The 69,744-nt window shown below is 36.5% G+C and overlaps 8 protein-coding genes across 12 annotated transcripts; 5 read left to right on the forward strand and 3 right to left on the reverse strand.

Annotated features, from left to right (window-relative positions):
* Nucleotides 1–2,968: 2,968 nt before the first annotated feature.
* On the reverse strand, nt 2,969–6,375 carry LOC147279207 (uncharacterized). The gene is made up of 8 exons (XM_086251332.1): nt 6,204–6,375; nt 5,344–5,525; nt 4,961–5,245; nt 4,800–4,858; nt 4,658–4,694; nt 4,458–4,529; nt 3,651–3,975; nt 2,969–3,454 (listed from the first exon to the last, which is right to left on the reverse strand). The coding sequence occupies exons 1-8, from the start codon at nt 6,300–6,302 to the stop codon at nt 3,083–3,085; spliced, it is 1,431 nt and encodes a 476-aa protein (XP_086107458.1). The 5' UTR covers nt 6,303–6,375; the 3' UTR covers nt 2,969–3,082.
* Nucleotides 6,376–9,253: 2,878 nt separating this feature from the next.
* Nucleotides 9,254–11,153, forward strand: LOC147279208 (small ribosomal subunit protein uS17). Its single transcript, XM_086250148.1, has 6 exons — nt 9,254–9,392; nt 9,497–9,537; nt 9,729–9,829; nt 10,402–10,546; nt 10,628–10,717; nt 10,858–11,153. The coding sequence occupies exons 1-6, from the start codon at nt 9,381–9,383 to the stop codon at nt 10,946–10,948; spliced, it is 480 nt and encodes a 159-aa protein (XP_086106274.1). The 5' UTR covers nt 9,254–9,380; the 3' UTR covers nt 10,949–11,153.
* Nucleotides 11,154–13,043: 1,890 nt separating this feature from the next.
* Nucleotides 13,044–15,324, forward strand: LOC147279209 (flotillin-like protein 4). Its single transcript, XM_086251913.1, has 2 exons — nt 13,044–13,970; nt 14,705–15,324. Exons 1-2 carry the CDS (start codon nt 13,044–13,046, stop codon nt 15,245–15,247), a joined length of 1,470 nt encoding a protein of 489 aa, XP_086108039.1. The 3' UTR covers nt 15,248–15,324.
* Nucleotides 15,325–16,206: 882 nt separating this feature from the next.
* LOC147279210 (uncharacterized) lies at nt 16,207–16,423 on the forward strand (the record flags this gene model as incomplete). The annotated part of the gene is made up of 2 exons (XM_086252010.1): nt 16,207–16,287; nt 16,388–16,423. Coding segments are annotated over 2 exons (117 nt in total), but the record flags the coding sequence as incomplete, so codon positions are not given.
* Nucleotides 16,424–38,724: 22,301 nt separating this feature from the next.
* On the forward strand, nt 38,725–41,222 carry LOC147279211 (flotillin-like protein 4). Its single transcript, XM_086251831.1, has 2 exons — nt 38,725–39,680; nt 40,675–41,222. The coding sequence occupies exons 1-2, from the start codon at nt 38,754–38,756 to the stop codon at nt 41,203–41,205; spliced, it is 1,458 nt and encodes a 485-aa protein (XP_086107957.1). The 5' UTR covers nt 38,725–38,753; the 3' UTR covers nt 41,206–41,222.
* Nucleotides 41,223–42,304: 1,082 nt separating this feature from the next.
* LOC147279212 (uncharacterized) lies at nt 42,305–55,702 on the forward strand. 4 transcript variants are annotated; one of them, XM_086251283.1, is made up of 19 exons: nt 42,305–42,741; nt 43,467–44,130; nt 44,239–44,327; nt 44,440–44,538; nt 45,612–46,251; nt 46,401–47,489; nt 47,591–47,711; nt 48,539–50,373; nt 51,311–51,437; nt 51,624–51,744; nt 51,837–51,920; nt 52,177–52,644; nt 52,854–52,949; nt 53,748–53,906; nt 54,058–54,237; nt 54,379–54,492; nt 54,578–54,760; nt 55,163–55,207; nt 55,470–55,702. In XM_086251283.1, exons 1-19 carry the CDS (start codon nt 42,646–42,648, stop codon nt 55,602–55,604), a joined length of 6,345 nt encoding a protein of 2,114 aa, XP_086107409.1. In that variant the 5' UTR covers nt 42,305–42,645; the 3' UTR covers nt 55,605–55,702. The 4 variants fall into 4 exon arrangements, with proteins under 4 accessions (XP_086107409.1, XP_086107410.1, XP_086107411.1 ...); XM_086251284.1 differs by having other exon boundaries at nt 46,404–47,489; XM_086251285.1 differs by lacking the exons at nt 55,163–55,207; nt 55,470–55,702 and adding an exon at nt 54,938–55,156.
* An 864-nt stretch (nt 55,703–56,566) lies between these two features.
* On the reverse strand, nt 56,567–60,266 carry LOC147279213 (Hyp O-arabinosyltransferase-like protein). Its single transcript, XM_086250127.1, has 8 exons — nt 59,729–60,266; nt 58,844–58,911; nt 58,537–58,738; nt 58,336–58,433; nt 58,148–58,217; nt 57,900–57,971; nt 57,657–57,770; nt 56,567–56,989 (listed from the first exon to the last, which is right to left on the reverse strand). Exons 1-8 carry the CDS (start codon nt 60,143–60,145, stop codon nt 56,930–56,932), a joined length of 1,101 nt encoding a protein of 366 aa, XP_086106253.1. The 5' UTR covers nt 60,146–60,266; the 3' UTR covers nt 56,567–56,929.
* A 345-nt stretch (nt 60,267–60,611) lies between these two features.
* LOC147279214 (neurochondrin family protein) lies at nt 60,612–67,346 on the reverse strand. Of its 2 annotated transcripts, none has more exons than XM_086250126.1 (19): nt 67,261–67,346; nt 66,992–67,181; nt 66,688–66,850; nt 66,403–66,539; nt 66,108–66,211; nt 65,840–65,935; nt 65,490–65,583; nt 64,745–64,865; nt 64,406–64,605; nt 64,022–64,113; nt 63,896–63,951; nt 63,084–63,173; nt 62,883–62,982; nt 62,535–62,639; nt 62,382–62,448; nt 61,698–61,861; nt 61,330–61,384; nt 61,005–61,107; nt 60,612–60,871 (listed from the first exon to the last, which is right to left on the reverse strand). In XM_086250126.1, exons 1-18 carry the CDS (start codon nt 67,261–67,263, stop codon nt 61,052–61,054), a joined length of 1,893 nt encoding a protein of 630 aa, XP_086106252.1. In that variant the 5' UTR covers nt 67,264–67,346; the 3' UTR covers nt 60,612–60,871; nt 61,005–61,051. The 2 variants fall into 2 exon arrangements, with proteins under 2 accessions (XP_086106252.1, XP_086106251.1); XM_086250125.1 differs by having other exon boundaries at nt 62,382–62,454.
* Between the last annotated feature and the right edge of the window lie 2,398 nt (nt 67,347–69,744).

A 69,744-nucleotide genomic window follows, 5' to 3' on the forward strand; every position in this document is an offset into this window, starting at 1 on the left:
ACTTCATTTCCACTAGAATTATGAATTTGAATTAACTTCCCATTTTTTGTCAAAAGTTATTAGATATTAGAATAACCTCAAAATTGTCATAAACCACCAATAATGGAATGGCTTTGCTCAATGAGTAGTAAATTTTCCATTTTGTTAATAGGGCTGTCCGGCTGTGTGACTGTGTCCATTATTTCTTAGAAATTCTTGTTTATTACATCATAATATCATGTAGATGATTCTTGTTCATAGAAAATGTACCTGCATTATCTTATGCACGCAAGCATTATCTTGTAGACATGTTCAAAGTCCAAAGTCGAAAGTACTATAGAAACAAATAATTCCAAATCATTCGACTGAAATTAATTCACCTAAGATATATATTTTAAATTGTAGAAAAAAAAATATAAAAAAAATGATAATGCTTTTGTATCACTAATTGATCCCAAAAAAAAAAAAAATGCCAAAATGATTAAAATTAAATTATAATCTCCAATACTTGATTATGTCAACTCACCAATACCTGTCCCCTCCCCTCTACTTCATTTAAATTCATTTAAATATACATGAAACTTCAAGAGGAGTTTTCTCTAACATTGAGATGGTTGTTTCTGAAAGTGGTTAAGCTGCTTCTACAAATATATTCAACAATAATTTTAAACAAATAATGTATTATGTTAAAGCTTATATGAGGTTTAAAATGGTCTTAATTTTAAATATATGAAACATTGTTAAATTATTTAGAAAATTATGATTAAATATCAAATCCCAATAATTTTTTGGTATAGCATGAATACCATATAATATTTCAATTGAACTACTAAATTTAAATGTAGTTTTTTAGATTATGTCACAAATATGTTGGCCCATTTGATTTGAGCCTTTTCCATTTAACATTTTTATCCTTTGGCCCACATATGATGAGTGTTAGTTAAAATTTATAAGGTTTTGACAAAATTACAAAATTACCCTTAAGACGTTTATATTATCTTGAAAATTTGCTAATATAGTCTCAACTTCACATTTAGTTGTGACTGTACGACACTCAAAACTTTAAATTTAGTTGTGACTGAACGACAGTCACATTTAAGTTGTGACTTCATTGAATTTTTTTTAGAAAAATTATACTACAATATAATATAAATAGAGGTCAAAACAATATTTTTACTCAAAATAATATATAATATAGTGTTGTGAGTTGTCTCTTTCAATTTATCAAGACAGTCACAGTTAAGTTGTGATTGGATTGATTTTTTTTTTAATACAAAATAGTATAAATTAATGTAATATTTGTGATGTATTATTATTTTTATTTTTATTGTAGTGACATGTGATGTAATATTTGTAAATTCTAATTCCTTTTACTTTATTAATTTGTTTGACTGCTCAACTAGTACTTAATCTAAAATGCTATTTAATTTTGATACTTATAATCTCCAAAACTTGATTTTGTCAACTCACCAATACCTGTCCCCTCCCCTCTACTTCCAATTCATTTAAATATACATGAAATTTCAAGAGGAGTTTTCTCTAACATTGAGATGGTTGTTTCTGAAAGTGGTTAAGCTGCTTCTACAATATTCAACAATAATTTTAAACAAATAATGTATTATGTTAAAGGCTTAAAGCTTATATGAGGTTTAAAATGGTCTTAATTTTAAATATATGAAACATTGTTAAATTATTTAGTGAACATAAATTCGTAAATAAATTTAATTAGTATAAATCAACTAATTATTAATCTAATAGTATTTCTCTCACTAATGTTGAGAGAAGTTCTAAATCCAATTCTCCTCTTTCATATAAAAAATAATAATAATTTGATGAGTATAACAACGTTCATATTTTAATTATCTGGTCTTTTTTTATGTTGTCTTTGATCAAAAATAGTGCTTTTCTTTTGAAATGAAAAAACATAGAATAGTGTTTTATTGAAGGCATTGGGTTATTCCTCCACATGTTGGAGCTGCAATAATAGGAAGTTGGGGCCCAAATTGTTGATAGATTTTCGCATTAGCACATGGATGACTGCAAGTATGGGTGACCAAATGGAGCAGACAGCTCGAGCTTTCATTGGCTTTCTGTAGCACCAAATGCAATTTATTGAATCATGTTACTTTTGTTTGTTGTCATTGAGAGTTTGAAACCACAACTAGCATAGAAGTTGAGTCATTTAATTATTTTTCTAATATATATATTAAATAATATATTTTAAGATTCATTGACTTTAGCCTTTAGGTACCAAATTTCAATATTTTTCATTTTAACTACTAAAATATTTATGTCATTTCATTTTAAATACTAAATTTGAATTTATGTATCAACTTAAAATGGTTCTACCAAGCACTTAGTACTGTTCACCAAGCGCTCAGGAGAATTTTTTATTTTTTTTACAAACTTAACTATGACTATTCAACAGTCATAACTTTTTTACTAATTTGGTGTTTTTTCAGCATTTGCAAAGCTTAAACTTTAATGTTTAGTCTTTAGACTGTAGAATTTCGTCTCCCAAATTTAAATCAAAAGTATTAAACTCTTATAAAATTTGAATTTTTATGAATTTGATACAGTTACAACTGTGATTGTTAAACAATCACTGCTATATTACAAACCGAAAAAAAAAAACCAACGGAAAATCATTGAGAGCTTGGCACTTTTGATATTTGAAAATCACCGAAAATCACTACCTATATAATCTTGCTGCTTTGCTGAAAAATTATTAATATTTGATAATTAATCAAATCATAATTTTCTATAAATTTTAAAGTCAAAACGCTTAACTTACTCTTAAATCCTAAACCGACGTCGTTTAAGGGCTTCTTAAGCTCCATCTAGATGGGGCTTCCACACCCCAATCTGAATAGGCAGCCCTTAACTCTTGGATAGAGAATTCGGCCCAAATACTAGTTGGGCTAAAATCGTTGGACCATAACCCCTTGTGATTGTGAACATGTTGTGGGCCAAAAAGAAATGCAATTGTATAACAGGAAGTGCACATACAAAACTAGCATCCAATATGTACGAACTCTGAAACCAAACAGAATCCAAAGGCTATGTCATAATGTTGAGCAGTGGAATGCTGCAAAAATCTCTTCTACGAATCCTTTTCCCCTTCAGTACCTTGAGCTGATCCAGCCTCTTTTGAATAAACCCGGTGGCGGCGTTCTCTCCCATATATCACCCAGAAGAGGAGTGAGAGCATGACTGAAGTAGAGACCAGCACCAACCCAATGTAGATCCACCTACTGTATGTTCTTAGACCAGGACAGTGATCCCTATAAATGTCATTAAAAGTTTCCCGAACAAATGTGCAGTCTTGTAGTTGAACCAGTAGAGGGGCATAATTGTACAAGGCATTGCTCAGACTCACTCCTGTACTCATCTGGCTATAGAAAGTTGGGGTCAAACGCCCTGTTGTGGTGCAAATCCCACTTGGTGAAACCAGGCAGACATAGTTGCTCCAAACCTACAAACATTTGAGTAAAAGTATTGAGCTTTCTATATGGATCTAGCACTAGAGAAAACCATCTAAATTCTTTGCACAATTGGTCTATAAATGTAATGCAATTCAGCTAAGATTTGGCAGGCTATCCTAAATGCATCTAAAACTTGATCCATCAAGTATTTATGTACTAATGTTGCAGGGTCCAGTTTATTTTTACCTCAGTTGCATTGTTCAAGTTCACTTCGCCAGCAGTGCAAGCTCGATCAGTAAAGTCAGGATAAAACGGGTTGCAGAGGATTGGCACCAATGGACCGGATTGATTGAAGTACATTGGCACAAAGTTGGGGGCAAAATTTATGTTAGAGACGTTGGTGATGACCTCGTTTATCAAATTGACTAGTTGGGAAGTGACTTCTTTGCTTCGCAACAAGGTTTCTTGGGCAGTTGCACTGTCCACACAGGGCAGTATATCATCTAATGCTGTATGAGCAGTGGGGTATTGAACCCATTCATCCATTGCAACACAAGTGTCAGCAGCCACACTAGTATGTCAAAGGGAAGAAACAGTTAGCTTTCCAGCCATAAGATTAGCAGTAAGGAAACAACAAACTTAGGAAGGGACTGAACAAGAGGCTCTAAGAAATTGGTAATAGATCATTTATCAATGTTCTCAAAGGACACTCCAATTGAAACTGGGTTTAGAGCATTGCAGATCCATCCACAGTAACCGGTTTAAAAGAAATCAAAGTATCAAACCATAATTACTGTCAAGACCTTAATGTTAAAGCCAGAAGAATAGTCCGGTCATGGAAGAAGATTTTGTGAAACCATGAACCAAGCATCTCTCTTTTTGGAAATAAAACCAATAATAAAAAAATCAATCTAAAGACTAAGGTTAGTAAGACAAACTTGTCGAGGTAAAAATTTATGTATGTACATAAATGCGCATTTAAATTAGTCAGTCATGCAAATATATTGAAGGGGAAAAGAATTTCGGACTGGATAATTACATCACAAGACTTACTTATGAATAAGAAGGAATGTGCCACACAATATAAATGTTCCAGCAACAAGTATCCATCCTGTGATTACCAGGCTGCAACAATTAATATACAATTGTTCCATCAGAGAAATTCACAAATTTAATGCAAATATACTCAACTAAACGAAACCAAGGAAATGACAGAAAAGGAAAATGAGATATTGCATCTACTTCTCACTCACATGTACACAAGCAACTGCATGCCGAAAATTGAAAATACTGGAGCAAAAAGTCACAATAGAGAAATGAATAAGTTCCACTATATAAGAGGTTTCAGAACCAGAATATAGCATCTTAATAAAGATTGAGATCAAAGCAACTTACAGAATCCCAGAAATGTCAAGAGAAGCATAATGGCAGCAATTATGATAAGTGCCAGTCTCCTGCATGTACATTAAGATAATCCATTTATGATCAGATTAAATCTCAAAAGGACAGGAACAAGTGAAAAATAAACGTGAAAAGGCCTATGATTTTTATTTTACATAGAATCTAAGAGATCTCGTATGTCAGCTGAATTCTCCCTTGTTCGCTCAGCAAGGGTACTAGCAGAAGAATTAAGCTTTCCTCCAATCTGATCGATATCAGTTTGAATGTTCGAAGGTAAATAAACTTGATCCACTCCAAGCTGCTTAGCCGCAGCAAGGTAATCTGATGCATTCCTTAATTGTCCAACCGTAATATCTGCCTGATGTACAACATACTCTAAGGTATTTGTTGTACTCTGGTGAAACTTCTTTTGACCAGTGTATAACACAACACATCCAATGCTGTAACCACCAAATAGCACATCAGTTTTTTAAAAAATACAGCTAAACAAAAAACCAACAATATGTACATATATGGAGAGAGAGAGAGAGAGAGGTACATTGATGCAATGGTGAAGAGTATGAGGAATATAAGAGAAAGAGCATAAGCTGTTCGAGAATAGCCATAAGTCTGCCTCTCACAGCAAAAGTGACAGAGACAGATGACCAGCAAGCACAAACCAAAACCCAGGAACCAGGTTGCAGCAATGGTAAACAGGGGTACTGCAGTAAAACCCACAGACTGCATTCGCACAAACAGTATATGAAAAAAAATTCAAGAGTTCAGACTAAACACAAATGAAATGTTATTAAGGGATCAAAAATAACATACATGTCACCTAAAGGACTGAAAACCATACCTTGTCGAAATGAAACACAAACCCAATAGAATGACTGATCCTCAATCACAAAACTAATAATAAACATATCTATGATGAGAATGAGACCAAGACCTCAAAGTCAAACACGAACAGATTGTACTAAGGATTGTGCATTTCATTTGTATGGCTACACCCACATCGAGGTAAGAGAAATTCACTCTCCATGATAATGGGATTATGGTTAAAGTATGAAATGAATGATGTGTGAGATACTTGTGTCTCATTAAAACTCTTTTTTCTTGTATACCTTGCATAGTTGCATGTACTTCTTTAAGAACAGTAAAAAAAATTATATGATGATGTGTATTTGCAATATGGTAGTGAAACAAACACTGTTGGCACATCTTAGAAAAGGGTATGGTTACTACAAGAAAATGACAATCTTAAGGTTACGTATGTCAACAAGTCAATAACAAGTCATTAAGTGCTGAAAATATTCTAATAATTTCACAACAAAATGGCACAATTAGCATTTAGTATTTTTTTTATATACTTAAATATTATTAAAAAAAAATCTTCAAAAAGTGTGATGAACTTACAGCCCAGTAATGGTGCTCGCTGATATTCCAGCCTCCTGTGTACCTCTTGAATCCATCAAGAGGATCTTTCCGGCGTGTTCTCTCTGCAGCTAACACCATCGATGAGCTCTCAATCGGTGCACCAATGGGTCCCTCCACAAGGGACCTCCCAGTCCCCCGTGAAAACCCCACTTCAAACTTCTCCCCAAAATGAAAATCCCAATCCCAATCCCACCCTGCAAAAAAAATAGAAAGAAAATCAGTAGAAAAAAGATAATAAAGAAAATATAAGCTTAAAGGAAAAAACCCAAAATCGGTATGTGGGTCATTATAATTTTCCATTAAAAATGAACACACTCCATTACTCAAATCAGTGAACAATGTACTATCCAAGAATTACTTAGTTTCAATTCTTTCTTGGTTCTTTCTTGAAGGGAAGACCCAAACAAGGAATAACGTCAAGAAAAAGAAGAAACCCAGCTGAGGAAATGCGTGGGAAAAGCCAAGTAGCATAGTACCTGAATGAGAATCGCCATGGGAGAAGAAAAGGAAGGTCGGCCAAGAAAGGAAGATGAGGAAAATCACCAGAAGAAGAAGAGTAGAGGGCGGTGGAGAGGCGTAACGTGACATCGTTAGAGAGAGAAAGAGACTGAGACAGAGAGGTGGGTTTGGGTTTGAGTGGGAAGAGGATTGAATAGTAACGGTCTTGGAATGGGAATGGAGGGAGAGGAACGTTTTTGATATTTCCAGCCCCAAATTATTATCCGTAATTCGGTAATTCCACGGTCACTTTTGGTTTTTCGCGCCGGTGATTGTTTTGACGAAAATAACCTCATCGTTAAATTAAATCCCACCGAATGCGAAGGCCACATTCGGCAATCAGGAAAAGTTGTCCAAGAAGGTGTAGTAATTCAACAAAGCAATTGTCTGGGTCCCAAAAACCGCGTCAGCCTTTTAAGGGCTCGCTCCTCGAGGAATTACCAATTTTTTAAAAAAGAAAAAGAACTTTCGGAACTTAAGTCCACGTAGGACCGCAATCTCAGGCAGTTTTCGCGGCTTTTCCATTTTCCCGCCTTCGATGTTTGGGCCTTAAATCTTCACCAGGCTCTGGTGATTATGTCATTTTCGAGTTGAGCCGTACGCGGCCTTAAATGCATGGGACTGACAGTTGTATAAACTTCAATTTGGGCTAAAGTCCACTTCATGTCTCAATCATTGGAGCTGAAGACAACAATTTAGTAATTTACGCTCCAACCAAATTGAGTATTAAGGTGTTTAGCTTCAACTTAATTAAAGTCTTTCAGGTTTATCCAATATAAATGAGGCTAGATCGAATGTTTTGCTTCAAAGTGGAACTTATTTGGTTTGACGTATCTATATTAGTTGGGGTGGGATTTTTGAACCACCAATCGACAAATCGATTGTTCCGATCGACTTTAGTTTGTCGGTTTTTGTTGTGTTCAATGAAGATCAGTTTCAATTGGCCAACTGAACTATTCCGAAAAGATCAGTGTCGAAAGTGATGTGCATGCCACCCCCTCAAACCACCAAAATACCCAAATCGACCAAACTGCACCGCCTGTCAACGCCAACCAACATTGAGAAGTCGATGACCGACTGTCTTCGGCTCGACAACGGTTCTGTTTTGTGGCCTCCAACCTCTGTTGATTCGGTGTCAGTTCTTATGGATCGATTCGGTTACCAACCGTATACCACCCATAATCTATAGGATTTATGGAATCCTTATACAAGGGTAATAGTCCAATAGAGGTAATAAGCCTTTGAACAATAGCCTTCTAAAATGAATACTTGTTACCTAAAGTATTAGGAAAAGAATGAGAACGGACGTTGAACTCTCAAGTAGTTATAAGGGTAAAGTGCTTTATCACGAGTCACAACAACTATAGCACGTCACAATTTTTCTAAGAATTGTATTGATAATTAGCAATTTTTAATGTCATTAAGGACTTTTCTACAATATTGACTTTTGTTTTTTTGGTCACATACAATACCGACTCTTATTATCACTAATACATATTTGAAGAATGTTATCTACTTTATTTTTTTTACCTTCTTCACTGACCTTTTTATTTATTATTATCATTCAACAGTGTAGTCTCATTATCAAAATCGTTCATTTATTAAAACTTTAAAGATCATCTTTGCAAAAAATCAATTAAATTGAAAATTGTTTAATCATGTAACCATCATCAAATAAACAGATGATGAATATAATTATTGCCAAAACCGTATGTTTATTGGATCAGTTACATAACCAAATAAATTTCGATTTAGTTTATTTTTTGCAGAGTTGATCTTTAAAGGGTTATCTAAAAAATGAACAAATCTAATTTTGAAAATACATTATGAAAAGAGAATAATAAAGGATAAATGTTGGAGAAGATGGTAGATAACATTTCTCTAAATATTTTCTTTTCATCTGGATTCTTACTTATATTTTGATTCTCTACACACTCAATAATAAATTTACCATTATATTATTATTTACGAAGATTGTTATTTGGATTATTTTAACTGATCGCTTATTAACAATCTCTATAGTTGAAAAAATTATTGTATGTGATCGTAACATCATGTGACATAATTACGTAGTGTTACTAATCCATCCAAATTATAACACGGTGGATGATTTTAAGGTTTTTTTTTTAAATAGATTTTAGGGTTTTAGAAATTAATTATTATACACATGTTATAATTTAAGTGAATTGGTAATACCATGTTATTATGCCACGTGGTGTTACAGTCATACACAATAATTTCTCTTATAATTGATGTGCTACTTATTTGTGTGGGACTCACTCAAGTGAGTCACATCTCTATTAGAAAGATGATTGGTTAAGATAGTTTAAATAATTTTATTAATTATTCGTACGTAAAAGTGTGGACAAAATAGACGGGCCCTCGATAAAATATAGGCTAACAACTTGGGTGAGCCCAAAGCAGCCCATCATTCTATCCTAAAAAACAAGAGGCCCAAGATTTGTTCAACCTTTTTGCGGAGCTCACTTACTGACATAAGGTCATTTTAGTCATTACACATTTAGGGTTCCAAATATATTCGCCTCAACTTTCAAGCCCTGCCCTCTCCCTTTCCGCTGCTTATTAGATTAGGGTTTTTGCTCTTCAGCCTCCATTTACGGCGTCGTCAGCTTCGACAAGTCTCCACAAAGCTTGAAAATGGCGGAACAGGTAAATCGCCTACCACCCTTTCTCGGCTTCTCTATTTCAGAAATGGGTTGTAATTCCCTTGGCTGTTGTCCCTCAACTTATCGTTTTATGCGTGTGTGTTGTAGACGGAGAAGGCCTTCTTGAAGCAGCCCAAGGTGTTCCTTAGGTAATTAACCAAGTGATTTCAAAACCTTACCTCTTTAATATTTTCAGAAATTCAGATCCGAGATAGTACATGTTTTTGTTTATCTGATTCAGCTGAAAATACCCTGTTTATTCTAAATAAAATAAAGAATATAATTAAGAGAAAATTGATGTGGTGATGTATAATTATGGATTTGATGTGAAAATTTTCAGCTCAAAGAAAACAGGGAAAGGAAAGAGGCCAGGAAAAGGCGGGAATCGCTTCTGGAAGAGCGTTGGGTTGGGGTTCAAGACACCCAGAGATGCTATTGATGGTTTCAATGCTTTTCTCATAGTTATTATTTTTGGGTTTTGCTTATTTCAAATTGTTGTACATATGCTCCATTTTCTTATCTAGTTTGTTTGTTAGACTTTTTGTACAGTGAACAATTTAGGATTTGCTAGTTTTTGGTTATCTATGTACTCTAGTGTTTGATTGAACTTATACAGTCATTTTGTCGATATAAATTTATGTTCTTAGCTAGTATGAGCTTGAAATTTAAGTATCGAGATGGCAGATAATGTTTGAAACCTGGATTTGTACTCTAAATGCCGATATAATTTAATTGAAAATACCTACTAAGTTCATTTTCTTCTATGCTTAATTACATAACCCTGACGTACTTTCATGTGTGAATTAATAAGCTCTACAACTTATTAATCAGAAATGAAATGTTGCTTGTTAGCATTTCATGTGTGCATATGATGATTCTGTTAGTTGAGTGAAATAGGTAAATGAGTCGCATTAGAAGTTGTCTAAATGTAAATGGTATATTGGCTTGTGATATCATCAAACAAGTTTGGTATTAATCTTTTGTTTTAAAGAATTGCTTATCTGTCGGTGCAGGAACATATATTGACAAGAAGTGCCCTTTCACTGGCAATGTCTCCATCAGGGGTCGCATACTTGCTGGTACTTGCCACAGTGCCAAGATGTCACGGACCATCATTGTTAGACGCAATTACCTTCACTATATAAAGAAATACCAAAGGTGAGACCAAATCAATATGAAAAATTCTAGAATTTTGCTCTTGTAATACGACAGGGAAATTAATCTTTCACTATTTTTTAGGTACGAGAAGAGACACTCAAACATTCCAGCCCACATTTCACCATGCTTCCGTGTGAAAGAGGGAGATCATGTCATCATTGGCCAGTGCAGGTTAGATCCTAAACATGTTTCTTGTTAAATATTTTGGAGTTGTTACCATTTGTTGTTTTAGATATATAGTTTTTTGTTTCTCTATTAACCATTGATTATTTTTCATTTTGTCTGTTATTTTGTTCTTTCAAATTTTTCAGGCCATTGTCAAAGACAGTGAGGTTCAATGTGTTGAAAGTGGTTCCAGCTGGTTCTTCTGGAGGTGGTAAAAAGGCATTCACTGGAATATGAGCTTATTAGTGTTTCAGGCGTTCTGTTAGTGTTACTTTTGTGCAATCAGTACACTAGGATTGAGCTACTATTTAAAGATGAAACTGTTTTTTGCCATTTTATTTTCCTCCTTTACTATTTAATCAATGTATGATGAACTTAAAGTTTTTTGTTTTCATGAATCATGATCTTGAATTTTGCTATGCAGATTAATTACTATTTTCTATTTGTAATGTTGCCATTGTGTATTTGTGTGGGTGTGCATCGGCAAATGAACTGCCTTTCTACTGCAGTTTGTACCAACTAGGCTCACGATGTGCTATCATGTTCCCATTTTGGAATGTCTCATTTCTTTTTTGAGTTGTAGTATTCTATCAGACGCATGGCACTTTTGATGATTCTGGTTGGCATAATGTTGAATTTGAAGGGGCCATGTATATCAAAGAAACCCCAGCTTGTTTCCTATAGTATTGGCTTATTACCTCCCTTGTAATTGTGACCTACCAAAAATTATTGTTTGTGAGCCGAATGATGGTTCCTACATGCATAGTGTGAGATGAAGTTTACATATAAATGGTTAACACAAAAATTCTAAGTGAGCTATGAGCCCTACGTATATTTTGTACAAATTTGAATTTGTGTCTATGGAAGCTGTAAGGGTGGGCTAAATAAAAATAGGCGGCGTGCATTTTCGTTGTGATAATTTAAGGTATATGTACTCTGTTCCTTGCTTTGAAGCCCACCAGGGCCACCGCTACCAACCTTGCAGTGATTGATAATGTGCCGTTTTCCTTGTAACCATTTCTTGCCCTATGCTCGATTGTGTGTGTTTGTATGATTGTTTTTGGGTTCTTTCTTGTATATTGTGGCTCAGTCATTTATTCACCCAAAGAAAAGTTCATTGCCGCATTTGACCAGAGGGACCAAAGCTTTTGCCCATTTCAAATTTACTAGCTGTGTTGGGTAATCAAACTCTGTGAACATGTCTGGCATTTTCTGGCTCCAGAAAAATTTATCCTTCGATACTTTGATATGTCTATCTGAGTTGAGGGACCAAAAAGAAATTGTTAAGCCAGTATGTAAAGCTTTTTAAACGAGTTAATTCTCAGCTGTGTGTGTATAGAATTGTGAAACAAAACTGTTGACATATGCCAGCTTTCCTAGGCCGTATACAAATTCATACCACTACTCAAGTAGAGTGTACGCACAAAGCTGTTGATTAACCACTACTCAAGTACAAGTGTACAACCAAATATTGATGGTTTTGTGCACTGTCCATTGTCTTTTGTTTTTTGGTCGAAGCACTGTCCATTGTCTAGTTTTGATATCACGAACTGGCAAATCAAACGCAAAGTTGACATTTGAGCAAAGAGCCAAAACAAAAAAAGAATGGAAAAAGTCCCCTTGAAAGCTAAAAACAGAGCATTGCTATGTTCCATGCAACTTACACGTACAAGTATGGCATAAACTTCATTGACATGATCAAGAAGTTGATTTAACATGTACCTAAATGCTAAATAGATAGTCTGCCCCAAACAATTATTATTTAAAAAAAAAAAAAGATTTATGAACAGTTCAAAGCAACCTCATCCAGGGAAATACTAAAGAGCAGCTAACTACATCATTATGCAGTAATTGGTATGCTTATTACGGAAATTATTATCTCAATTATTATTATTATGTGGTATTGCTAATGGATACAATTATTTGCAGCATCTCAGCTCCAACGAATTGTCTTGTCCATTGGTCTAATTGTCTTTCAATATTAGAAGGACGCTGTTTCCTATTCCTCCATAAAGACGAGTAGGGAAACCTATTCCTTTATAACATAGGTGTGTCTTACACCTGTTGATTAGGGAGATAACTATTAACGAACTCCTCTTACAATTAGGAGAAGTTTTGTGGTACACTAAATCAAAATTCAACGAATAAACAAAAAGGGAAGGCAATAATGAGCAGATTCTAGTTGTTTCTCTCTAATTGGAACGTATTTGGGTTTTTAAGAAATTAGTGTTTCTCTCTAATTCCTTAGAGTCTACGCTAAGTCTCAATATATATATATATATATATACTCCTTTGGTTCTCTTTAAAGTTTAAACCCTAAAGAAGCATAAGGATGTATAGAGTAGCGAGCCCTTCCGAGTACTTGGCCATCACCGGAATCGGAATCGATGACATAAAGATCACGAAGAAGGCATGGATCCTCCCAGGCCAGTCCTGGATGAAGTTCGACGTGTCCCCCGTGAACTACACGTTCGAAGTCCAAGCCATGAGCGCCGAGAAGCTCCCCTTCATCCTCCCCGCCGTCTTCACAATTGGCCCGCGCGTGGAGGACATGGATAGCCTCCAAAAGTACGCCAAGCTCATCTCCCGCCACGACAAGCACTCCAACCACTGCAACGAACTCGTTCAGGGCATCATCGAGGGCGAGACTCGCGTCCTCGCTGCCTCCATGACCATGGAGGAGATTTTTAAAGGGACCAAAGAGTTTAAGGAGGAAGTATTCGAGAAAGTCCAGGTCGAACTCAATCAGTTCGGGCTCTTGATTTACAATGCCAATGTCAAGCAGTTGGTCGACGTGGCGGGCCACGAGTATTTCTCGTACCTCGGGCAGAAGACGCAGATGGAGGCGGCCAATCAGGCCAAGGTCGACGTGGCGGAGGCGAGGATGAAGGGGGAGATCGGGTCGAAGCTGAGGGAGGGGCAGACGCTGCAGAACGCCGCCAAGATTGATGCGGAGACCAAGATCATAGCAACGCAGAGGCAGGGAGATGGGAAGAAGGAGGAGGTTAGGGTGAAGACGGAGGTCAAGGTGTATGAGAACCATAGGGAGGCTGAGGTGGCGGAGGCCAACGCCGAGCTGGCCAAGAAGAAGGCCGGGTGGACTAAGGAGGCGCAGGTGGCGGAGGTCGAGGCGGCCAAGGCGGTGGCGTTGAGGGATGCGGAGCTGCAGAAGGAAGTGGAGAGGATGAATGCGTTGACTAGGACAGAGAAGCTTAAGGCTGAGTTCTTGAGTAAGGCCAGTGTTGAGTATGAAACCAAGGTATCGTACCCTTCAAAAACACATCGATCCCTTTCTGCTTAACCCATGACATTGATTTTGTTAATATGTAAGACCCAAATTCAAAATTTGAAGCCATATAGAATTGCTATAAGTCATATATGGCCGGCTTATTTATACATTATGCCATATCGTAGTTAAGGCTAGATAAATGCCTAAAGTTTAAGAACTAGTAATTATTAATTAATTCTTATATCTATATATAAATAGATATTGATAACAAAATTTGTGCTTTTTCGTATTACTTTTGAAGAAATCGAATCATATGTTTTATAAATCCAATTAATTAGCGACAAGATTATGTGAGAGTACTAGTTATAGTTGATGTATGGATTATATATTATGTGAATCATCTCTAACCATAATAATTGATTTGGCAAGTACATATTAAATACCACATATATATATATATATTTGTTGATGAATAATCATAGAATGTAGGTGATGAAATATTAGTACGAATCCAAATCCTTTACTTAATTTTACTTGTTTTTGTTTCAGTTTTAGTTATAGTCATGTATTTGTTTTATCATTAGTACTTTTGGAGCATATATATTCATCCTTTCTTGCATATATCTTAATTGGTGAATTAAATTCTCTAAATTAATATTATTTGCATCCAAGTATAATTAGGTCGAGTAATGAACTAATTACTAATTAATAATCCATAATATGGCTTTATCTAACACGAGCATGGTCAATTCTAATTCTCAAAGGTACAAGAGGCAAATTGGGAGTTCTACAAGAAGCAAAAAGCCGCGGAAGCAATTCTTTACCAAAGGGAGAAAGAGGCCGAGGCACAGAAAGCAATAGCCGAGGCAGAATTCTACACTCGTCAACAACGTGCCGATGGAGAATTCTATGCAAAGAAGAAAGAGGCCGAGGGCCTCATGGCCCTCGGACAAGCCCAAGGCGTATACCTACGCACTCTTCTTGACGCGGCAAGAGGCAACTATGCAGCCGTGAGGGACTTCTTGATGCTCAACAATGGCATGTTCCAAGATATCGCCAAGATCAATGCTGAGGCCGTGCGTGGGCTTCAGCCCAAAATTAGCATTTGGACTAATGGCGGCCAAGGCGGAGAGGCCACTGGCGGAGCTGCTGGCGGTAATGTGGCGATGAAGGAGGTTGCCGGGGTTTACAAGATGTTGCCGCCGTTGTTCAATACTGTTCATGAACAGACTGGGATGCTGCCACCTGCTTGGATGGGAACTTTGACTGATTCTCATTCTGCCAATAACTCAATTACTCCCAATTGAAACATCATGGAGTTGTGAATTGGCTAATTGGGAATTGGGATTGGTCAACTTGCATGGACATGCACGTACTTAAAATATCATGGATTGTTTTTGGGGTTTTCTTTCTTGTTTAGCTATATATTCATGACTGTGGTTTTTATTGATGTTATTTGCTCTTTTGAGCTTTATTTACTCAAAAAAAGATCTTGCCTTTTGCCGTATTTGAGCCGACCGAGGGACCAAACTTTTGGCCATATGGAAGAATAATGGAACCCTTTCGAATTTACAAGCTCTGTTGGGTAATCAAAATCAGCAAAATATATTGTCCCTCCATTTTTGGGTCTGGAAAAATTTGTCCTGAATGCATGTCCTTCTTTGACATGACTATCTATCTGAGTTGAGGACCAAACTGTTAGGCATATATGGAACATTGTCGATCCAGTTAAATTACCAGCTGTGTATGCATGGAATCAAACGTTGCATTTTCAATAGAGAATGCACAAAATGTTTTTAATTGATAATCATCGACCTTATCTTACGAGTTTGTGATTCTGTATTGATTGGGAATGAGTAATTAAATTGTTCTTTTGACCATAAAAAGTAGACATCTTGATGAATACTTTAAAACAAGAATCACCCCAATCTGATTCAAAATGGATTTTTGGTGTAATTTAAAATTTGGCTCTGATTAATTAATAGTTGAAAATAGACAAACTATTAAAGTTCAACTATTAGTTAACTCGTCTGCAACATCATTTCTTCTAATGCAATAGAAAGTGAGAGTCCCTGTTTTCAACGTTCAAAACTCGTTTTTTTCCATTTTTTTGGTTTTTGCTTGAAATTGTCAACCATGTGTTTGATTTGTCGATTTCTGTTAAAAAACTTTGATATTGCATGTACATAGCACACGAAACCATCGGTATTTGGTTTTAGCAAATTCATTCCTTACAAGTACTATGAGCATAGTATGATCGACGGCGGTCGTGCAAGTATGCCCCCATCGTCTAGTGGTTCAGGACATTTCTCTTTTAAGGAGGCAGTGGGGATTCGACTTTCCATGGGTTGGCAGGGGCGGAGTCAAGATTTGAAAGTATGATGAGCTAAATCTCTAAGATATTTCTTTTTTATTTTTTCTAATGAAAGTTTTTGTTGAAATTTCAGTTCCTGTTATACTTTAGTTTGTTCACTGACCACTAATTCTGATTCATAAAGCAACAGTACTACGATTATTACACAAGCTAACAATTTCATAATGTCTATCAGAAAACCAGTAAAATCCCTCTAAAATCAACACCAAATCGAATGTGCATTTAAGAAAATAGTGGAACCAAAGCTAATCAATGACAAACGCAGCAAATTATAGTGAAGATTGAAGAAATTAAATAAATTAAAAACTTGAGGAGCTGATGCAGTGGAACTTCCAACCACACCTAAATTAAACCCCAAATTTAAAAATGAAATTAAAAACTTAAATAAACTATTATCAAATCCTAAAAAAAAATTAAAAATTAAAAGAAGAGAAAAAGAATATATGGGGTTTATGGGTGAATGAGGTTGTGAGGCTTAGAAGAAGAAGATGGTCCCAAAAACAACAAGAAGAACTGAATATCTGGACTGAGAGATAACCAGCTTGGATATGAGGAAGATTTGGAAAAAAAAAAACAGAAAAATTTAAAAATGAGAAGATAGGAGTGGAGAGTCAGACTGAACAGAAGTTAAAAACGCAAGAAGAGGAAAAAAGTTATGTCTGAACTTGGAAAAAGTGGCAGGAGTGGGCTGGGCTTAGGCTTAGAATACATGCCTAAGAATGTTTTTTTTTTTTTTTCTTAAAGTCGGGCTGGGCTACAGCCTACCCAGCCTTTGGAGTGGCTCTGTCCCTGGGGGTTGGATCGATTGAACAGTGAAATGGAAAACCCTTTTCGATCTGCATAGCTCTATCCTTCTCTAGGGGTATTTTACCTAAATAAACAATGCAACTACGTTTTTTGCAATTACAATTCAAATTAACCTACTTTTTTATTTTGTTAGAAAACTTCATAAGTTTGTACTCTATTTAATATTAAATTTATTAGATGAGCAAATATTAATCAAATAGAAGTGTATGATCACATCCAAAGAGAAAGGTTTGAAAGACTTTGCAGAAAGTAAGAGAGGGAGCGAAAAAAAAGGAAATAGTAGAAAGAAGACACTTGAGAGAAGGAGCATATACTCTTCCTCATTCTTCTTCTTTATCATTTATCTTTTAATTAGGATCAAAAGATTAGACCAAATAAAATAATGGTCAAAAGACAGTTAAGCCCCTGCACACGAGCTTTACAATGTCAAAATCGTTAATTCAATTGACAGAAGTTAACAATTGTCCTATAATTATTAATGGAACAAACACAAGGATCATATTGAAAAGTTTTTAAAACATGGGGACTAAATGCGTTTTCGAGACAAAAACACAGGGACCAAAATCGTATTTTACCCAATTTTTTCTAAGCCACTTCTGGGGCTTTAATTCTCATTTCATAGACTTGTGTCTTTTCTAAGACTGTCATCTCATTTGGATGATCATTTAGAGAATGTAGATATAATCAATTGGGCTTGTATGGACCTTTCCATATGGTCTGAACCTTTGGGAGCCTATTTATTTACAACGCATTAGGCGTGCCATTCATATTATTTGTATTATCAGATTGTCCTATAGGGATATCATCCTGAATAAGGGCATATGCAACCGTAGCATGTGACTTTGTCACTTTATTTGTATTAACACATATAACAATTGACTTGCAATTTGTGCAAGTGAATGATCCTTTGAACTATAAGTTCATACTTAGGATCAATCAAAGATGATGATGTTTTTCATAAATTTCACGCCGTTCTACAAGAATCGGCCTTTCTCCCCCTATCTGCAGGAAAATTATCACCCTTTATGGGTTTAGCATATCATATTTCCATTGGAAATTCTATAGGATCAAAAGAATTTTTGAGTCATTTATATGGATCTTAATATCAATATTCAATGATCCATAAAAGATAATCACCATCAAACTTAAACTTGACAATGTTTAACATTGGAAAATTTTGAAACAATCCAATAGGGATTCAATATATAAATAGAACTTTAAGTTCATGTCCGATTTTGATCAATTCAATGAGCCTCAAAATGTGGGCTATAAGATCATAGAACAATAGGTTCTTGAAAGAACATGAACTTCAAGTTCATATGATATATTTTCGTATATGCCCAAAATCTTGTTCATAGAACGGGCTCCAATAGAGCTTTTGCATGTAATGCATATTAATTCTTAGGCATTTTGAAGTTAGAACTTTGTTCCTTGCATTATTGGCCCATAGCATTTAATTAGGGTTGCAAACCCTACAATTGCACTAAATATATGCATTTTCATGTAACAATCATGAAACTTTTTTCAAACTCATGGTCAAGGAATTTTTATTCCGATCTTTCAAAAACTATTTTATCATGGAATTTTCAATTCCTAATTTGGTTGAGGAGCTATAGGCCCTCATTTTAATATGCACAAATTGAGATTTATTGACCCTCATTTGAATTGTACAAATATTGCAGATCTTTAATGCCTTCATAGAGTTTATAAAATTTGGCGATCTTTGAGCCCTCATTAATATATCGTATGAGAATTGAGACATTGTTTGCTCTCATTCAATCGTAAAAGGATCAAGGCACTTTGACTCTCATGTTATAATTATTGAGGCACTTTGGCCCTCAAGCAATAAGAATTTAGACACTTTGGCTCTCTTTGAATAAGAATTGAGGCACTTTTGGCTCTCATGTGATTTCATAAAATTTGGATCACTTTTTGCCGCTCATACGATGTATTAATAATTAGGGATCTTCTAACCCTCAAGTGATTTGATGAGAATCAAGGATCAAGGAATTATAGGTTCTAATCATTAATTTTGGGGTTGAAGAACTTCTGGCCTTCAATCAATTTCATAAGGATCAAGGAATAGTAAATTCTGATCATTGGGATGGAGGAACTTTTGACCCTCAATTTCATAAGATCAAGGAATAGTAAATTATGATCATTGAGGTTGAGAAACTTTTGGCCCTCAATAAATATCATAGGGATCAAGGAACTATAGGTTCGATCTCTTTTATGGGATTTGACATCTTTTCGGACACTACATAACAAAAAGAATAATTTATCAGGATCCATGATAACCAATGATGTGAACATATTAGCTCATATAATTGGGATCCAATAAGCTTAATTTCAGCTTTGAAATATGTAGGTCCATGGGAACTTTTGGTTTCAAAATCAAAAGGAACAATAAGTCCTTGATTGCATAGGAGGCTCCTTTTGCACTCACTTAGGATTGAAGAACTTCAGACCTCTCAATCAATTTGCATAGGAGGCTCTTTTGGCACTCACTTAGGATTGAGGAACTTTAGACCTCTCAATCAATTTCAAGATCATGGAATATTTAATCTAGATAAACTTGGTGATAAAAATCACATATTTAAAGCAAATATTGGATAATAATATAAATATGTACAAATAAGAAAATATAAAAGATATAGTACATACATATTAACAGAGGCAATAAAAATATTATATTTAAGGGTTAATTACATATATATACCTCAACTATACATCACTTATCAGTTGGGTACCTCTGGTTTAAAAACTTTCATTAGGGTACATCAACTTATGTTTTTTGTCAATTGAATACCTCCGTTAGTCTAACTGTTAGGAAGACCGTTAAATGCCTACGTGGCGCTGACGTGGCACACACGGACCCCACCATTAAATATTAATTTAACATTTAAAAATAACCACTAAACCAAAATTAATAAAAAAATCAAAAAAACCATTAAAATTATATAAAATTGAAAAAAAATAAAAAAAGTCAATCCCCACCTAGCACCCTCCCTCCCCTTCCTCCCCCACCCTTTCCCCACCCAGGCCACCGCCCCTCCCCCCCAAACCCAAGCCACCCCCCACCTTTCCCGCCCTTCCCCCGCAAACCCAGGCCACCCCCTCCACCTTCCTCGCCCCTTCCCCCCTCCCCAAAACCCCCCTGACCCGTCGCACCCCCCTCCCACCTAACCCCAACCTCTCTTCCCCCTGGCCTGTCGCACCCCCCTCCCACCTAACCCCATTTGATGGAGTCGTCGCGAAAGTTGGAGAGGTTGACAATCTTGGCGCCGCGCTTCATGGCCTGGACGACTTGGATGGGGAAGTAGGGGTCGCCGTCCTGGAAGATGCGGAAGACCAGCATCAGGGATTTCAGGGCCACGATCCAATTGCGCGTCTTGCCCACGCGCTTGGCGATGGCGCTGGCGCACGCCGCCGCGTAACCCTCGTTGGACGAGATGAGGCTCAGGATCTCGTTCACGTATTTTTCCTCGATTGGAACGACGTCGTGGCTCGTGGCCTTGAGGACCGTCACCTCCAGGTTGGCCGCGTTGTTGCTGCTGTTGGAGACCTTAGCGAGGCTTATGCTCGTCTGGTCCTTCACTGCCCCGATTGCCTTCTTCACCTCCTCGCCGGTCCGACGACCCCCTCCCTTTCTCTCCTTAAAAATCAATCAAAGAAAAATTATGTATTGTTTACAAAATTTATTTAAAAAAAAAAAACCCAGATTTGAAACAAGAAAAGAAAATGCAGAGCAACCCAAATTTGATCCAGTGGTGGGTCTTGCCCTTCTAAGCGACGACGGCGGCGTACCTTTGAGGCGTGTTATTGATGAGTGTGGGGAGGAGGGGTGGCTGGGGGCAGGTGCAGGGGGTCTGGGCTATATTTTTTTCTTCTAATTTTAGACGTTTGGAGTTCTTGGTGTTTTTGGAGTTCTTGGCGTTTATTTTTTTCATAGAAAGAAAAAAAGAGATAATGATAATGATTTTTTAATTTTATTTTGATTTTGGTGGTTAAGGGTGGATGAAGATGATGATGATGAGAGTAGTAGAAGAAAGAAAAAAACAACTGGGGATTTGATTGAGGGATCTGTGATCTGTATAATGATGGAGATGTTTTTCTGGTTGTGCAGGGGAGGCCGGGGGAGGCGGTGGGGATTCTGGGCTTTTGTTTTTTTTTTTTTTAAATTCAATTATTTTTTAATATTTTATATCATTTTCAAAGTTTTATTAATATTTTATTATTTTTGGTTTACGTGGTTATTTTTTAATATTTAATGGTGGGGTCCGCGTGTGCCACGTCAGCGCCACGTAGGCATTTAACGGTCTTCCTAACGGTCAGACTAACGGAGGTATTCAATTGACAAAAAACATAAGTTGATGTACCCTAATGAAAGTTTTTAAACCAGAGGTACTCAACTGATGATTGGTGTATAGTTGAGGTATATATATGTAATTAACCCTATATTTAATTAAAGGTTCAATATGATAATACTCATATATGAAGTAGATTAATATAAACATAACCTTTATCAATGAAACAAGTATAGAAGCTTGCAGTTTTAAATGGATATGTACGTATACTTGATCAATAAAAATGTTAGTTACTTTAATCAAATAAAGTGTAATTAAATTGATAAAGATGCACGTAAATCAATTTAAGAATCACACAAACCAACCTGAGCAATAATAATAAGTTAGGGATGACACACAGCTAGTCAACACCAAATAACAGTATTGAAAATCTTATTCATAGATTAAAGAAATATATAAACCAAAGACTAAGTTATAATCACAAGTAGACAAAAAAGCAAACTCTTTAAAACATCAACCTGCAACCGAATAGGTGAGTGGGTAGGTAATCAAATCAACAGTCAAATATCTCAACTATATCATGCATATGGTAATAGATACGCACAACCAAACAAACAAAAGATACATAGTAAATATAGGAAATATGATCCTAGTAAGGTAATCTTGGCACACCATGGGCTTGAGAGAGAAAACAAATAAGAAAGAACTATACCTATATCTATATATAAATAGATATTGATAACAAAATTTGTGCTTGAGTATGAAAAATTCGTATTGCTTTTGAAGAAATCGAATCATATGTTTATAAATCCAATTAATTAGCAACACGATTATGTGAGAGTACTAGTTATAGTTGATGTATGGATTATATATTATGTGAACATCTCTAACCATAATAATTGATTTGGCAAGTACATATTAAATACCACATATATATATATATTTGTTGATGAATGATCATAGAATGTAGGTGATGAAATATTAGTACGAATCCAAATCCTTTACTTAATTTTACTTGTTTTTGTTTCAGTTTTAGTTATAGTCATGTATTTGTTTTATCATTAGTACTTTTGGAGCATATTCATCCTTTCTTGCATACATCTTAATTGGTGAATTAAAATTTGGTTAATTGTTTAAGTAAAGATCCAAGCTCACCAAGTTGTGAATAGTTTAATAGTAAAGATCCATGCTCACCGAGTTAGAATAATTTAATAGTTGGGCAAATTACACAAAAGTACCTCAACTAACCACCCTATATCACTTGAGTACCCCAATTAAAAAAAGTTGATCGTAGGTACCTCAATTACTGATTTTGCACTCCCAGATACCTCCGTCAACTTTTCCGTCAGGCCTGCCGTTAATTGCCTACGTGGCACACTAGAAACATGCCACATGGACAAAAAAAAATTTAAAAACAAAAAATGTTTTAAAAAATAAACTAATTATTTAAAAAAAAAAAAAATTAAAAACTAAAAAAAAAAAAAAAAAGGAGTTGCAGGAGTCTCCCTCCGAGACCCACCCAACCCAGCCATCCCCCCCTCCGACCCCAGCTACCATGCCGCCGATCCACCCACCACACCGCCGACCCACTCAACCACTCACCCCCTCTCTCCTCTCTCTGCCTCACTTTCTCTCTCTCCTCGCCCCTCACTTTCTCTCTCTGCCTCGCTCTCTCTCTCTCTCTCTCCCCGACCGAGCCACCCACCCCCTTTCTCTCCCCTCCCATCTCTTCTCTCTGTACCTCACTCTTTCTCTCTCTCTCTCTCCCCGAAACCCCAGCCCCGACCCGCCCACCTGCCCTGAGCTCCACCTTCGTTCAAATCTATAAGAGAGAGAGAGAGAGAGAGAGAGAAACAGAGGGAGAGAGAATGACAGAAAGAGAGAGATGGAGCTGGTGGCCGGAGATGGGAGGGAGGTGGGTGGGTCACTGGGGGAGGCAAAGGGAGGAGGGGGTGGGTCACTAGGCTCTGGTTGGGCTTGGGCTGGGGTTTCGGGGAGAGAGAGAGAGAGGAGAAGGGCGTGGAAAGAGAAGGGGTGGGTCGGCGGCGTGGTGGCTGGGGTCGGCGGCAAGGTGGCTGGGGTCGGAGGGGTGGGTGGCTGGGTTGGGTGGGTCTCGGAGGGAAGGGTGGGAGGCGAAGGGAAGGGTGGGAGGCGGAGGGAGGCTGGCTGCAACTCCCCTGCAACTCCATTTTTTTGTTTTTTTTTTTTGAGTTTTTGAGTTTTTGAGTTTTTAATTTTTTTTTTGTTTTTTTAAATAATTAGTTTATTTTTTAAAAACATTTTTATTTTTAAAATTTTTTTTGTCCACGTGGCATGTTTCTAGTGTGCCACGTAGGCAATTAACGGCAGGCCTGACGGAAAAGTTGACGGAGGTACCTGGGAGTGCAAAATCAGTAATTGGGGTACTCAAGTGATATAGGGTGGTTAGTTGAGGTACTTTTGTGTAATTTGCCCTTAATAGTTTAATAGTAAAGATCCAAGCTCATCAGAATTTGGTTGTACTTGTAACGAATGAATTAGCAAAATTTGGAAGGGCATGCGAATAAATTCATATTCAAACAGCCAACATTAAGGATTTGGTCGTATGAAACCCATGCACACACATAACCTCCCATACAATAATCTTTTTTTTTGGTAGGAGGGAGAGCCAAGGCCCAGAGAAAAAAAACTAACTAGCTAAAAACTCGCATATAATAATCTTTGGTATACAGGGACCGGTGTCGGAGCCATAAAATTTAAACAATAGACGCACCTAAATAAACAATGCAACTACGTTTTTTGCAATGACAATTCAAACCTACTTTTTTATTTTGTTAGAAAACTTCATAAGTTTGTACTCTATTTAATACTAAATTCGTTCCATCGGCAAATTTTAATCAAATAGAAGAAGATGTGTGATCACATCCAAATTTTCAAAAGATTAGACTAAAAAAAATAATGACCAAAAGACAGTTAAGCCTCTGCACACGAGCTTTACAATGTCAAAATCGTTAATTCAATTGACAGAAGTTAACAATTGTCCTATAATTGTTAATGGAACAAACACCAGAATCATATTGAAATTTTTTTAAGAAGGATGACTACATGCTTTTTCGGGAAAAAATACAGGGAGTAAAATTGTATTTTACCATTTTTTTTTTAAAAGAAAAGTAAAAGTCCCTTTGAAAGCTGGAAACAGAGCATTTCCAAAAAATATAAAAAATAAAGCTGAAAACAGAGCACTGGGGCAAGTACCATGAAACTTCCACTAGCAAGCATGAATGTCATAAACTTCATTAACAGGATCAAGAAGATTCAGTTAACATGTACCCAAATGCTAAATAGATAGTCTGCTCTAAACAATTAGTTTTGAACACAAAATGATTTATGAATAGTTTAAAGCAACCTCCTTCAGGAAAATACTAAAAGATCATATCTAAGTTAACATCATCATTATCCATAATTGAGGTGTAGCTTGTTACAGAAATTATTATTTCAATTATAGTGTTGCCAATAAATAAAAGGGAGACTTAGAGTATAATCCATTTTATGAGTCTTTCTTAGACTAAGACTGGTAGTGATTTAGGGTTTTTAATTAAGTCATTTTATTTTTCTTCTTTGACGGCTTTATATTAGGTTTTAACTTTAACGGCTTTATGTTAGGTTTTAACTCCAAAATTTTGAGTTCCGCCCAAAATCTCGGAGTTAAAACCTAACATACAGTCTCTACAAAGCTCACTCTATACCCTAGAAGGAGAAATACCCTTCAAATCGGGGAAGGACTTTATTATGAATTAAAAGAACTTTTTTATAAATTAAAAAGACTTTATTATGAATTAAAATTTTTTTTATAAATTATTATGAATTAAAAAAATTTTCTTATAAATTTTAAAACATTCTCGATCTCCATCTAAAAACTATTTTTATAAAATACCTAAGTCTAATTATCTCTAAATAAAATTATTTTCAGCATCTCTATCTAATGGTCTTGTTTATTGGTCTAACACTTTGTCGTTTAGATTTCTATACAATAAACTAATAAAGTCAAAATGCACAAGTCTTTTTCAATATGAAAACAACATCAATGCACAATTCTTTTTCAATATGAAAACAACATCGTGTTTTGAATATATATGTATAAGAAATAATAAATTAAATATGAGTACCAAGTATTTTCCTATAAGAAAATGTTGATTTGAAAGGTAATGCTTTTAATTAAGGGATTAATGTCATTTTGCTCCCCAGACTATTACACATGTATCAGTTTGCTCCCCAGACTTTTAATTTGGAAAATTAAGGACCCTGACTTTTTCAATTTTGCCAATTAAGGTTATTCCGTCAATTTATACATTTTTCATCTAAAATTTCGAGATGATCAAGCAAAATTTAGCAAGAAATAAAAGAGAAAAAATGATGCATGAGGAAAAAATGATAAGATCTAATTGGAAGGGACCATTTTGCCCTCAAAGATTTGGATAAAAAATGTGTAAATTGACAAAAGAACCTTAATTGGCAAAATTGAAAAAGTCAGAGTCCTTAATTTTCCAAATTAGAAGTCTGGGGAGCAAACTGATACAAGTGTAATAGTCTGGGGAGCAAAATGGTAGTAATCCCTTTAATTAATTATTAATTAATGCGCTACGGCCGCTACCACATCATGTCTAATAATGCGATGCAAAGTTTTTGTCTCTCAGATTAGATTATAAGAAAAACTTATACAAAGGTTGTGTTTCTTAAATTAGATTATAAGGAAAACTTTGTTCCATGATAGGGACAGGTAGCATCCTCTCTCTTTCTCTCTTTCTTTTAGTCTCACTGATAGGGACTCTTACATTGTACTGTGAAGTCTTTGGTCTTGATTCATTTAACACATACCCAAATGCTAAATGGATATAAATTTTAAAGTGCAAATTATACGCAGGTACCTCAAGTATACACCCTTGTTTACTTGAATACCCTAATAAAAAAAAGTTGCTCAGAAGTACCTTAACTACTGATTTTGCACACCCAAGTACCTTCGTTAACTATTCCGTCGGGGAGGCCGTTAAGTGCCTACGTGGCACACTAACATACCCTTAGAAACATGCCACGTGGACAAAAAAATAATACAAAATGAAATAAATTTTAAAAAATGAACTAATTATTTAAAAAAAAACTAAAAAAATTAAAACTAAAAAAAAAAAAAAACAAATGGAGTTGCATGGGCTAGTGCAGCAGCCACCCTCCGCCTCCCACCCCTCCCTCCGAGACCCACCCAACCCAGCCACTCACCCCTCCGACCCCAGCCACCTTGCCGCCGACCCTAGCCACCACGCCGCCGACCCACCCCCTCTCATCTCTCTCTCTAACTCTCTCCCTCTCTCTCCCCGAAACCCCAGCCCAAGCCCAGCCTTTAGCCCTCCTCCCTCCGCCTCCCCTCTCTGGCCACTAGCTTCATCTCTCTCTTTCTATCACTCTCTCCCCCTCTGTTTCTCTCTCTCTCTCTCTCTCTCTCTTAGATCTGAATGAAGGTGGAGCTCGGGACGGGGCGGGTCGGGGCTGGGGTTTCGGAGAGAGAGGGAGAGTGAGTGAGGCAGAGAGAGAGGAGAGGGGAGGGGAGAGAGAGGGGATGGGTGGCTCGGTCGGAAAGAGAGAGAGAAAGCGAGGCAGAGAGAGAAAGTGAGGGGTGAGGAGAGAGTGAGTGAGGCAGAGAGAGGAGAGGGGGGAGAGAGAGGAGGTGGGTGGCCGAGTGGGTCGGCGGCGTGGTGGGTGGATCGGTGGCAGGGTAGCTGGGGTCGGAGGGGTACGGTGGATGGCTGGGTTGGGTGGGTCTTGGAGGGAGGGGTGGGAGACGGAGGGAGGCTGCTGCACTAGCCCCTGCAACTCCATTTTTTTTTTTTAAATTTTTTGAGTCTTTTTAAATAATTAGTTCTTTTAAATTTATTTCATTTTTTATTATATTTTTGTCCACGTGGCATGTTTCTAAGGGTATGTCAGTGTGCCACGTAGGCACTTAACGGCCTCCCCGACAAAATAGTTAACGAAGGTACTTGGGTGTGCAAAATCAGTAGTTAAGGTACCTCTGAGCAACTTTTTTTTATTGGGGTACTCAAGTGAACAAAGTGTATGCTTGAGGTACCTGCGTGTAATTTGACCAATTTTAAACAAAAAATATATATCTATGAAAGTTTAAAAGGAAAATCGATCTTCTAATGGAATAGAACGTGATTCTACCATTCCTCCTTGTTTTTTTTTTGGTTCAATCCACTCCTACTTGTTGATTCCGTAATATATTGTGAACTGTCGAAGTCTTGGACTCTAGCTAGGTTAATCTCAATATATATACGTACTCATATTATTCATTTCATTATTCCTTCCCTTCCTTTTTTTTTTTTTAATTCTCTCTCTCTCTCTCTCTCTCTCTCTCTCTCTCTCTACAACCATGTACAAAGTTCCGAGCACTTCCGAGTACAGAATCGAGGACATAAATATGGCGGAGAAAGCATGGATCCTCCCCGGGCAGACCTCGTTGATCTTTGACGTGTCCCCCATGAACTACACGTTGGAAGTCCAAGCCATGAGCGCCGAGAAGCTCCCCTTCATCACGAGGATCTAATGCTGAGCTAAGGCTAAAAAGTTCCATTGTTTCCTTAGTGAATCTGCTATCTAACTCCATCAACTGAAACTCTATTACAGTATTAAATATATCAAAATGATAATAATGCTCAACTGTAATAAAATCTTGTTGCTAACAACTTCGACCTGTACCATCCATATGGCGAGCACTCAAATCTTGGACATCAATGCCATATTTCTCACAAAAAGATACCACATTCCTAATGAACTTATCCTAACCACTGTTTCTCAATTTTTGAAGAAGAAATTTTGAATTTGAAACTAAGTTTATAGTATTTAGGATGTCTTGAGACTCATTCTGCAAGGCTTGACAAAACATATAAGTGATTCCCATAACTTTATTCATCAAATGCAAGTGAAACACAAATTGAAAAGACCACATACCACTATAAGCACCTTTAGCTTCCCTACGTATTTTAAAGTTGAGTCCATTTTGCTTAATGTTTTCAAGAACGTACTATAGTGGTTGCACTGTATAGAACAATTAACCTCATAATAGAACCAAAATGAGAGCTCCAATGAGTAGCTCCAGGTCGTGACAAACTACAAGTCAGATTAGCCCATGTACCAGATTCAAGTTCTCCCTCTCCAATTGTCTTGCAATTTCATCTTCTCGAGTAAACCTTAACTTATAAACTCGTTTGGCAGAAGAACCAATCAAGTTCACAATATTATTCAACAACGAGAAAAACAAATAGACATCTTGCATACCTTGAACTGCTGCATTCAAAGCTAGTTGTAGACGATGAACAAAACAATGTACATAATATGCATATGGACAATCTTGAAGAAAGAAAGCCTTTAATTCATTCTATTCACTTCACATATTGCTAGCGCCATCATATCCTTGACCATGCATATTTTCTACTTGAAGGTTGTATTGACCAAACACTTTCTCTATCTCACTCTTAAGAGTTAAGGCACAAGTGTCCTCCACACTCACAACATGAAAGAACCGTTCTTTAACAAACTCATTAACATCAACAAATCTTAAAATAATGGCCATGCCATTTGCTCCTTACCTGATTCATCAAGTGCTTCATCAACAAGTATACAAAACTTGGCAACCCCAACCTCCTCACGGATCTTATTCCTAACTTTGTTAGCAAGAATATTCAAAATCTCTTTTTGGATCTTAGGAGAAATATATTTGACATTTCCAGGAGCTCGGTCTAAGACAATATTTGCAATATCTTCATTCAAGCTTGCACTATATTTGAGCAATTCAACAAAATTTTCACGACTCGATGATTCATTAGATTCATCATTGCCTCTAAAAGCAAGTGCTTGTTTAGCAATCACTCTAATGGTCTCTATTGTGACCTTAACCCGCAACCGATTTTGTGTAACATTTTGTGGTGGTTGTGGATTCATCACTTTGTCTATATACCCACACACATTTTTCAAGCTATACCAACTTTGCATATTAAGACCATGTGGTGAATTTGGAAGCCCAACATGCTTTTGAAGGAAACAATGGGCCCCACCGACCCTCTTCCAATCATCAAACCCTTGAGAAGTGAATAAAGTATGACGTGATATATCACTTTTAAAAAGGAAGCAAGGAAAACAATATACCTTGTCTTTATATACGAAATACTCAAGCCATTCAAACTTTTTAAACCAATTATATTGAAACCGACAATATTGCTCTTTATAGAGAGAGCGTGGATACTCATCTAATTTGGGTTGACAAGATCCATAAAGCAAGTATGCTCTTCGAACATCATCACGAGAATTGATAGGATATGTTGAAATATATTGCTCTACGTTTTCCCGGATCACGTTCAATATTTGTGGTATCAACTTGTTGGGGCTCAACTCTTTGTGACTTAACTCTTTGAAATTTAGAAGGTGATTCCTCATCACAAATTGGAGCATCACTTATAGGTGGAGAAGTATGCTCACTTGATGTTGATGGTTGATGTTTTTTCTTGAAAAATGAAAGAATAGTTTTTCTTGATTTAAAATTTTGATGTTGATTCGACATTATAAACTGTAAATTACATGTAAAACATTAGAAATGTGTAAACTAATGTCTAATTAAACTTCTATGACTCTATTCTATATTTAAAATTTACAAATAAAAAAAATTATCATCTTCACAAAATAACAAAATATCAACAACTAGCAACCCCTAAATTAAATCAAATGAACTCTTAATTATCACCATCAAACATAAATTAAAAATCTAGAATCCTTAATTAAAACTCTAACTCAAAACTTCAAATTAAAACCCTAAAATTAAACTCATAATTTAAAAGAATTTAAGAGAATTTACCTTTTCTTAGGCTTTGGGGCTTGGTAATTGGGAAAGTCAAGTAAAAACTTGAAGGAGATATTCAAAAATACCACACTACATAGGATGGAAAAAAAATATACTTTTACTAAATGCTTGAAAAAAAAGAATTTACTTTTACTAAAAGCAAGAGAGCAAGAGAGAGCAAGTTGAATTTTAGAGAGCAAGAGAGAGGAACAGATTTGGTACCTTAGACTTAGCTGAATCTTGACTAGATGAGTGGTTGAGCACACAGTCGCACAGGGGAGGGAAGCGGCTTGGTGATACTTGATGTTTACAGTCTGCTTGTTTTGAGTTGTTGATAGATTTTGTTTTTTGGAAAGTCCGCGTCTCGACTGTCTAAATTAGATATTAAAAAAAATACACAATCTAAAGTAAGTCCACCCGTCTCGACAAATACACCATCTAAAGCAGCAGATGTAACAAAAAGTGTGTGTTATTAATTTAAAAATAACCGTCAAATAATTAGTGGCCGACATAAGAACGGAAAACCTTAGTACAAACAGTTACTCAAATTTCAGTACCTATGCATGCTTTTCTCTGTGTTTTTCATGTCTTAGTACCTATGCATGCTTGCTTTGTTTTTTTCATGTCTAACAATGCGATAGAAAGTCCACGTCTCTCGAACTCGAACGACTACAAAGCCTACAATATGCTGTGAGGGAAGAGACTAGCTCATTGCTCTACCAAAAAAAGAAGAGACTATTCGACCAAAAAAAAAAAAAAAAGAAGAGACTCATTGGTCTTGGACTGCAATATTTGACCATTTAATTTGCTCCAAAACTATTTCATTGGTGTCCGACTCATTTAAGACATACAGAAATGCTAAATGTCAATATACATACGAAAGGCAAATGACGATCCACTATTATAAGTCTTGGACTCTGCTAGGCGGATCTCAAATTCTCAATATATATATACGTAGTCCTCATATTATTCATTTCATTAGCGAAGGTGAGGGTGGACGTGGCGGAGGCGAGGATGAAGGGGGAGATTGGGTCGAAGCTGAGGGAGGCTGAGGTGGTGGAGGCGAACGCCGAGCTGGTGAAGAAGAAGGCGCAGGTGGTGGAGCTGCAGAAGGGGGTGGAGAGGTTGAATGCCTTGACCAGGACGGAGAAGCCTCAGTTCTTGAGTAAGGCTAGTGTTCACTATGAAACCAAGGTAAGTAGTACGTACATGAAACGAATTTAGATTCTGTAAATTTTATTTACCTGTTCTGCTGGATTTTCTTTACTTGGATCTTTACGAAAGACTTCTTCTAAGTCTTCTTCTGTGTCAGAGTCTTTTTTAGACAAGACATTAATATTCCTGTTGCTGGATCCTGCAATGTTAAGTTTAGAAATTCTACTGATTATTTCATCCATAACTTCTTCATTTTGTGCCATTGATCCTTTAAGCTTAATATTCCCTAAGCTTGGTGGTGGTTTAAACATAACTTCTTCATTGGATATTTTAAGACTTGTCTTTTTAGAAGTTATTTCTTTAGGACTTAAATCTTTTAAAGATTCTTCAATTCTGGTTGTCTGTGCTCCTAAAGATTGAAGGAACAGGTTGGTATAGTTTCCTTGAGATACTAGGCTGCCTATATGTTCAGCAGTTACTTCGTCTAGCTTTGTTAATTGCCCATTATCTTTAAAAGGTGAAGCTTGAGCTTCCCTTATATCCAAAGGAATAGTTGGAGGATGAATTGCTTTCACAATTTTCTCATCTTTAGCTGTATAATTTTTGAAAGGGGTTTCAACTTTCAAGAGTATTAATCACCATTTCAAATTCTTTTAAATGATTTATTTTAGCATATTGCTCAAACCATTTGAAAAAAAGGTATATTCTTTTTATTCCTTAAGATACAGGAAATAAAAGCTTGATGTAAAACATTTTTCTGATTTTCACTAAAAGTTTTTTCTAACCAACTTCTTTTTCGGCTATTCCAATGACTCATATATTCTCTTTTTATGAGATCATGGTTAATCTGAAAGGTTTCCTCCTGTTGTAAAACATGGACATATAGATCTCTTTCTATGTTAGAAAGAGTAGGAGATTTTGGCCTCCTTATCCTACCTTGAGTTTCTGGAGTTTCAACCCTATACCAAGGTTGATTTACTTGATTTGATGTTTGAGTTACTCCGCCTATGATTATTTTATCATATTCATTTGCAACATCTCGAGTAGTATTAGAAGATGTTCTAGCACTAGAATGTCTAGAGCTAGTTCCAGTAGTTGTCCTACTAATTCTCGTAGACCTGGTAGAAGAGAATCTTATTTCCACATCACCATCTTGGCGTTCAACTATTTGTTCTACCTCTTGGTTTTCTAATGGTCTAACAGGCACTTGATTTTGTAGAATCCATTGCTGTGGAAGTGAGATCTGGTCCCACACAATTGTTTTGGGAACTACAATGTTGGCTTTTCTTAAATTGGCCTGAAAGAGTGTAGTCTAATTACAAAATCAAAAGCAGACAAAATGGCTTGTTTTATTGCTGCTTGTTTTAGTCCTGATTGTTATAGAGAAAAAAAATACTTTTTTACTCTACGTGTGCTCCTTTTCCCCCCTCAAGGCATACAATTAAATAAAAGAATTAATTTTACAAGTTTTTTTGGTTGTGAAATTCACAAGTTGATAATGAATTAATTTGCGCATATGCAGGAAAATATTGCTTTCGAATAAAACACAATGTTATACATCATATTTAGTAATCAAATTATGTGACAAGTTGTGATTGTTATGTAAGAGGCCCCTCTATTTATGGGCTCATCTTATATAATATTTTAATGATCAAAACCGTTTATTTTTTGGGTCTATATTCAAAAATTATTCTTGTAAAAAATTAAATAAATTGAAAATCATTAAGCTATCAAATTTTGATAAAATAAATAGACAAAAAAATATTTTTGATAAACACTTTAAATAGTGACCATTTAATTAATGGTGAAATGATTTTCGGTTAACCTAATTTTTTGCAAGGTCAATATTTCAATAGAGATCAAAAAAATAAATAGTTCTGATCATCAAAATATTATGTGGAGTAGACCTCACAAAAAATTCTTTAAACAAATTTATTTAAGAGATCCCTAAATAGAAGAGGTTGTGTTATTTAAACTACTTACTTATTTTTTGGACGAAATTTACTAACTAAAATGTATTATTGTGGCGGATGACAATGTTCATCAAAAGGTTAAATAAGTTATTGAAAGTATCAGACCAAAAAAGAAAAAGTGATTGAAAGTAACTCTTAAATTAGTTGAAGTAGCTTTAAATGGTTATTAAAAAGTCGGAAGAGTTATTGAAAATAAGTTGGGTTAATTACATATATATACCTCAACTATACATCACTTATCAGTTGGGTACCTCTAGTTTAAAAACTTTCATTAGGGTACATCAACTTATGTTTTTTGTCAATTGAATACCTCCGTTAGTCTGACCGTTAAATGCTTACGTGGCGCTTACGTGGCACACGCGGACCCCACCATTAAATATTAATTTAGCATTTAAAAATAACCACTAAACCAAAATTATAAAAAAATAAAAAAAAACCATTAAAATTATATAAAATTGAAAAAAAAAAAAAAAAAAGCTAACCCCCAGCACCCTCCCTCCCCTTCCTCCCCCACCCTTTCCCCACCCAGGCCACCGCCCCTCCCCTCCAAACCCAAGCCACCACCCACCTCCCCCGCAAACCCAGGCCACCCCCTCCACCTCCCTCGCCCCTCCCCCCCAAACCCTTAAACAATTCTCTCCCAATCCATTCTCTCAAGCCTTATCTGCAGGAACTCTCCAACCCACTGGATCCCAGCCCACTTCCCAGTGGCAGGCCCTTTTCCAGAGAGAGGGAGAGGCCGACGAAGCGCACGCCAAGCATCTTCATGACCTCGATGGCGGCGATGCCGGCGCAGTTCCAGATCGGATTCTTGCTGAGCTTCTTGGAATGGTTGCCGGAGATCTCGGAGATGGAGATCTCTCCCGGGAGGACCTGCGGGTCGAGAGTGATGGAGACGAAGTCGCCGAGGCCGTCGACGGCGCAGCCCAGGAAGTCGAAGCCCGGGCCGAAACGGCGTCGTTTCGCGCTCCGCAGCCTCCTCTCTACTGTTCCGTGCCGGCATGGGCCTACCCGTCGGCAAGCACATCGTCCCCGACCGACCCCTCCATGTAAACGACGAGCTCGTCTAGGACAACGGCACGCCGTTTCCGGAGCCCTGCATTGATCGCATCGCCGACACCGTCGGAAAGTACGAGGCTTTGGCCTGGCTCTGCGGGGGTTTGAGCTTCTTCGCATCGCTGGGCTTGTTGGCCGTGTGGAACGACAAGGCGTCGAAGATCCCATTTGCGCCGAAAGTGTACCCGTACGACAATCTGAGAGTGGAGCTCGGGTTCGGTGCTGGTCAGTGAGGGTCTGGAGGGGCGAGGGAGGTGGAGGGGGTGGCCTGGGTTTGCGGGGGAGGTGGGGGGTGGCTTGGGTTTGGAGGGGAGGGGCGGTGGCCTGGGTGGGGAAAGGGTGGGGGAGGAAGGGGAGGGAGGGTGCTGGGGGTTGGCTTTTTATTTTTATTTTTTATTAAGTTGTTGAAAATAAGTTTTTTTATTTTTTATTTCTTATTAAGTTATTGAAAATAAGTTATACAACTGGTCCTGAGTTGACACTTCTATTAAATATGGTATAAGACATAATCAGTTTTTGTTTTGTCAGAAAGACATGATATGTTCAGATTTGACAAATAATGATTATTTTTTGTACGCTAATAAATACTTTATTAATAATTAATGATGCACAAAATCATGGCTTCATCTAACACCAACATTACATGCCATTCTTAATTAACAAAAGGTACAAGAGCTTGTGGCACCACAGCAAGTAGCAGCCTCGCCTTCAGCAGCACCACAGCAAGTAGCAGCCTCGCTTCCAGCTACAGCGGAGGATGTTGATGGTTGCTGTGGTCCAGTGAAGCGATGTTTTGCCTCTCGGGGCAATGACTGCCTATGCAATTGGGCTCCTCAGGTTTTTGGTTTGTTGCTCAGGATTTGGGATTTGGTCATTGCTTGTTTAGAAAATTGACAAGTAATGACTAATGGGAGTTTTTGTGGGGGTTGTTGCGTGGTGGCCGGTACTCTTCTGTTTAGGATTACGGTTTTTTGGGTTTTTAATTTTGGGTGATGTGTGCTTTTGGACCTCTGTTGGATCATGTAGTTTATCAATAAATAGGCCTAGTAAGAGAGAGAGGATTGTGGAACTGGACTATGCAGCTTTTCGGCTAATACCAAGAAAATAAATATCAGCTCCACATCCTACCTCATAAAACTTTTTTTATTGTAAATTTACTTTGATATAATAAAATTTTAATTTCGACAAAAAAAAGAGATTGGTGATGGAAATATTAGGCTATTACTACTTTCTATGTTGTGCCTTATTTATTGATTGGGCTTATATATATATATATATCTATATATATGAGAAAATTACAAATTTGGTTTACTTATTTTATATCTAGTTTAATTTTGATTCACAATAATTTTTAAGTTATGTTTTGATCCACTAATTATTTCAATAGTTCAATAAAGGTCCAGTTCGAAATTTCAGTTTTGAGGTTTATGATTTTAAATCATTTGAATTGTGTTTGCTTCAATTATAATTGAAGTATAAATTGTCTTTCATCATTTGTTAGTCATAGGAACCAATTTAGAGTATTAGAATCGAAGAGAATTGAAGTTTGGTGAAGTTTGAAAAATCTGAAAATTTTTTGGAAAAAATTGGATGTTTCGAGTAATCTACTTTGGGGTTAATTATCTTGAGTTTTAGAATTCCGATTTGAATGATCTTTGTATGGTTGTAAAGAGGAGATGCATAGTTTTAAAACAAGTATATGTTTGCTTAATTTGGGTGAGATTTGATAGGGTAAAAGGCAGGCCAAATTTGAGAAAACAAATTTGAATTTTTATTGAACAAGTGAAACAATTAGTGGACCAAAATAGAATTTAAAAAAGATCGTGGACCAAAATTGAACTAGCTATAAAATAAGTTGACTAAATATGTAATTTTCTCTATATTATATATAAATTTATGGGCCTTTAGCTAATTTAGGTTATATAGTGATTGGTGTCTAGAGATGGCTATTTGACCCAGCGGGCAAATACCCACAAAAAAAATTGATCAATTAATTTACGTTTTTTAGTTTAATTTATCCATATGTTTTTTCAATTTTCCTATTTTTATTCATTCATTAGTTTAATTGCAATTTAAATTTAAATTTTAAGTTCATTATACTTTAATTTAATAATAAAAAAATTAAATTTTAAAATAGAGGGTTTGGGTAAACCACGGGTATCATCTATATCCGCCCATTTTTTATACGGGTATTAACATGTATACCCATACCCACACTACCCTAATAGAGTAGGTACCGCGGGTACCCAAACCCACAGAAAAAATGGCCATCCCTATTGAGGTCTGAGTTGTGTTGTTATAAGGCAATTAGCACTCATTAATTGTTAGACCTTATGGATGAATAAATATCAATTTTATTTCATTTACTGTTTTTTCCATTTTTTAACCAAGTGGGGTCGGTTGGAAGCTGCACGCTTAGTTCTTCTCTTCTTTTTTATTTTTTTCATGTAGCATTAGTGTACATGCACAATAATCTTGAAAGTTGAAGAAGAGTTATTGAAAATAGCTTTTAAACTACTTATTTTTTGCCTTTTTGGGAGGAAGTTTTCTTACTAGATAATATAATTTTTTTTATTCAAAAATCTATTGTTGTGGTGGATGAATCGATCACAATGATCTTGAAAAGGTAAAATAAGTTATTGAAAGTAGCTTGTAAATAATTAGTTGCTTTATAGTTATTGAAAGTATCTATTGAAAATAAGTTATAAAACTTCTAACTTCTAAGGAGTACTACTATTTGACACCTCTATTAATTATGGGTAATGATATGATCAGTTCAGTACAAATACTAATATACTATTTTTTGTTATGATCAGTTGAGTACTACTTTTTGTGCTGGTACAAATTATAATACTTAGGCAAATGAAAACAGCAAAGGATTGGGTGAATAAATTATTTGGGATGTACTTTGGACGTGTGATCATGTGTGCGTTTGAAGTATGTTTGTGTTGGGAATGGACTATGTTCCTTGACTTTCAAGCCCACCACTGCCACTTGGGCCAGCTTCCTTGTGTGGGTTTGAAAGGCTGTTCGTTGGGCGTTGCTCTTGCTCTTTTGGGCTTATTTTATTTATTGACCCAAAAAAAGATCATGCCTTTGCCGTATTTGAGACTTTTGAGTTGAGGGACCAAATTAACTTTTGGCCATATGGAACCTTTTCGAATTTACTAGCTCCGTTGGGTAATCAAAATCAGCAAAATTGTCCCTCCATTTTTGGGTCCGGAAAAATTTGTCCTTAAATACATGTCCTCTTTTTGCATGACGATCTGAGTTGAGGGACCAAACTGTTAGCCATTTGGAACATTTTCGATCCAATTAAATTACCAGCTGTGTATGGAGTCCTGAAACAAAACTGTCTGCAACATGCCAGCTTTCCTAGCTAGGCCGGCGCCGTACATGCCATTCCAAATTTTGCTAATTCATTCGTTACAAGTACAGCCACACACTGATGATTTCTTGTACTATGTACATGCAATATCAAATTCAAAGTACATGATTGACAATTTCAAGCAAAAACCAAAAAATTGAAAAGAAAAAAACAAAAAAAACAAATTTTGAGAGTTGAAAATAGAGCACAGGAGCAAGTACCATGCAACTTCCACTGACAATTGCACTGCATAAACTTCATTGAGATGATCAAGAAGATAGTCTATCCCAAACAATTATATTTGAACAGTTCAAATCAACCTCTTCTAAGAAAATACTAATTAAAGAGCCCGGCCATATGAGCCGACAACATCGATCATGATGTAGTAGTTGGTGTGTGCTTCTTAGGTCAATTATTATTTGCATAGATATTCAGATCCTTTGCTGATCTTCTTAGTGTTCATTTTTAAATCTAAACTGCTTAATCATTCAACCCAAAAGTCAAAACGAGGTTGTTTTGAATATAAAAATAAGACCAACACCATAAAGATGATCGAGCATAGAATTTTTTTCCTTTACTATGTATGTGTCTTTACCTATATTATATATAGAAATGATCAGGCATGACGAGGAAGATAATGCATTTCACTAACTATTAATTAACTCGTCTGCCACATCATTTCTTCCAAGGCAATAGAAAGTCAGAGGTCTTAATTAATAGAAAGTCAGTCATTTTACCACTCCTAGCCTCCTTGTTGATTACATATATATATATATATATATATATATATATACTGTGAAAGTCTTTGAGTCTTGGACTCTACGCTAATCTCAATATATATACTCATATTGTTCATTTCATTATTCCCTCCCCTCATATCACAACCCTTCTCCCATCTATCTCTCTCTACAACCATGTACAAAGTTGCGAGCCCTTCCGAGTACCTGGTGGTCACCGGGGTCGGAATCGACGACATAAAGATCGCGAAGAAGGCATGGATCCTCCCCGGGCAGACCTCGATGATCTTCGACGTGTCCCCCGTGAACTACACGTTCGAAGTCCAAGCCATGAGCGCCGAGAAGCTTCCCTTCATCCTCCCCGCCGTCTTCACCATCGGCCCCCGCGTCGACGACGTCCCCTCCCTCCACAAGTACGCCAAGCTCATCTCCCGCCACGACAAGCTCTCCAGCCACGTGAAAGAGCTTGTCCAGGGCATCATCGAGGGCGAGACACGTGTCCTGGCTGCCTCGATGACGATGGAGGAGGTTTTTAGGGGGACCAAAGAGTTCAAACAGGAGGTGTTCGAGAAAGTCCAGCTGGAGCTCAACCAATTCGGGCTGTTGATTTACAATGCAAATGTGAAGCAGTTGGTGGATGTTCCGGGGCACGAGTATTTTTCGTACCTCGGGCAGAAGACGCAGATGGAAGCGGCCAATCAGGCGAGGGTGGACGTGGCGGAGGCGAGGATGAAGGGGGAGATCGGGTCGAAGCTGAGGGAGGGGCAGACGCTGCAGAACGCCGCCAAGATTGATGCGGAGACCAAGATCATAGCAACGCAGAGGCAGGGGGATGGGAAAAAGGAGGAGATTAGGGTGAAGACGGAGGTCAAGGTGTATGAGAACCATAGGGAGGCTGAGGTGGCGGAGGCCAACGCCGAGCTGGCAAAGAAGAAGGCCGGGTGGACTAAGGAGGCGCAGGTGGCAGAGGTCGAGGCGGCCAAGGCGGTGGCGTTGAGGGATGCGGAGCTGCAGACGGAAGTGGAGAGGATGAATGCGTTGACTCGGACGGAGAAGCTTAAGGCTGAGTTCTTGAGTAAGGCCAGTGTTGAGTATGAAACAAAGGTAGGTATTATTGAGAAAAAAAAAAAATTTTAACTTCTTTTTTTCCCCTTTAATGCATACAATTCTTCAAAAACAATTACACTTTTTTTTGGTAGTGAAATTTACAAGCTAGTAATGAATTAATTTGTGCATAAATAAGAAAATTTTACTTTCCAATAATTCATCAAAAGCAAAACAAAGTTGTGACCAAATTATGCTGCAAGTTCTCTATTCATCTTAACAATTGATGTGATAAGTATACATTAGTTAATTACTACTTACATAAGGTAAATTTTACATTGAAAAATGTATCGTCATGTAGCATTAATTAGTGTATATGCACAATGATCTTAGAAAGTTGTAAAGGAGTTATCGAAAATAGCTTTTAAACTACTTACTTATTTTTTGGACGAAGTTAGCTTACTAAATAATATAATTTTTTATACAAAAATGTATTGTTGGGGTTAGATCTGTCAACGGATCGGATTTTAATCCGAATCCGATCCAAATATGATGTAATTAGTAGGAGATACTAGTAAAATTTTCATCATGTCTATGTCTCTAAATAGATCCGAATTTGATACTAATCAGATATGGATTGGCTTGTTCAATCCGATAATTCAATTGTAATCCGAATCCGATAACCCATTAGCGTAATGGATGAGAGATAAATTTAGATCGATCCGATTCGAATCCCGATCCATTGACAGGTCTAATTGTGGTGGATCACAATGATCATGAAAGGTAAAATAAGTTACTGAAAGTAGCTTATAAATTAGTTGCTTTATAGTTATTGAAAATAGCTTTAAACGATTAATGAAAAGTCGAAAGAGTTGCATGATACCTCTATTAATTATGGTATATGACATGATCGGTTCAAATAGTACAAGTAAAAATATAATTTTTTTTTTGCACTGGTACAAATTTAATACTTAATTTATTAATAATTAATGATCCATAATATGCTATTTTCAATTTTTTTTGGCCACTAATATGCTATTCTCAATTAACAAAGGTACAAGAGGCAAATTGGGAGCTCTACAAGAATCAAAAAGCAACGGAAGCAATTCTTTACCAAAGGGAGAAAGAGGCCGAGGCACAAAAAGCAATTGCCGAGGCGGAATTCTATGCTCGTCAACAACGTGCCGATGGAGAGTTCTATGCAAAGAGGAAAGAGGCTGAGGGTCTCATGGCCCTCGGCCAAGCCCAAGGCATATACGTACGCACTCTTCTTGACGCTGTGGGAGGCAACTATGCCGCCCTGAGGGACTTCCTCATGCTCAACAATGGCATGTATCAAGAAATTGCCAAGATCAATGCGGAGGCCGTGCGCGGACTTCAGCCCAAAATTAGCATTTGGACTAATGGTGGCGAAGGCGGAGAGGCCCTAGGCGGCGGCAATGTGGCTATGAAGGAGGTTGCTGGGGTTTATAAGATGTTGCCGCCGTTGTTCAAGACTGTTCATGAACAGACTGGGATGCTGCCCCCAGCTTGGATGGGCACTTTGTCTGATTCTCAGTCTGCCAATAACTCAACTCTCAATTGAGTTTCATGCATGCAGCATGCACGTACTAGATCTATCATTTTCATTTCATTTGTGTGTTAGAAAATATCATGCATTTTGTTTTTAGGTATTTCTTTCTTAATTGTCTATATTATATTCATGACTATTATATGGTATATATTTGTTGATGTCCTATAATTTGCTCAATTCGTCCATGCTGTTGTGTGGAACTTTATGGCTTTTGCTTTATTCGGATGTAAATATATATACCCGGCCACTTTCCATTGTTCTTTTCCCATTAGTCTAAAGTTAATAGGTGCTCGATCATTTCCATGTTAGAAAGTAAGATGATTGTGTTCTTTTTGTTCTAAATCCTCCCACTATGGTTGGTGCGCATATATTTTATCTTCCTTTACATGGAAAGAACATTTATTTTTGTATAAATCCAACACAAATTGATATATGTTTGACTTTGATTTTTAATTAAAATTAAATCAACATATGTAATTAGCTTGTAATTAATTGGTTTATAACGAGTGACTCCTTACATTTAAGGAGTCAACTACTTTTCTAATTTATTTGCACAGTGGCATAATTGTCTATTTAAACCTTTATTAGGTACAAATTCATCGTGTGTCTTTCTAACTCGTTATATATAAGAGAAATAGCAACAATAAATTATAATAATTTTACTTATTATACATTTGTAATCTTTGGTTAAACATCCTACAGAAAAGGATACAATACCTACCGCTATCCAGGACCGGGATTTCCTACCCAAATTTGGAGGAGGAATTATTGTACTTGCGACAATGCTCCCCGTCATCCAAACGCAACACAATCTTTATGTGGTCCCTAACTCTTCTCCCACCCCCCAATCACGTACGCACACGTGTCTTATTCCTGGTCTGATGCCACTACTCAAGTTACTCAACCTTTAGGCCCAAGAACCTATGCCTTAATGGCCCTTGTGACGCTACAGTCTCTGACCATAAGACCCTCGCTTTTTTCCCTCCGGACCAACCAACGAATCCAAGCTGTACTCACAATCGACGGCCCACACCGCCCTGTTCCCCCCACCCTTCACCAACCCACCAATCCAACGGCCCAAATTTTTTCAATCCACTACAGGCGTCAACGTGTTAGTGTCAGTGTCCTGTCAGCCCTGCCTCGAACCACTACACCATAATCAGATGCTCTCTCTAAGCTTCTCTGCTTCAGCTTCACAAGCTCCTCTGCAACACTCTGCAACTCTCTCTCTCTCTCTCTCTCTCTTTCTCTTTACTCTCTCCGTTGAAACCTAGGGCTTCTCTGGTCCTTTTGAGTTTTGACCTCTCCGATTTCGTTGTCCGCTGTAACGATGCACTTGTAGCCGTTCGCATGCGTATCGGTCTTTGATCGCCGATTTTCATTTCCGGGGAGATATTCGCTACGTTTGATGGTTTTGGTGGAAGGAGGCTAGGGTTTTGAGAGCTCCGAGAGATGGAGAACTCGTGGAAGATCAACTGCTTTTCGACATTGCAGTCATCGGCACCGTCAATGGCTTCCTCCTCGTCAGCTCAGGAGCTTCGTAGTCAGGTAATTTTAGTCTTTGGTAATATTTTATTTGTATTTATCTATTTTTTGTTCTTTCGTAGTTTTTGTTGGTCGCTTGCTTGTGTTTTGATGCGTTGGGCATTGAAATTAGCTGTGTAGCTTATTGTCAGAGTTATGCACATTTCAGCGAATGTTTGAATAATGTAATGTGTATATGGTGTCTTTGAACTTTTTCAAAAGCACCTCTACTTGGAAATGGGTGTGTTATAGTATGAAATATTTGATATGGCTTTGTAATGGCTATTAACCGGGAAACCATTCTGCTTTTTTTAGCGGCATAGCATTTTATGAAATGCTGATTTCTCAATTTATTGTACCTTATAAAAGGAAATGCCTATGTAAATGTAATGATCCTAATGGGTATGATCGTGAGTCGTGACATAAACCAGGGAAACAACATTCAAATAAAATGATCCTATTGGGTATAAATTTTGAATTTTTTCCATGAACTTGGGATGGTGGCATATTCATTGGTGCTCTAGGGGGAAGTCTTTTGTTCTATTTAAAAATTGGGGTGCTCACTGTCATAGATTTATGTTTCATTCACGTGAAACACACCAGTATTGGTGTTCACTTCGTATTTACTAGTTTGTGCTATATACCATTGCAAAAATGTCTTTTCCTCTATGTATATATTTTCGTATTTTGTGATCTTGGCATGTTTATTCTCACATTACTAACATGATTTTTTAACTTTTTCTATATAGATGGAAACCAATACAGGTTATTATTCTTATCCACATGGCTCACAAGATTTAAGACCCACAATGCTTGGTAGGTTGCAAGATCCCCTGTTTGCCAGCATGGCAAATTCAGGTTCCCATAGATCAGAACATGGTAATTTGGGAAATTCTTTTCTATCTCTCCTATCTGGGCCACCATCTCTATTGCAGTGTGATTTTCAGGATTTACCAAATCCGAAATCCATTGGTACCTCTTGTAAGCTTCTGCCTGATAGTAACAATTCCATGGTGAATGGTATTGGAATTGCTGTTCCATTGACATCCAGTGGGCTACTGTCAGACAATCTGAGTGGGAAAAACCTGCCAAGTAGAGCAGAATTTTGTCCCAATGTTTCATCAAGGGCAGTGCCAAATTCCAATTGTGCAAGCAACTCTGTTTTGCATGATCTACAGAGTTCAGACCTGGCCAAGGTAGTCATCTGTCACATGGTCCCTGGTAATGAGAAAGTAAAGGGTTCGTTTGCCTTGAGTGGGGAATGGCACAGAGTTAGCCCTGCAGATACTGGGAAGGCTTGTGGGGCAAATATTCAACCTTCACAAAAAATGCCAGTGGAACCAAACTCTTTTATATCTAACCAGGCATCTAGTTTTATGAATGGTTGTCCTCGCATTTTTTGCTCGAATACTAGTGAGTTCTTTAAGGACATTGCTCAATTTGATCTTATTATCGAATTATTTCTACTCTCTTTGCTTGATATGCTCCGAAATTTTATTTGATGTTTTATTATTTGAAAAGGTGGCTATCTACTTCTCAGCAATACAGGACTTCTTGGTGTTGTTTGCTCATGCCATTGTTTCCACATGTCTGTCTTAAAATTTTGTGAGGTAGGCTAGTGATTTCTATGATGCTACAGCTTTGCTAGTTGTGAAATGTAATTGCATAGCATTTGGCTTGCAATTTTGCTTAAAAATTGCTATAACTGCTTTTATTTTGTAGCATTCAGGATCATATGGTGTTAACCCGGGGGATGCCATTCGTATGAACAGTGGAGAAACCATTGCTCAGTGGTGCAAGCTCTACCTCCGGAAGAATGGGGTAAGATTTTTATGTTAAATACTTGTCTTTTTTGTTTTATGTCCCATTTCTTTGTGCTTGCGGCTTGTGTGTGCATTTCTATGTGCATATCTCCCTGTGTGTGTGTGTGTGTGTGTGTGTGTGTGCAGTGCGCGTGTGGGCGTGGGCGTGTGCGTGTGTGATGGAAAATTGGAAATAAATATGATGGTAGGTAAGATAACAGGTGCTATTTCGGTCAAGTGATAGTGCTTACTCTAGGAACCTGAATCCTATTCACTTCACCACTTCCAGTTGAGAGCTATCATATGCACCCCCAGTTAGAAAGATATACTGCATTTCAGTATGCGAGTACCCTTAAGAATTTCCTTTTGGTCTCTTTTGCTCATTGTAGGTTTAAAGTCAATCAAACTTATCTAATATCTTTTTCTCTTGGTTTTACTGTAAGCTATGTAACCACTGGGTATCCCTGTCTTTGTTTTTGTTGATCTTTTTTTTTTTCCTTATATTTCATGCATGTGCATTTATTGAACTAATTAAGGTTTTGTTTGATATTGTATTGATATTTGGTCTTATAAAATCTTGAAAATAGATTGCTCAGTGTTGACTAGGTGTGAATTTGAAATGATCTGGAATGCCATTTGAGGATATACAATAGCATATGCAGTTAGAAGGAATGACATATTACCAAAAGAATAAACATTTAAATAATATATTACCAAAAGAAAAATTATATTTTCTAACTTCTTCAAGCTTATGACTCAGGAGTTTTACGAACTCTTCTCTCACTAAGGCAGATTCAATGGTGTGTAAGGATTGTTAGGTTTTTCCACAGGGGTGCCTACCTTCTTACCCTTGGGCCTTGGCTTAGGTGGTAAAGGGTGAGGTGAGTTTGGAAAAGTGGTGTTTTTTCTTGTTTTATTCGAATAGAATTATAGTTGTTGAGCTTAGACATTTATTGCCGTGTTGCCAGTTACAATGCTCCCCCCTCTTTTGACTAATTTATCATTGTCTTTTGAATTGAGAATTGGATTTCTTATTTGCATGTGTTTGAAGCAACGAGAACACTGGATCGTGATATTTTTATGATGCTTTAGATTAGGGTTCCGGGAGATCAGAGTGAGTGGGACTGGCCCGAAGGATTAGCAGCAACTGCCGGTTTGGTGAAATCTAGTGTGACTATGCCCAACATATCCAATAACTTGTCTCATCTGGTTCATTCATTTGGAGGTTCTGTGAGTTCTCGACAGTCTTTGGAAGGTGTTGCGCTATCAAAGAACCTTCTTACAAATCAAAGGAACATTCAGGATGGTAATAACCTTTTTTTCAAGGGTTTGACTGGCACTCCACAGAGCAATTTGCATACTATGGCAGATAACCTTATAACGGAGCGTGCCATGTCTACGTCAAAGTTAGTTGGTAGTGGACTGGAAGATGGTTGTCAGTCCATTTCTTCTTACATTGAATCAATGAAGAACAGAAATCCATCCATTATTCACCCCTCTTTGCAGGATCAAAGGATCACTGGTAAAGAATCAAACTTTTGCAGAATTCAAAATGCAAAGGATGGTGGCTTCTGGGATGCTGCAACTTCAAATATTGAGCTGAGGCTTGGTCAACCATACCAGTTGGGTCAAACTACAGGAAATTCAGATCTATCAGCCGCAGGACCACCGCTATTGGACACACTTGTAAATCCTCTGAAGTCTCTCTTCCCTGAACAGATGATTCCTAATAGTGCGTCAAAACTCTTCTTCTTCTTCCCCCCTCCCCCCTAAAGCCTATTATCTATGGTGCATATTTTATTCTATGATTAGATTCTCGTTTTCCCCCATTATGGCTAATAACAATATAACAGTTACATCTGGATTTTTTTTTTTTTGCAGTAGCCAATTGCAGGGAAGAGTTGAAATTTAGGCAGTCTCTTCATTTTCCTGCTGGCCCATCTAATCCCTGCCCAAAGAGAGATCAAAACCAGTTAAATCGTGGAAACAATGCATTTGTAATCAGTAATTCCATAGATGCTGCAAGAGTAGAGAAATTCAATAGCAACCTGGCCCAGGGTTCTGGGATTTCACTGCTTACTAATCTCAATGCTCCACCCGAGGATAATACGCGATCAAGAGCCAATAATTATATGTTCAATGTCACTGAGCATAGTATGCGAAATACACTACATTCTGAACCTCATTCTGCGAAGTATGACCTGGCTAATATCCCTTGGAATGTAGGTACTAGTGTAGAAAGGCAATTGGACATGTGTCGGTTGGGTTCCTATAGGCTAATTGACAAGGCTGAAGGGGTGAGTTTTGTTGCTGATGAATCTCACCTTGCAAAGGATTTAGGGTTTAGAATTGGTAAGGAGATGGAAATCTCAAGCTCTTTCAATGGATTGAGCGGAAGCAGTGATCCTCATTGCTTAACAGCACATAAAACAAGCTGCTACTCACATCAGTTGTCTGCTGTACCACCAGATGCACCTGATTCCTCAAAATATTCCAATTATCCTGATAAGGTTCTTTCCTTTAGAAATAGTGGACAAGTTGATCATGCCAATCTTCGACCCTTGGCTTCATCTATAGGATCTGGGATAATTTTTCCATCACAGGCCGTCTCGAAAGGTATTCCTGTGAGTGCTTCAACCTATCAGACGCCGGCTTTTTGTAGAGAAGAGTGCATCAGGGTAAGCACTCATTTGCCTGATGATAATTTACGAGTTCATGCACTGAGACAAGTACTGGAGTTATCGAAGCAACAGCATGCATTGCCTTCCCTTCCCATGAACCAAGGCGAAGGAAGATTTGATTGCTCTTCATATGTGCAGCATTCTCTTGTTGACACTTCATCATCTGGGGAGCAAAGCCAAAAACTTAGTCTTAATAATAAACATGATGTTTTTGAAGCTAACATTAAATCAAACCATTCAGGTGTTACCTGTAAGTTTGGAAGTGATGAAGGTTTTGCTTCCATGACTGGCAAGTGCAATGTTTGTTTTTTGACTATCAATATAAAATTTTGATTAAGCAGGAACCTTTGTTTTACTGTGGAATCTTACAATAACTTTATGTTTGTTCAGGTGTTAACAGCTGTTGTCAGTTATCAACATTTAAACAAGGAAATGCACTACAATCTAATGAAGTTGATCTGAAACATCAAATTTCCATTGTTCCTCTTTGTAATGAGCATCCCTCACTGAGGTTAGTTTAGCATCTATAATGGCAAATTAGTTGTGGAGTTTTTAATTTTTTGTTCTGCATCACATTTTATTGGAAGTTGGTCCTACTTTTGTAAATCTTAATTTTTTGTCTGGGTTGATATTACATGTTTCTTGACACTTAAATTCAGTCAAATTTGATGGCATCCAGTAATAGTTGCAAGGTTTGAGAGTTTTCAAAAGATTATTTTGTACTTGGTAGAGATATAGAATGCAATTGGTTGTGAAGAAATTTGTTTTTTAAAGGTATTGTTTTTATTGTCAGAAGGACTTGATCCATTGTGCCTTATCCTAATACGGATGTTGGAATTTCGGATTAGTGTTTCATCGATTGGTTTGGAGAATATTTTAATGACTGGTTAAAGCCTTATCTCTGTGTTTATAAATTGATTCCAATTGTCTTATGCACAATTGTATGGGGGAGGGATGGGGGATTCGGCCTTTATAAATTGGTGCCAGATTCCTGCATGGCAGGCTGCCAACTAGAGTTGGGAGTGTGATATTTTTGTATGTACAAGTATATTTTTCTGTTTAATGGATTCACATTTGTAACTGCATGTATGCGTGTGCCCTTGAAGAGGTTGAACCATGTTAGCAAATACTTGGCATGTTTAACTATTTATAAGCTTGGCCGCACTCCTGATCGTCCTTTGTTTTGGATATCGATTGTGCTCTGTTATGCCTTTTGGTTTACTCATGTACTTTCTTTTCATTGTCTTGGATATACAATATAGTTGGCCTTATTGATTCTGTATGAGATTTGTCTTCTCCAATAATTAGCTTCTTCATTTATTGTTTGTGCCATAGCAGAAGTGGAAAGAACATCACTGAGCCTAGTGAGCATGAAAGATGCTGTCACAAAGTGCCCTATGATTATTTTCATGGCAGATGTGGTTATGCATCCCACACAAATTGTTTAGGAAGGGATTTTGAGTCAAGAAGAGTTGGAAGTTTTCCTAATTCCTTTAAGGAACAAATGGGAACAGCCAGTAGTGATAATGCCTTTAAAGAACAATTGGGAACAGCCAATGGTGCAGCGTCTATGATTGTTTCTCCAGAATGTTCCAACAACCATATTGTTCCAAAGGACAAAACTGTTTCCTTAGATCACAGGGGAATGCTGAATGGAAAATTACCCAAGAACATCTGTCATGCTTCTCAGTGGAGAGATGTGCCGAGTAAGGTCAAAGGGGTTTCGGATGTAATGCGTGTAGACCGTTTAGCTAATCTGTTTGATGCAAGAAGACAAGATAGAGAGCAGCTTGGAAATACTTATGTTAAATGCTTCAATGACACTGTGCAGATAGTGGACTCCTTGAAAGAGCATGAAATTTCTAATATTTCTTCTGGATGTTCTGCGCCGGCTGTTACTCAGTCCTCAATTGAGGTTAACAATGTGGATTCTTCAACTATTGATGCTGGAGATAATGGATGTGAAAGCAATCTTGCTGTCGATGAAGGATCAGGCATTGATAAATCATGGTCATCAAATGATGCACCTGAAAGTGGAAAAAGTGCTGAGTTGCTTGCCTCTACTGGTAAGACCAACTTGAGAAAAGTTGGATCTTCCATGAATTTAAATCATCAATCATCATGTAGTCTTCTTGATAAGCTTAAGCTCCTAAATTCTTTAACATGGCGGAAAGGTCGAAATCAAATCCCAGATGGGCTTGCCCTTAATGAAAAAGACCAGTGTCCCCAGAACTTTGAGAGACATTTGAAAACTGGAAAGAGAAAGAGAGAAATGGGATTGGAGATATTGAATGCTTTATGTCCCACTTCAGGTCCTTCTCTAGTACAACAAGAAAACCCCAAATGTAATGGCACTGCTCAGTTTCCCTCCCGTCCATTAAAAAATTCGAAGATGCTTTTCCCATCGAGGAAATGGAAAAATCATACCTTTCGGGCAAAGAAACTTTCACGTAAAAGAGAGCTGCGCAGACTGTATAATGACAATGACAGAGAGGTGAATGTTGTTTACCAGACAGGACTAAACGGGGGCACTGACGACTGTGAAATTGCCGAAGTTTCCGGGGGGAAGAAATGTAAAAGGGATTTCAGTTCTAATGCTTTTAAACAGTTTCAGATAGAAGAACCAAGAACAAAGTACAATTCCATAGATTGTTTGAAATCATCTTCTAGTCAGCAGGTGAATATTTTTTATAGGAAGGCAAGGCCAATAGTATGTGGAAAATATGGTGAAATAGCTGATGGAAGTTTGAGTGGAAATATGTCAAAACCAGCAAAAATTGTTCCTCTCAGCTGGGTACTTAATTCTGCTAGAAGGTGCACACTCCCAAAAAGTTGTAATCCTAAATCAGCTTCCATGAGGGAGTTGAAGATGACAAGCCCTGGTGGGGCTGTTGGATGCTCTGATGTATTCTATGATTTGAAGATAGATAAAGACAACAAATGCCATAGTGCTACAGGTTGTGGTAAAATAAATGATACTTCCATGGAAAAAATGAAGAAAGAATGCTCCTGTGGAGATAAGAAATTCCATAAAGAGTTGTCATCGCTGGAGAAACAGGGAGACGATCGAAGTGGAAAAGATCATAGTAGACTAGATGATGTTGCCCATGCTCAATTGAAGCTGAAGTCTAAGGAAATTCGCAAGCGCAGCATATATGAGTTGACAGATAAAGGTAAACGTACAAATTTTTTCCCACTTTTTTTTTCATTTTTATTTTATTTAATCTACAGTTGAATTATATTCTTTCCACTGAATAATAGAAATAATTCTTGGTTATAATAGACCATTTAAGCCTTAAGTTCTTTGTATTCTGTCCTTTAATGTACCCTGCCTGTATGTTTCTAGAAAACCAAGGAACAACCTTTCAAAAGATTGTAGCTTGTATTGGCAAAAGAGAAAAAGAAAGAGAAAAAAAGTAATTCTAGCTGTTAAAGTGGCAAGCACTCGCATTTCCTTCTCACACCTAAATGATAAGGCATGTTAAATGCCTATATAAAAGGTTTTAATTAGTCAACATATTACCTGGCTACTTAATTCTCATTCTCTTGACATCTTTTAAATTGCAATCTGTTTGAGTGCTGTTCATATATGTGATCCATTGTGTTTAAAAGGGTAATTTTGAGAAATCATTAAGAGTTGCTTTTAATTAGGCAATGTGTTGACCTGGATTGTGTTATGTAATTCTCTAAGTTCAAATATTTTTATAATTTTGGTCAATTTTTTTTTCCTTAAAACATCATAATCTACATAAGTTTTTAGTATCAATTGTATTTCCTTTCAAAAAGACATAAGGGAAATAGAAGTGAATTTCTGGATCGCCAAAGCAGCGTAATGGAAAGGAAGTATCACTTTTCGGAAAGTTTATCCTGGATTTTAACTACAAGGCTGTAATCGGTTCAACAGTTTGATATTTGTCCTATAGTACTATGCAAGGTCCAGTAATTTACAGTTTGCTGGAAGAACAATTGATGCATATTTTGCTGCCTGATTGTACTTCATTGTTCCATAACTTGAGATACGTGCACTGACCTTTTCATATTGTGTTCTATTTCTTATGGCTGTTTGCTCTTGGCTCTATTTTTTTTACACATATGATATTTGTTCGTCAGGGAAAGATCCCAGCGTTGAAAGTTCTTCCCTTTTAAAGATAAATTGTCTGCCAGCAATGAAAGAGGGGAAACTTCTAAAGACTGGTGAAGATAGTAAGCTTGGACTGTGCAAACTTAGTGCTAAAAAGTGAGCAGGCAAATTGATCCCTCTAGTTATTTTGCTTTCAAAATTGTCTTATTTATTTCTTGCAAGGCATCAGAAATAACATGGTTTCTGATTCTTGGCACCTTATCTAAATGGTGATTCTAAATTTGAATTATAAATAGTGATGATTGGTTCGTGAGTGTTTTGGTTTTAACAAATTCTTTGCAGTTCTACTCAAGAGCATCGGTGCCATTCTGATCTGGATTCAGATGCATTCTGCTGTGTTTGTGGTAGCTCAAACAAAGATGAAACCAATAATTTACTAGAGTGTAGTCAATGTTCAATCAAAGTATGTGGCCATCTAGAGCATGTTCAACCTGAATTTCATCACAGTTTATCTTGTAATAGTTCAGTGATATTGTGTAGTGTCTTGATGAACAGGTGCATCAGGCTTGTTATGGTGTCTCAAAATTACCTAAAGGCCGTTGGTGTTGCAGGCCATGTCGGACCAGTTCAAAAGATATTGTAAGAGGAAGGCTGTTATCTTCATATAATTTATCTTTTTCAATCTTTTGTTTCTAATCCACATTTTAGTCATTCATAAGTTTCTTATTTTCTAGTGAGTTCACTTTTTAGAGTGTTGTTTTTTGGCTTTATTTGTTTCTTTTTCAAATTCTTGTGAGCTAGTAATACATGTCAACTTTTTTCATGAGACGGGAGAGAGGGTGCAAGATGGATTTCTTTCCTCTTCAACTCTATTGTTCTTGTTTCCTTCATCTAGGTTTGTGTTCTTTGTGGTTATGGTGGTGGTGCCATGACTCAAGCACTGCGGAGTCACATAATTGTGAAAAGCCTTTTAAGAGCTTGGAACATTGAAACAGAAAGCAGGCCTAAGGATAAACTTTCTTCTGTTAACACTTTACAAAATGACTCGAGTGGATTGCATTGCTCTGGGTATGGATGTGAAGAAAATTCTTCCTCTTTTGTGGTTCAACCTGAAAATGATCAGCCCTTGGCATCAGCTGTCTGTAAAATGGATATGTCCCACCAACTGGATATCGTAGAGGATTCCCCTTGTGTTAGTAAGATAAAGGTACATAACAGCATTACTGCGGCATTACTTGATTCGGCAACCAAGCAGTGGGTTCATATGGTTTGTGGGCTTTGGACTCCTGGAACACGATGCCCAAATGTTGACACCATGAGTGCTTTTGATGTATCTGGTGCTGCACGTCCTAGAGCAGATGTGGTAAGCATTAAAATCCATAATTTGAGGCAAGAATAGATATATAAATACTGATATAGGAAGTCAATGAAGAGTTCTTTGGTTTGGAAGGGGGTTTATGATATGTAATAAATGGCATGCGCTTGGTATAAATTATGTAATATGTGAAGTAGTGGAGTTTATTCTCTATATGGTTGGACATTAAAACTCTTATTCATTATTCTATTTTCCAGGTTTGCTGTATGTGTAAACGAGCAGGTGGCTCATGTATACGGTGCAGGGTCTCAAATTGTTTTGTTCGATTTCACCCTTGGTGCGCTCATCAAAAGGTCTCGACTCTTTCCAAGTTGTTGAAACTTTCACAAAATATTCATGACCTTTGTTTATTTCCCAACTGCTAAAACATTTCCATAGATGTGACATTAAAAATATGGAACTCTGAACCTTGTAATCTTATGGTAGATTAATTGACTCATCATTTTGCTTGATTCCAAGATAATGCTGTTAGGCTTAAATTGGTATTGTCAAGCTCACAAGTGTCAACCTGTCATGCTTAAGCATATAACGTTTTTCTTCAAATTAGGCTATTGGTGCCTACTTTAGTAGGCAATTTAGGTTTACTAGCACTGTAATGTTTTAATATAAATTCTTGAGCACACGTCCTTAAGCCTATTTTATAGTGTCGTTGCTTGTCTTTTGTCAGATAATTAAAAAATTGTTGAATATGTGCATTTGTATGATATCCTACCTGTTGATGAGTTGATGAGTTGATGAACGTCATCTTTGATTATGTAAAGTACATTTATTATTTTGGTCATAAAGGATTCCATATCTGTCATGTAAATGTTTGGTGAATATTGTTTGTGATAGTTTATGATTGGGCTTTGGGTTGCATTCATATTTATTGGTTGGATAGTTTCTATTCGAAGTGGCTAATTATTTTCCTTGATATTGTTTCTCTTGTGATGTTTTTCCAAATCTTTTAACTTTTCGTCATAGTTTTATATATTTCCCATATTATAAAAAGTTCAATATACTTTGCCGTAGATGTTGAAATATTGACTGGTCAATACAAAAATTATTGATTGTGTTTGTTGTCATTGGTTTTCTTCTGGATTCCCTTTCAGGGTCTGTTGCAAAGTGAGGTTGAAGGTGTTGACAATGAAAAGGTGGGTTTTTATGGAAGATGTTTGCTTCACGATACACATCCCATGCGCGGAACAGACCCTGTTAACACTGAAGCTGGTTGTACGGAGGAAGAGGAATCAAAGTGTGCTAGAACTGAAGTATTTTGACCTTTCTTTGACGCTTTTTAATTCTTGTATTTTTCTTTTGTTATTGTATGTGTGTAAAGTGTCATTGGGATACCTAAGGACTGAGGAATTTAATATTATTCTTTTCTAATTTGCTTTTTGTTTGGTTTTTTATTGTGTGTAGGGTTACAAGGGCCGTAAACGTGATGGCTTCATGCATAATCATTATGGTCAATCAAAGGGCAATGGTGGATGCCTTGTTCCTCAGGAGCAGTTAAATGCTTGGGTTCATATTAATGGGCAGAAGTCATGCACACAGGGGGTTCCAAAGCTGCCAATGTCGGATATAGAGCATGATTGTCGAGTATGTTCATGAGGCTGCTTTACTCATAATTGTATTTGGTTATTCAATGTGCATTTGTTGAAAATGTGATGTCATCAAATTCCATGGCTAGTTTACCATTTTAAGACCACTTAACCATGTAGCTTTCCCTGTCATTTGCAGAAAGAATATGCACGCTATAAGCAAGCAAAGCGTTGGAAACAGCTTGTAGTATACAAGTCAGGCATACATGCCCTTGGTCTTTACACTTCTCGGTTCATTTCCCGCAGTGAAATGGTTTGACATTCTTATCTTATCATTAAAGACAGAAGCACATACTTTCCTATAATTGCAAATATGATGTATCCTTGTGCTTTGGTAGGTTGTTGAGTATGTTGGAGAGATTGTGGGGCTACGTGTCTCCGATAAAAGGGAAAATGAATATCAATCTGGAAAAAAGCTTCAGTACAAGAGTGCTTGCTACTTCTTCAAGATAGATAAAGAGCATATTATTGATGCTACATGCAAAGGAGGGATTGCTCGTTTTGTGAACCATTCCTGCATGGTAATTGTCTCTTCTTGAGTTTGAGTTGGGTAATGCTTAGAGTTTTTGCCATACATCATTACCAACTCCAAAATTTACATCCTTTGATTGACTTGTGAACCAGTTGTTGCTGGGTTTCTTGTCAAGCCCTGAGCCAAATTCTTTTTCTTTCTCTGTTTTTTTTTTTTTTTTTCAAAGAACGAAGCTTGTTGACCTGGGGCTATTTATGCAGTAGTACGAAACATGGGAAGCAATTTTGTCTGAGCACCAAAAGAACCAAAAATTTAGAAGTTGATTGATTTATTTCTGGATGTCACAGCATTTGATTTTCCTGAGTTTGTGTAAAGATACTTGTAGAGTGATTTCTTAGCATTTTGTATTTCACTTCAGTATTCTTACTTTGTTATTGATTTGCCTGACCAGCCAAATTGCGTTGCCAAAGTAATTTCTGTGAGGAATGAAAAGAAGGTAACTTCAAATGCTGTTATGATTCTACAAATTTTTTCTTCTCCCTTTTTAAGCATCGTTTTGTTCATATATAAATTGAGAGTTTGAAAAATGGGCATGGCTGGCCATTAGAGTTATCCAAATTATTGTGAGCCCAAGTGTACTATATAATTTGCTAGGACAGCCCAAGCGAATTCTGTATTTTGCAATGCTGAGAATTCACATTGTGTAATCAATAGTCTTTTCAGTGTTGGGAGTACTTGCTGATTTTTCCAATTTCCAGGTTGTATTTTTTGCAGAGAGGGACATTTTTCCTGGAGAAGAAATAACATATGACTACCATTTTAACCATGAGGATGAAGGTAAGAAGATTCCATGTTTTTGCAATTCAAAGAATTGCAGGCGCTACTTGAATTGAGATGTTGTATTTAGTTCTTGTTAAATATTGTAAATTACTGTGGGAACACTATCAATCTATCTATCGTCAATCTTTGAGCATGAGATGCCATCCGAAAAGATGCCCTGCTGTTTTTGTATGGTGGTAGCGAAGCTTAAATGCAATCCCTATTTGTTTTTCGTTTTTTTTTGTCATAAGGAACTAACGTTCCTGATTTTTTGAAAAAACAAAAACAAAACAAAATGCTTCTGAAAAATACAGTGTGCTTGTGAAATTTCATTGTTCAAGAGGTGGTTCTCTGTTGGACACTCGTGCATATCTACAAGAAATTATTTTGTATAATTGATATATTAACATGTGTTATAATCAATTTATGTGTTATAATATGAGTGGATATTATTAATACTATACTCTATTAATATAAACACATCGTCTAATAATATCCTTACATGTTGAATTAGTTATATTACGCGACGGTATATCGGTTATACTGTATAATTTTTTCATATCAACTATCATGGGAGTCAGTATTGGTATTGTCGGTTTACAAATTTACAGACGGACACTTAATCAAAAAATAAAAAGAATCAATTGTCCAAAGCCTTTAAAAAAAAAAACAAAGAATATGTTGTAAAAATATATTGATTTATGTACTACTAATTACCATCATCTGTTAGACTCTTCAAATCTTATTTTAAAATTGTGAACTATTAATTTATTATTTTTTTATTTAGATAAAATTAAGATTTGAAAAGTTAAATTAATATTTTAATAATATTTTAAGATTTGAAGAATCAAATTCACACGTTAAAAATGAGAAACATATTTTGGATCCTTATTTTGACATCGTGGCACAGCTAATTTAGCAGCCGCCAAAGACGAAAGACTTGTCGAGTCTACATATTGTGAGTTGCCATTTTAAAGCCCAATGAAAATAGCAGTCAGCCATACGATTTTAAATCAAGATAACTGAAATGATGCTGTAACAGAAAAATTAACGTACCATTTTCTTTTCGATCACAAAATGACCCCAAACACTCGTTCATATCATACATCACTAAGCCCACTATTTTTAGTTCTTCCACTATAAACCACACTGCAGAAGTTTTATATAGAGCTGCAAGCTTCACAGATTGTAAGAGTGTTGTCCTGAGTTTCACACCCATAAGGCTATGATAAGGGAATGTGTCCAACCGATTTCTAGAGTGAGACATAAAATGTGCAACCCAATTTGGTAGTGAGTCATAAGCATTCACAAACTTCTTCATAAATGGCTTCTGTAATAAACGCGGCACAACTTTATATCTACATCAGTGTCTACTTCAGCTCCAACCAGCTCTTACCTGTTACTCCCCCCAATTTGGAATGTTTGCTGTGGCTTCATTGACCATTTTCACCAGAGTCACCTGCATGTTTAAAATTTTTTCTATAGGTCAATGGGATGAGATGGAATAAGGTGGGAGACGAAACCAAAGAAGAAAAGTTTTTACACCATTGCCAAGAGGTCTGTGATATTGTGTATGTGGTCCCAGGGGAGGGAGGGGGGTTTAACTCCTAAGCCTAAGTCTCAAAGTTATGCTCTATCTCTATCGCTAGGGTGTCCCTGGGACCTAGTCCACAAGACCTGCCTCACATTGGGTTGGAGATAAACCACAGTTTACTGTCTCTAAACTAGAATAAGCAGCCTAAACTTCACTCATCTAAGTAAGCCTAACCATCCTCTAAGGGGATTTTTAATACTAGCATCCTGTCTCTCTGTACTAAAAAGAAATGGAAATAACAGTCTAAGCCTAACCTGAGTTCCTCCTTGCACTTGTGTCTGTGCTCAGGTCAAGCATTATAAATTATAGGAATCGGCAAAATGGAAGCGGAAATGGGCACTGGTATATTAGTTCACATAAAATTGACCAGTCAAACCTAAGTGTTAGGTGACACCGAATGACTCTGTATATCATGTTGAAAATTTTGCAGAAAAGAAAATACTTTGCAGATGGAAGTCAATTTCAGCAGTTCTTTTGTAGTCTCTAATGTAACCAATTATGCAGCAACACTCCCAGGTGAGATGATACATACCACGCTTTCTGGAACACCAGGCGGAGGCAAAGGAAGGTTTCTAGGCGGTGCCACAGTATCGTATGATCTTTTGTCAAACCTCCATTCTCCAATCTTTCCATATGTTAATTCACCCTAATATCAGAATATAAAAACCAGACATTATCAGCCAATCATTACAAAAAAAGAATATCCATATATTAGGCAGTAAATCAAACTGTCAGAAGTAAATATTTCCCCATATTCTTCTCCATAACACAGTACCTTCATATTATAGTCACATCCATAAGTGTAATGAATTATGAACTTCTTGCCAATTTCTGTATCCCATGGAGGCTGATAAAAATAAAAAAACAGCAAAACTAGTAAGTTAAACAGTAACATAATAAATGCATGATCAATTGCTATTGTAGAAGGTAACACATGGCTAAATTTAAAGTCATATAGGAACTTGCAATCATGAAGGTGCTATACATTATAAGGAAATAAAGGAAATAATAACCCCACTAAACCTGAAGCATGAAGTCCTTGTACAAGATATTGCCAACACCATGGAGAGCGGATGAAACAGCATAAGCATACCTATATCATGATACAAAATTAACTTACAATGGTCGGGAAGCTTTTGATAATTAAGTCAAAAAAGTTGGGAACCTACTGCAATGTCATCAAAGAACTAAGTTAACTAGCGAGAGCTCACATTTCAAGCACCCAACCAAAAGCTTTGTCTGTTTCAGGATCCTTCTTCATTGCCAGAGAAACATTCATCCAGGTGGGAGCAATCTTCTTCAGAGATTCCTAACAATGATTGATTAAAGAACAACCAAAAAAAATAAAAGTCAAAACACAAGAAACCTAAAGAGAACTTTTGTTATAGCTGAGAGACAAGAAGTTAAAATACCTTCCCAACAATGACGGGGGAGTTTCCAATTGGATCAATGTTGGTTATTGGTCCCTTGCTCTCGGGGAAGTATTTCCGGAGTACTGACTCGTACTTTTTAGGTTCAATGTAAAAGAAAGGGAATGCACTTCCAAGCCCATCTCTAGCCAAGTTAGGTATGGGCTTGACAATTATATGATCTGGCTCAGACATCAGTATATAACTGCATACATGGTAAGAATAGCATACACATAAATCAAACTTAACAAAATCACTGAAGATGATTGATTTATTAAATACTGAAACTAGGCAGTAAAGCATATCATACTCTTCTTTGATGTCTGCTTTCTGAAGCCATTGTACAAATGCCCATGGTCTGTTGAGAACTATATAACCCTGTGATTGCGATTATGATGCAAGCAACATTTAGAAGGTAATTTCTAGAAAAAGTTCACATTTACAGAGGATTTATACTTCATTACTATGAGAATCCATCCACTTCTTAAATAAGCCAGCTCTAAGGAAGTTTAAATTCTTTCGGGCTCCGTAATTTGCAACTTCTAAATCGAAAAATTTAATAAATCAATGAATACATTCTTAGAATATATGATAATTACTGATATGCCTCACTAGAATAACAATGTCTCCTAAAGAAACAGCTCAACTAGAGCTCAATTTAAATGTAAACTGAACCAAACTACTCTGACTTATGTAAATTACAGCACTATATAAAGTATAAACAGATGTAAATTACAGCACTATATAAAGTATAAACAGAGTATACTTGATTATTCTGCTCATAAATCACAAAAATATTAAGAACCAAAATTTAATTTCTTCATTTGCAACATTTGCTCAGCGACCCAAAATGGACCAAACCACAATAACACACAAAATAAAATTCTTCCCAGGAAATTCAAAACCCAAATACAGAAATTCTTAATTTAACTAGAGAGCTTCTACAATGACTGCAGTCATGCCGTCAAGTAAGTGGTATTTATCGCTCAAGTAAGTGTTAACTCTTGTCAAGAAGTGATAAAGTGGTAACTTTTTGTTGGCGGCATACAATGAATGCAGTCATTGTAATATTTTCTACTTAACAATATCCAATTACCACCTTCCCCAAAAAAAAAAAAAACAAACAGATAGAAATGAAACAAAATTTATAAATAAAGAAAGGAGAAAAATTTGAGCCCAGCATAGATTGACCAACCTGATCCATTCCAGCAGGCAAAGGCTGAGCAACAAATGTTGGGATCTCATCCATGTACTTGTCGGGCTTCCCAGAGTGCAGGATCCTAGTGAAGCCACCCATTTCTGAATTGGGTCTGTCCTTAAACTTTTTGAACCAGTAGTACATGATCCTACACTGCCACGTGTTGTACACCGAATCGGAGGCCGTCACCGCCGTGTGGAACAGCCTCTTGGAGCTGCCGGATTTTCCTCCTCGCGATCTGTGCACCGGCATCTTGATGATGGGGTCCACCGAAATGGACGACGAGGATGAAGATCTTGATGGGCCCGGCAGGTCTTGCTGGAGTGGCGAATTGGCTGAGATTATTATGTTGTATGTGATTAGAGCTACAGAGAAGGTTACCAGTACGGTGAAGAAGAAATTCCCACAACCCATCTCTCTCTCTCTCTCTCTCTCTGAAGCTCTCTCTCTCTATTTTCTTTCTTTCTTTGCTGTTTGTCTTGTAATGACAGAAGAGAGATAGACGACGAAAATGGCGGCTTCAGAAAGTCGTCGCTGTCTTCAGTAACAGACTAACAGGTGAGTAAAGTGGGTGACACATTTTTCCCAAGTCATTTTTGGGCTTGGGCCTTGTTTAATGTAGGTTAGTTATTTAGATAAAGGAGCCCATCATATAGGGTAGTTAATTTTGGCGCTTCTATTTAGTAGGAAAAGAAAATAAAAAAAAAATCTTCAAGGAAAGAAAAAACGAGATAAGTAGTCAGTTAAAATTTTGTGAGAGACTCTACGCCTACAAGACAAAAGAAATTATTGAAAAAATTTCGAAGCAATAATTAAAAAAATTTTAAAAGCCTAATTGACATTAGGAAATAAAGGATGATATACAAGTATACAACTCACCAAAAAAACAAAGGGTTAACACTAATGAGCAATGTTGTAAATTACTATTAAAATCAAATTTACATAGCAAAAATCATAACTTTACAAATTGAAATACAAAAACTATTGATACGTACAAACTTGCAAAAAAAGTGAACCAGCGGCGGATGGCAAAGAGCTAAGAAGCATGAGGTGTTTATCCTTTTGGGGATTTGGCTGTAGCGTTTGGTTGAAACACAAGGATTGGATATTTGGATTACTCCATCAATTTTCATCAGTTGTCTGAATGGATTCAGACAAAGAACAAAGTCAAGCAATCTAATTCCTTCCCCATTTATAGAACTTTTAATCTACGAAATAACTTTTATAAGAATAAAAGCATCAATAAATAAACTACTGAATTTTACATACTAACCATATCAGTAAAAAACAGACCAATGTTTAACTGAAGGATAAATCAAGCTATGTCTCAACAGCTTCCCTTACACGAGGGAACCGAGTCACCCATTGAGAATATCCTGCAACACGTAGACAATTTAAAATCCGATTAACACTACTCCAGGGCTTCTTGAAATCATACAGAATTCTTAAACATGGGATTTTGGTTAGAGAGAGAGAGAGAGAGAGAGAGAGAGAGAGAGAGAGAGAGAGAGAGAGTCCTTTTTCTTTTTTATCATTGAGAGACAATCCTTGCTTCAAAGGCAAATAAGTAAATTGGTTAAAAATCCAAAGAGACAAACCTGCCCTAACAATCTCAAGAAGATCCATTTCTGCTTTAGCAGCATCAGACATATCCTACAATGAATTTGGTAAGGGACGCCTTATAAATATACAATTTTGAAACAGTGAAATCAATTTCCTATCATTTGAAACAATTCAAGAGTTGACAACATAAACAGAGTGACATTTTTAAGCACATTTCAATTTGGGAACAACAAAACAAGCTCTGTTTCAATGAGAAATTAAAGAATGTGATAGCATAGCATGCAGCATGCTAATGTCCACATATCATTTTACATTGACCAGAAGTTGAGGCCTAACTGCCTCATTCTCCATCTTAAAAATGGATAGACCCACATGTACATATATTATGAAAAACGTAACACACCTGTCCCCATGAAGCCAAACTTCTTGCAATGAGCCGAGATAGACTATCAAGAGTGCTGGCATCAAAGTTAGGATGCTTAAGAAGAGCCACCTCTGATGTAAACTCAAATAGCAGTGTGCAAATGCTTGAAGCCATTACTATAATTGACAGATCATCTATACCCTCTGAAATCAGTTTACAAGAATTTCAATTAAGTTGCAGAGCTAATGACATCTCTTTTGCATGAAAGCAAGCTGAAAAGATAGGAGGTTTGAGCATGCATGGAATGAAAATGGATGCCGATAATAAAGCTCTAAGCTCACTGTCAACTTTGCAACAAGGCAGTGGACCCACAACTGCTATTGGACTACATGAAACAAGAAAACAAAAAAACCCCTTAAAAGTAGGAATTGTAAATTATCACAATTAAGAACCCAAAGATAGAGCCAATGGTTTTTGGTTCTGAAAGATTTTCCGGATTTATCAAGTCTTGTGCTTCTGAAAGAAGCACAAAAATAGATCTCGGGTTTAAAAGTTATAAGTGAAAGGGGTACTCTACAAAATCTTAATGCTTTCAAAAGATGAAGAAAAAATGGATGCGCAACCAATATGATTTTCGTGAAACACTAAAAGTTATGTGATTTTAACAAAAATAATGAGCAATTATAATGCACATAAAGGTAAAGGAAGTCAATAATACGGAACCTGTCCAATAAGCCAATGCTTTCAGTAGATTAACAAGAGTTGAATCATCCACCGGAATTCGTACCTCCTGTTTCTATTTATAAAAAGAAATAGAAGATGTTCATAAATTGCATAGAATAAGCATATGTTGGTATAAAATGATGACTACACTACCTTTAAAAGAAGATTCAAGATTGTGTCACATGCCAAAAAGATGCAACCATGATCCTCGACCATATATCGATGTGGTCCAATCAATTTTACAAGGCAATCAACAACCTGCAAGAAGAATTAATATGCTTGCTAAGTTGCTTTTGTAGAAAGTTAAGCCAATAGTATACGCACCAGTATCTGTGGAATTCATATTAAATTTTCCCCACCCCTTATGGTAGACTTAAAGAAGTCAAGACCACTCAAATATGATTCACGAGGTCATTCTATAAAATTAAAATAGAAAAATCGAAATATGTAAAGAGCAGGTATTAAAACCTATATAGGAGAATAAAAATTACACTGACTTACAGCATTATGGCCTCCACAAGAAATCAAAGCTTTGCATCCTTCAATCTCCATTGTCATTTGACACAGCATTGGAAGCAAAAAGCATACAGAGTGGAAGGGGCTGTCATTTAGACATATTAAGGATAAATATCATTCTCAGAAATCATAAACCGCTAAAGTTTATCGGCCCATCAGACAATTATTATGTCAGAGTTACCATACCTTGGTTCATCTTCACCTTCAATGGAGAACATATACTCTAGAAGTTCTCTAACCTTCTCTTTGCATGCAAGGGGTGTTTCTGCAAGATAGCTGAAACACATATATCATTAATTTAGCCTAACAGTATATCTTTGCTAATCTAAATCAAGGACAAGAATTTTAGTCTCTAGCATGCTATAATGAGATTTTCTTGGTAAGAGACATATACTAAATAGGTTCTCATAACATGTACAGGCAGAACCCAATAACTGTCAGCAGTATATAGCATCGCACAAGCATGCCATCTCTCAGGGATTAGACTGAACTTTCTTGTTTTATTTCTAATCACCTTAACAATATTAGGACTTAGACCTAAGACCTACACCAATCCCACCCACCATCGGTCCATCACCTTAGCCAAGTTCCAACCAAGAGCAATTGAAGTTGTATTTTCTGAAACGTAGAGGTCATATATTATACTTTTAGAGTCTAAAGATAGCCTTAGGCCAGGCTTTGAATGCACCAACACATTATTTCCCAGACTAACCTTGCAAGACCAGGACCTGCTTTCTACAGCTTAAAAGCCATTAGACCACAAGATTGTTAGCTGATGACTAATATTAGCATCATTAAATAATTTAAATGCCATTATTTTAAAGTTTGGAAAATCAAGCTTAAGTGCATTTAAATGTGAGCATACATATGTTCAAATGTATAGCAACCTTCAGCATTACCATCACAAGTTTGCAAAATCAACAATTTAACAAACTAATGTTTCCCAATCATCTCCACAAATGTCCGCAAAATATTTAACCATATAGATGCAATAATACCTCCCAATAACCCGCACTGAAGCAAGAAGATCATCTCCCTTCATTTGTCCATGCTCCTATAGGAATCATAACGTCATTTAAAAACTAGAAAAGTAATTTCTAAAGCTACAGAATCACTACCCTCACCTTTGCATCTTGTAAATACTCTAGAACTACACCAATTGTCTCATTAAGGCCCTTAATCACCTTTGTGAAAGTATTTTCATCAATCAGATCGCCTACAAATAATTGCACAGAGATGATTAATATCATTGACCAAAATCAAAAGGTAAGCATATATTTACCAAACAGCTCCCTTACAACAAAACAAGACGAAGGCCACAAACTGAAGAAATTACTAAATGTAAAAAGGAGAGGAACTTTCAAAATAAGGTTTCAGATACACATTCTGGCCCTGCTTCAATAGTCGCAATCCTTTAACAGAATGGTGGGAAGACTAAGATTATTTTCTCACAAACTTCAGGGATTGATGGAACTCACAAGCATGTAAATCTGGAAAGTATGACATACCTTCATTCTCACTAGCATTTGATATTAACTTAATTATCTTTTCAAGCAAGGAGAAGGCAACAGCCACATTCTGTTTCTTTAAAAGAATTGCCTCCTCAGGGGTTGAGGATTTCTTAGATGCTTCATCTTTCAAGTAGGCAAGCTCATTCAGAAGAACAGCAACTTCAACCGTTGATTGCTCCAGAACAAGCACTAGGCACCTGACAAAATGGGCTATCAGGCTTGCCCATTACATAACATAAAAATACCTAAAGATACACCACACCCAGACATGCAGATATGTTTATGTAGGTATGTGCAGAAGACTTAAATAAACCATCACCAGGCTTAGCATAATACCTGTCAGCTGGAATAGGCTCTTTCGCATCTGGTAAGTTTATATGACCAATCAACCACAGTTCCCCAAATATCGTCACCATAGACTCAGCCAAAATAAGTGCCTGAAGCTTTTCATTAGGTGCTGCCATTAAATAAAAAGAGAATAAAATAAGCTTCTGATTTTAGACCTACAAAAAAAAAAAAAAATTAACAGGGGACCAGAAAAAAAAAAAAAAAAAAAAAAAAAAAAAAAAAAAAAAAAAAAAAAGATCCAGTCCAGCTCAAAGGTTACAGTATTCAATCAAAATGTTGATTTCATTACATATTTTGTTTACTATCTGAGAAGTAATCAACTTCAATGCAATCCAAGTAAAAAGTGGAATGCAACATGAATACAAAATATGCAAAATTCCCAAATGTAAGGACACAAACCTACTCAAACTTACAGCCGATACTCAATTAATTAATTCTACAATCCGTGCAGTAAGAGGTTAAGATTATCAAAATCAAGTATATAATTATCTCAGACAAGGCTTGAAGCCACTTAGTGGGAACCTGAACTAGTTTAATCCTGGTTTTGAGATGACCAACCAATCTCTGAAATGCAAGACCTACAAAAGAAAAACCATGGAAAAAAGCCGAAATACCTGACACTAAGAGAACTTCTCAACATGACAAAATATTCAAATATTCAAATTTCAACCTTTCAATCTATAAAAAAGATAAAATGACACATAAAATAATTGAAGTAGTTAGTTCAACATACCAACACGGTTTTGTAGAATGGCCACAATACCATCACGCATAAAATTTGGCCAATTTTTTTCTGGAAGTACACGAAGAGAATCATAAAGTGGTGCCTGAAAATACCAGGAACATACCAGAATTAGTTTAAAAACTACTAATATCAACAGCAGATAAGACATAGTCAAGGATTATAAACACAGACACAACCGAGAGACTTTGCACCCAGTAATTTAATTGAAGTAAAAGAGCTTTATTAGTTTATTTTGTCTAACAATAAAATTTTCTAAAAGATCATTCATCATTTAAGTTAGCACATTCAGTCAACTGATCCTTTTTTCTAGAAAATACATATAAACAATGATTGCGTACCGAATATTTTGACGAGAGGATAGCAGACAGTAGATGAAGCGCATCAAATTTCACAGCATTATGCAAGACAGCAAATTGTCTTGTTATTGTGGCCACCTAAAATAAAGCAGAAAAAAACTTAAAAAAAACATGTACCAGCTTTGGATTTAAAGCAGATCCTTGATTTTAATAAAAAATTTATTTTCCCAGCAAGAGTACAAAATCAAGGAGTGGGGAAAATCAATATTGATGAATAGTAAAGTATGTATATATAAGACATTGAACTCACAGTCATTGAGAGCTCTGGAAGATAGTCATTGATAATGGTCTCAAGAGACAGTTTATTTAGTATTAATTGCACAAGTTTCATAGCAAGCTCCATCTGATGAGAACCTGTACAGTATTTTCATCTCATAAATCCATAATTTGAAACTGATGAACCAATCCCATGAGTCACCAAAATGCAATAAATAACTACATATAGGTAAAAAAAAAAGTTGTAGCATGCAATAGCATATCACTAGCAAGATTCCTATAGGGTTGCCACTTGTCAAACTAGCCCAGTAAAAGATAAGAACAATTACCATCTGGCAAAACGGACATATGAGAAGCCAGCATTTTCATGCCCCCAGATGTGTACAACATCGTGATCCCTTCTTCGGATGCTGTTGCCACCAAATATAGAAATTCATAGCATTCTTTAACAACAGCTGAGCCTGAGCTGCATTCTCACCAAATAAAATGATTAGGCTATTTTAACAAAACACAACTTAGCAGTAACCTAAACAACAAAGTCATTCAGAAATCAATGTGCAACTTAGATATCAATCACAAAGCAGGCATTATTCTATGGATGAGAAGAACCTTACTCTTTGGATAAAAGTTCGAGCACCAGTGGAATCTTCGAAACCATGTCGTTTGAAGCAGCAATTTGAGGAACACGACAGAATGCAGCAAGAACAGTAACCGATAGCTGCAAATAGGCATCGCGATTTTCACCTCCACTGCCAGTAATGCTTCCATTTCCCATTCCTAACCAAACAAAATCAAAATTCTGAATCATGCATTCACAATATCTTTCAAGCTTCATTCTTAAAGCTCGAAATAAACTTCAAATTTAGTTTCAGCTTCCAAAAATTTGACAAGACAAAAAAGAAAAGTTGTAGAAGTTACCAGTCCTGAGGAGTCGATCGAGAAATCGAACACCGACGGCATCGTAAACGGCGAGGAGAGAGGAGAGGTCATCGCCTTTGCAAAATTTGGTGACGAGAAGAAGGCCGGCGAGGCGCTGCTCGTCTCTCTCGCCCTTCAGCAGCTTCAAGCAGTCTTCGAGCTGCGGAGACGGTCTGTCTTGCTGCGAGTCCTGAAATGGAGAGGGATAAAGAAATTTCAGAGAAACAGAGACGCACAGAGAGAGAGAGAGGGAGAGAGAAACTGCATACCATCAAAGATTGATGGCGGCAATAGAAACAGAAAAATGGAGGGTTTTTTGAACTTCAGGTTCAGGAGGCTTCGGGGATTCTCTACACTACAGTCGGGACTGACAGTGACAGGGGTCGCAACTTTGGACGAACTTGGTCTTTTAATTTTGGGCCTATACGGCCGTATTGGGCCTTATCATAGGCGGGCCTTGGACCTCGTACACACAGTTATTAGGCCCTAAGTTGTGATGCATTCGCAGGAATCTAATTTATGTTTTTTTTATTTTATAAATTATGCCGATATCGGAATAAAAGATATAAGAAAAGAAAAAGGTACAAAAGTCTTTGTTGATTGACTGACTAGCAAAACTTCACACACAACTCTTGTTTTGTCAATCAATCAATCCTATTAGTTGGTCAATTGGCGAGGAATCTGATACTTAAAGAAAATACTTTATAGGATAGATATATGCACTTAAAGCCGTATGTATATATGTATATGTACTCAATCATATTATAATAATTTTCTTTTGCATGGATAATTATCCACCTTGTTTTGGCTTCAATTGTCTATCTAATTATAAAGATTGCTTTACTCATTCGAAGATTTTAAATATCATTCGAACCAAAATCTGTAGAATTTCATTTCCCTAATATTGTGTAAGTTCAACTGTTACGTGAGAGGGTTGCTATATGTTTATACATACATATAATCAGTCACATTTAGGTGCGAACATGCGAACATCGAACGCTTGGTAGTGCAAAATTTTGCAACACCGAACACTCGACGCTAGTTTGTCGGCATTTATGTTATAGTTTAGCGAATTTTGAGCGGAGCTAAACTCTAATATAACGTCTCCATCAAGTCCAATGTATAACCTAGAAAGGGATGAGATAAACCCATCAGGAAATAATCTCAAAACTCTACAAAGAAAGCTACACCGACACTCACTTATTTTAAAAAATTATTGTTGACCATTCAGTTAAACTACCAAACACTCGGTGGCATGTTCACACATGCACATGATCGAATATGTACAAATAATTAACATATATTTAGTATATTTGGAAGTAGTCATTTCCAACAATGCTCTACACAAAATTAGTGAGTTAAGATAAATATGTGTCAAATGAGATGATTTTCCAATACAAATAATAAACAAAATATATATATATATACGATTTAGTGCCAACACAAATATTTAAACTTTGCAGTCTTTGTCAGTCTTCATATTTTGTTATTATATCAGAGAGTATCAAAACTCTGAATATAGTTTAATTTTAACTCTTAATCCATTTATTTTCATCACTTAAATTAATCTTAATGATTCGTATATAGATATAAATGATATACGAATATAATAACTCAATAATATGTTCCACACTGCCACAGTCTACAGATACTAACTTACATGTTTCATTCTTTGCATCTTGATCAATGATTGATCATTGATCGAGAATCCGGATTCAAGTGTAAGCAACTTAATTATGATCCACCAATCATGCATAGGACCGCAAATAATTTCTTAATTTTTTTTTTTTGGTCAAGAAAATATTGGTTACTTCATTAAGGCTCTCAAATGGCATCGTGACACGTGGCCTTCATGCTCATGCTTCATGCTTGCTTGTGAAAAAAGGAAAGTATATATACGATAAAATTAATATGTATTCTGTACTCTGCATGTGATTACGTAAGTTGGATTGGGATTAGTGGATAAGATAAAGACTTCATACTTAATTAAGGAGATTTCAAGAAGCTTGTAATTTGAGTCCACTAAGAAAACCAGTCAAGCCAGCTCGGAACTATCTTCATTGTTTTGTTGTTTTCCTAAACTTGCTTAACTAGTTGGTGAATGAAATTAAAATCAATGAAACAAAATGATTTAAATCAATGAAAGTGTTATGCGTATAATATTAAGCAAGAAATATCACAGTTTTAGTTTCCTCTCGTTGGGATCACTCGTTTTCTTGGTTTATTGTCATTATTAATATTTTCTTTATGGCCAAAAAAAAAAAAAAAAAGAAGGATCGATCACATTCTTAATTCATATTAACTTATGAAAAGTGATATATTTATTAATAATGGTTGAAATACTTAATGTGATAAGTACACCACACTAGTCATATATATGTTGCATTCAAGAAATATGATTCATTTATCAATACTTAATTGCGCCCATATATAGATCACATTAGTAATTCATATTAGTTTCAAATAACCAATTGGATTTGAAGGGAAACTAATTCTATTATTTTTATTGTAATTTGGTATTTACATTTTTAAAAATGGATTAATATTTTTAAAATTGAGGACTTTCTAGAAGAGTAAACACACAACTCGCACATATTTAAAAGATATCGTTCATTTTTTTTGGCCAAAAAAAAAAAGATATCGTTCATTTTATTTTCACTTCAAATATAAAACTAGCATTTTAGCTATAATTAAACCAAATTACAGAGTTACAGTCACCGAAAAGGCAAAAAGCCAGATACATAAATACAACT

Source organism: Dryas octopetala, chromosome 7, assembly GCF_963921425.1.
Source record: "Dryas octopetala chromosome 7, drDryOcto1.1, whole genome shotgun sequence".
NCBI classification, from domain to species: domain Eukaryota; kingdom Viridiplantae; phylum Streptophyta; class Magnoliopsida; order Rosales; family Rosaceae; genus Dryas; species Dryas octopetala.

Bases quoted from the DNA above. Each gene is read 5' to 3' on its own strand.
- LOC147279207 (XM_086251332.1), bottom strand. From the start codon at position 6,302: ATGGTGTTAGCTGCAGAGAGAACACGCCGGAAAGATCCTCTTGATGGA. The intron at 4,695-4,799 runs GTAAGTTGCTTT...TTTTTGCTCCAG, and splicing joins CTTGACATTTCTGGGATTCT to TATTTTCAATTTTCGGCATG. The intron at 3,976-4,457 runs GTAAGTCTTGTG...TTGACATACTAG, and splicing joins ACATTCCTTCTTATTCATAA to TGTGGCTGCTGACACTTGTG.
- LOC147279208 (XM_086250148.1), top strand. The intron at 10,547-10,627 runs GTGAGACCAAAT...ACTATTTTTTAG, and splicing joins TATATAAAGAAATACCAAAG to GTACGAGAAGAGACACTCAA. The intron at 10,718-10,857 runs GTTAGATCCTAA...CAAATTTTTCAG, and splicing joins GTCATCATTGGCCAGTGCAG to GCCATTGTCAAAGACAGTGA.
- LOC147279209 (XM_086251913.1), top strand. From the start codon at position 13,044: ATGTATAGAGTAGCGAGCCCTTCCGAGTACTTGGCCATCACCGGAATC. The intron at 13,971-14,704 runs GTATCGTACCCT...TAATTCTCAAAG, and splicing joins GTGTTGAGTATGAAACCAAG to GTACAAGAGGCAAATTGGGA.
- LOC147279211 (XM_086251831.1), top strand. From the start codon at position 38,754: ATGTACAAAGTTGCGAGCCCTTCCGAGTACCTGGTGGTCACCGGGGTC. The intron at 39,681-40,674 runs GTAGGTATTATT...CAATTAACAAAG, and splicing joins GTGTTGAGTATGAAACAAAG to GTACAAGAGGCAAATTGGGA.
- LOC147279212 (XM_086251283.1), top strand. From the start codon at position 42,646: ATGGAGAACTCGTGGAAGATCAACTGCTTTTCGACATTGCAGTCATCG. The intron at 51,438-51,623 runs GTGAGCAGGCAA...AATTCTTTGCAG, and splicing joins TGCAAACTTAGTGCTAAAAA to TTCTACTCAAGAGCATCGGT. The intron at 54,761-55,162 runs GTAATTGTCTCT...TTGCCTGACCAG, and splicing joins TTGTGAACCATTCCTGCATG to CCAAATTGCGTTGCCAAAGT.
- LOC147279213 (XM_086250127.1), bottom strand. From the start codon at position 60,145: ATGGGTTGTGGGAATTTCTTCTTCACCGTACTGGTAACCTTCTCTGTA. The intron at 58,912-59,728 runs GTTGGTCAATCT...TCGCAATCACAG, and splicing joins TGCCTGCTGGAATGGATCAG to GGTTATATAGTTCTCAACAG. The intron at 56,990-57,656 runs GTATGTATCATC...TTAAACATGCAG, and splicing joins CTGGTGTTCCAGAAAGCGTG to GTGACTCTGGTGAAAATGGT.
- LOC147279214 (XM_086250125.1), bottom strand. The intron at 64,114-64,405 runs GTATGTCATACT...AATTATTTGTAG, and splicing joins AAATGCTAGTGAGAATGAAG to GCGATCTGATTGATGAAAAT. The intron at 62,640-62,882 runs GTAAGTCAGTGT...TTCTTCTTGCAG, and splicing joins CTTGTGGAGGCCATAATGCT to GTTGTTGATTGCCTTGTAAA.